The sequence below is a fragment of the Pogoniulus pusillus genome, chromosome 3 (assembly GCF_015220805.1).
Source record: "Pogoniulus pusillus isolate bPogPus1 chromosome 3, bPogPus1.pri, whole genome shotgun sequence".
NCBI classification, from domain to species: domain Eukaryota; kingdom Metazoa; phylum Chordata; class Aves; order Piciformes; family Lybiidae; genus Pogoniulus; species Pogoniulus pusillus.
The window spans coordinates 17477130-17548839 of NC_087266.1; the positions used below are offsets into that span (position 1 = coordinate 17477130).

General features: G+C 42.9%; 1 protein-coding gene across 4 annotated transcripts; it reads left to right on the forward strand.

The window, feature by feature from the left end:
* Positions 1–736: 736 nt before the first annotated feature.
* ELMOD1 (ELMO domain containing 1) lies at positions 737–55652 on the forward strand. Of its 4 annotated transcripts, none has more exons than XM_064171005.1 (12): positions 737–824; positions 19016–19106; positions 34054–34199; positions 34344–34372; positions 35572–35669; positions 41031–41160; positions 44296–44429; positions 45657–45725; positions 46006–46029; positions 47718–47768; positions 49185–49318; positions 53478–55652. In XM_064171005.1, the coding sequence occupies exons 2-12, from the start codon at positions 19090–19092 to the stop codon at positions 53648–53650; spliced, it is 1005 nt and encodes a 334-aa protein (XP_064027075.1). In that variant the 5' UTR covers positions 737–824; positions 19016–19089; the 3' UTR covers positions 53651–55652. The 4 variants fall into 4 exon arrangements, with proteins under 4 accessions (XP_064027075.1, XP_064027100.1, XP_064027082.1 ...); XM_064171012.1 differs by lacking the exon at positions 737–824 and adding an exon at positions 920–1007; XM_064171019.1 differs by lacking the exon at positions 737–824 and adding an exon at positions 27815–27950 and having other exon boundaries at positions 19018–19106.
* The last annotated feature ends 16058 nt before the right edge of the window (positions 55653–71710 follow it).

Genomic DNA, 71710 nt, shown 5'->3' on the forward strand with positions numbered 1-71710 from the left:
AAATGTCAGGCAGATGGAACCAGCTTAATCTCAGTGGTGTCCAGTGACAGGAAAAGGGGCAATGGATGCAAACTGGAACACAGGAGGTTCCGTGGAAACGAGGAAAATATTCTTCACTCGGAGGGTGGCAGAGCACTGGAACAGGCTGCCCAGAGAAGGTTGTGGAGTCTCAGTCTCTGGAATCATTAAAAATCCACCTGAGTTTGTTCCTTTGTGGTTTACTATAGGAGATCCTGCTCTAGCAGGATCTTGGAATAGATGCTCTTCAGATCATTCTGTGATGGGACAAAGGACTATTTTTCTAGTTGCACTGATGCACAAAATAAAGCTTGAAACCCTGCACCAACGCGCAAAACATGAGAGAACTAAGAGATGAGATATCAAAGCTGCAGTCCGATGCTCATTATTTGAGCACTGGACCTCGGATGCTGATGGACCGCGCAAGCCATATCAGAGGCTGCTGAAACAAAACTCTGGCAAGAAAAGGCGGCGGGGCCCTGCGGCGATGGCCACGCAGGGACCCAATGTGCCCACGGAGACGCGTTGAGTCCCTGGGTGCCCGTCGCCGCCGGTCCCCGGCCTCTTCCCCATCCTACGAGGCGGGCTCAGGCCCCGCCGCAAACCTCCCCCCGCGATCGCCGGTAGGCGGCACCGCCACCCGCCTTCCTCCTCTTCCTCCTCCTCCTCCTCCTCCTCCTCCTCCTCCTCCTCCTCCTCCTCCTCCTCACCTTCGCTCCGGGTGACCCAGATCACGGCGGCGGTGAGGAAAGGCGGCCCGGGACGGCGTCTGCGCCGCGTCAACGGGAATGTAGCGGCGCGGAGCGGTGAGTGCGCGGCGGCGGGCCCGCGGGTCGCTTAGCGACGGGAGGTGGCTCCGGGCATCTCATCGCAGCCTCTTGCGCTGCCCGCACACCCCACTGCCCCACACCCACACGCTCCCCGCAAAATCTTCGCACGGTGGTGGGAGCGAAGTTTTGCCCTTTGAATGCGGGACTCTCCCTTGCGGCGTAAGAAATTTAGGGGAAAGCTAGGGGGGAGGGTGGTGGCTTGTGCGTTTGGGGTTGGAGTTTTCTTGGTTGATCGATTTAATTTTATTCATGTGTTTTTTTTAAACGCCCCATCCTTTGTAATTGGTATACGGAGCGGCCAGGGGAGGTCGGCGCTGGGCGGCAGCCGGGGCATGGCTCTGCGGCTCCGCAGTAGGCTCTGAGCCCTGCCCCGGCAACCCAGCCTGATTTGCCCCACCGCCGTGGCTGGCAGCTGTCCAGAGGTCTGTGGATCTCAGCTACACCGACATGTGGACATGATAATGATGATTTTGGTGTATTTCTTTTTCACGGCATGCTTTGCTTCCCTGCCTTCTCCTCATCTCCCCGCATAGCCATTGTATATTGAAGTTGCACTTGCTCATAAGTTAACTCTAGGATTGATGTCTGTAGGCTTTTACATTTCTCTTTGTCCTCTTCCTTTCTGCTTTTTTTACCATTTCCATTAAAACGGCTAAAAGAGAGTAGGTAAAGCATATGGCAGAAATAGAAGGGGGAGAAAAACACCTTTGTCCCAATTCAGTCAACTCAATAGTCAGATCACAGCAAGCTGGGATTTTTTTGTGTTTGAAACAAAGGAGCCATTTTAGAAACTGAAATAAATTTATTTTGTGGCTTGCGTGCTTTAGTAAACCCAGGGTTTCATTCTTCTCTCTTCGGTTCCCCCTTCCCTGTTATCCTGATTTATCCCAAAATGAGGTACATCGGAAGAAACGACATCTCTTAAATCCTGCATCATCCCTGTGCGCTACAGCAAGCTTATTGTTGCCTTCTGTTTCACACATTTTTGTTATGCCTTTTTAAAGAACATTATTTGGTACTGGTAGATCCGTGAATTGTGGAAGCAGTTGAGCCTGCTTGTGCTGAGAACACTTTGTCTCCTTAGGCTGAGAACAGCGAAAGAGTCATTGTGCGCAGTAATTTTGTAGGTGTTGCATCTTATTTAGCACATTTAGAAAAGTGCAAGTACAGAGAAGACTTGTGACTTCTGAGGAGAGCCTGCTTCCCTACGACTTTCTTTAAATATGTGGACCAATGCATTCCCAAACCAAACAGGCCAAGTTACATCTAGAAATATCTTTTGGCTTTTCAATTCTCGTAATGTGCATATCATGTTAAGTGGTATTTCAACTAAAACTAATGCAAAACGATGTTGCTGTAGCAATTGATTTATCACCAAGCCTAACAGATGCTTGGAGATAAGAAGCCTATGATTTTCGGGAGTGAAATCATGTGACAGCATCAGATGCTGTGTGTGTCACTCTAGACAGAAAACCGGTAGAAAATACTTGCAGGAAATCACTAAGCAATGAGAAAAGCATAAGAGACAATGTGTTTGTTAATTCTCTGCTGGTTCATTGATACGCCCTAAAACATGTTCTGCTAGTGTGAAAACTTCCTAGGGATAAACATGTAACCAGTGTCTACAAATACTCTCCCTGCTCAGCTCCTGAGACGTGGCTTTATTAGCCACGGGACAGCATCACATTAGCTGCATTGAGACTTGTGAACTCTAAGATTTCCTTTGATCAAACATCTTTCTGTCACTCTTGTCGGGAAATTACAGTCCCTTGAGCTAAGCTATACTTTAGAGGGGAAACTTTATGGCTATATTGTGTTAGGTGGTTATTTTGTTATCTGTCATCTCTGCTGCAGAAACAGAGTTTTGCTGCAGCTTGCAGTGATGGAAGCAGAGAAATTGCTGGTGCACAAATGCTGGTGTGTGCAGGGCTCCAGACTGCTGCTAGTATTTAACACGTCTTTAAAGCTTTCCAAAGTGCTTGTGTTAAAGTCAAGCAATGATGAGCTGTAACAATGTTAGCAAAGATTCTGCTTAATACAAACAAGGCATGGGTACTACATCTAGCCAGGCAAGCCTCGTTTTTCCTGAAGGGTCATTTGAAGTGTTAGCAGAAAATTGCAAGACCAAGTCTGGGATGCCTGGAGATCAAATCTTGTTGGATTTGCTGCTCTCTGGCTCATGAGACTGTATTTTTTTCTGGTTTTGGTTTCATTGGGGTTTGGTTTTTTATGAACATCTGCTCAGCTTTCTTGACTGGAAAGCTTGTTTTGTATGACATTCATTTGAAATCTCTTAATTGGTGATATAGGCCAAAAGACTGCATGAAATATGTTAGCCTCCTTGAATGCAAGCTTTGAATACACCCCCCAGGGTAGGGTTTGCTGTAATACTGTGAAGGAAGCCAGATGGAAAGATTCCAATAGAGAAAGAAGGATAAAGTAAGGAAAATTAAAATGAAAAATGAAACTGAATATAAAGCAATGTTGAGAATGGTTCTAATAGAGCAGAACTAAGGGCACAGTTGGGGCTTGGCATCCTCAGCGTCCATGTAGCATGTTAACTCAAGCTCAGCCACATAACCATGCTCAAGTGCTGAGCTGTGCTGCACCGCAGGATTTGCCAAGCCTGAGCCCGATGGGGAAACACTGCTTGTTCCTGCCAGGTGGTGGAAGAAGTACTCTGACGGCAGAGGCTGTAGAAGCAGCTGCCTGAGTCACTTTCTCAGTGGTGCGAGGGACTGCAGGAACACTCCTCTTCACAGCAAAACAAACATTTTGGTGATAAACTGAACCATTTGAATTTGCCTTGAAACAAATTATTGATATGTTTACATTAGCTGTTTGGTCTGCATCCAGCTTGAGTATCTGACACTCCCTCTGGAGACCTTCTCCTGTTGCCTTGTGGTGGTTCAAGTCTCAGAACAGTCTCACTACAAGAGACCTGACCTCTCCCAGTTAAAAGAAACCAGGAGTCCTGTTCTGGGAGGACTCCCAACCAGTTACTGATTCTTGCATGAAAGGTACTGGTTTCTTAAAAGTGCTTCTCGGCTGTAATCAAGTGAGCAGTTCTCATCCAATGTAGCATAAAATGAATGAGAAGCACCACACCAAGTCTGTTAGCTTTGAACATTTCTGGCAGTTCATTCTGGAGTGCTGTGTTCCACTCCCCTGCAAAACGTAACCACAAACTTCTCGGCTTTCTGTTATGGTTGAGAGGCTGTTCAAGAAGATAATTTCCAGCAGTTTTAGTAAATATAGTATTTCAGTGGAACCAAGTGGTTGGGCTTGGTGTTTTTAATGTGTCTGCAGATCCTCAGGCCAAGTACTCCATTCTGGTTGAGCCAACTATAGTATCAAGTATACAGAGCAGCCTGGAGAATGAGGGGAAATACAGGCAATGTGAAAACTGAAACTGAGAACAATCAGCAGCCTGAGCAGGTGAAACTGCAACTTGTTAGAGCAGATTTAGGAAATGCAGGCTGCTATGGTCCTTATGTCTGTGTCTATAGGAAACTGCATGCCTGTGAGCTCTCTCAGGCCTCTCTGGTAGTATTGTGCCTGGAATTACTTCACAGGCATTTTCAGTGTTAATGTGTATGTCTATGCTATTGTTTTAGCTGAGGCAGAGTGTCTTTTTGAAGCAAATGTCCCAGTTGTTCCTGCATTTTTGTTCTTCACTTTGTGAAGTAGGTCTTGGAGCTCCTGAGGATATATAGGAGGAACTGTTTTGGGAGCATACCAGCTGCAACCTGCCATTCAGTCCCAAGCACTAGGTTGGAGCTACTCCAGCATCTATATCAGCTGTTTTGTTTAAAAACAAAAAAAAACCTTTCCCCCATCTGTATAGTTTCAGTTTCAGTGTGTGGTACTGTTTTTTTCCATGACAGAGCCACTTCTTTTGGTCTATGCTATGCTGCAGCTCTTGTTGTAGGAATGTTTTTTGCTTCTTCAGGAAAGGGTGCTCAGGTAGCAAGATTAAAAGACAGGACCAAAACCAAGATAGTTGCATGAGGTTCTGTCTCTGCAGCTGCTTGTATCATGCTGCTTATCCTCTCACAGTTATCTTCTGAAGGTGCATAAGGAAGGCTGTTCTGAGGAATGCTTATTTAGGATTGTGTAGAACTGGCTATGAATTTCACAAACATAGGGGGTTTTGGTGGTGTATTCACCGTCTGCCTGTATCTGAGTATGCCATAAGTTTCTTAAGACCCCAAAATTGTGATGCTACTGGGATGAGCATTTTGAGGAGAGACTCATGTAGTCAGTTCCAGATTGCAGCAGTAAGGAGCAGGAGTTTTGACACTGATGTGTTTTTTTTCTTTTCCTTTTAAAAAAAAAAGCCTTATTGATATATTTAAAGGGGGGAAAAATAAATCCCTACCTTTCATTATCTTCCAGGATGCTTCAGGTATTGAGACTTGTCCATGATGTAACAACAATTTGTTACTGCATTGGTAACAACTGCATGATTGGATGGAAGTGTGGGTGATAGGAATTTGCACCTTAGTACAAAAGTAGTCTTGTGGTCATGGAAACTGTAGTTCTCTTCCATAGCTTTGGTAGGCAGTTATAAGAGCAAGTCTCTTAGTTCCTCTCCCACTCTGCTTTCATAAAGCTGCACGCCTATCAACATCATCTTGGATGGATGCCATCAAACAGGTTTGTGCCTCTGAAGCACTAAGATCAATGTGAGGTTTGTTAAATTTCGGCTTGCTAGGCCTTCATGCTGTTGGTGTTAGTGCAGCTTGAGGAGAACAGATGGATTGAAGGAGGAATAGAGGAGTTCCTGCTGAACCATTTGAGAAAGGGAAAGGAGTGATGGTGCTCCCAGAGGAAGATATGGAAAACAGGACATATGCTGGGCGCAAAGGCCATACAGTCTGCCCTGACTATTTGGTGGGGGACCACGACAGTATCTCCAAGGATCTGAGATAGTCATGTTTCTTTTAACCTTGCTGGTCCTGTCCACCTACACCAAGTGTTTTGGGTCAGGGCTGGTTGGTTTTATCCGTCTTTGGAGTCTTAAGACACGTGTATGTGACCAAGATGCACTACAACTGCTTGACTGAGGCTTCTTTTGGAAGGGAAAAATGTTTTGGCATTAGAATTATCATGGAATCATAGAATCAAGCAGGTTGGAGGAGACCTCCAAGATCATCCAGTCCAACCTAGCACCCAGCCCTATCCAGTCAACTAGACCATGGCACTAAGTGCTGTCTTGTTATGCTATTGGCTGTTTCAGCCAGCATGGCTTTTCTTCCCAACCTCCCTTATTTATTACCTTAAAGCAATTATTTGAAACTCTAATTTTCTTCTAGAGGGGGAGTTAAATGTTTCAATGTGAGCAAGGGAGTGCTCATGCACATCTTGAACATCCAGTTAACATCGTGTGCAGGCCAAGCAATTTGGGATTAGACCTAAAGTATTAAAGATGAGATTGTGGTCATCGTTTAGTCCAAAAAATGATCCTGTATGATGAGATCAGTCCATTTGACTGAATTATTATGGGTGTGTCTGCTACAAGTGTTCTGGAAACTTGTTTTGTTTATTTTCTTTGGATTTTTTTTTTATAATTGCTACTTTACACTTATGAGGTAAAAGGTAGGACTATTTTAAAAACAAAACAAACAAACAAAAACCCACCCCAAAATCCCAAAACTAACAAAAAAACCCCCCACCTATGCCCCATTATGCTAAGTAGAAACATAAATTGGAGGAAGAAGTATTTCAGTGTTGCATTGTGTTAATCTTAAGTGTGTTATGGCTATGCTGTCAATCATCCTGTCCTAGTTTATAATTTTCCTGGCTCTGCTTTGTTTTCCCCCTCTCAGTAATGGTTGCAGGAACAGTTTCCAGTGGTGTTCATGTCTCTTCTTTCTATTCTCTTCCCATGTTGTCTTCTCCCATCTTTCCAATTCTCTGCTATCAGGTCTTTGTCAGCATCTTTTGCTACCTGAAATTGGGCACCTAAAAGAAAGCAAACACCCAGCAGGACTGGGCAGGAAGTGGCAAAAAGGAGAGCACCCCAGCACCTTGTGCTTCTGTTGCCACCAACTTTTTTTCCTGCTTGATTGAGAAAGGGCATCATGTGCAATTACCATGTAAGGATGCTTTCTGGGCTATGTCTGAAAGTGTGTTTCTTGTGTCTTGCTTACTAGCTGGTATAACTTTAATGACTTTCAAACCATTCTTTATATCTTTACTTTTTGGAGATGTTCGTCACCTTTTCCTTTTGCTTCATCATGTTAGAGAGGTATTTGTAACTGTACCTCTCCTTGCTATGAATGTCCCTGTCACCAAACTCCATCCTAACTTGCTTTCTCCACTACTTGTAGAAGCAGTGATCAGTTTTGGTGCTGCCTGGAGTTAGCTTGAGCTACAGAAGGATGAAGTGATTCTTAATACAGTCACTTTTGTAGCCGTTCAGAACCCTTGTTAATGGAGATTAAATTTTGTATGCTTGTGTCTCTTCCAAATTGAAGAGTCAGGTGGTAGCTGCTCCTACATAGGCCTGTCTGAGCAGCAGAGTTGGGAAGATTCATCTGAAGTGATGGTTTTAAGAAGGGCTTAAAGCTGTTTCAACCAAAGTATGGAGTTTGTAGTATTTATTGCAGAAACTTGAGAAAGCTTCCTTGGGCAAATAGATGGTTTCTCCCACTTCTCTTCACCCCAGAAATTGGTAAAACTGGAGCAATCTACCCTGCACGTGTACTTCTGGGCAGGAAAGTGCGTAACCAGAGCTTCCAGCAAGGTCATGTACTTGAAGCTGTCCTGATTTCCTGCCTCCTGGGACACAGAATGTCTCACTGAGCAGCAAACAGGAGATGAAATAGTAGGCCATGAAGTTTGCAAAAAAACCCAAAACCTGCAGTGGCATTTTAAGTCCTCTTGTCTGCAGATTAAGTATGTTGCTCATTTATTGTAGTTCCTCTGGAGATTCCGGGACCACAGGCAGCTAACAACTGGTGCATAACATTTGCTATAGGATTCTCGCAGCTTCACAAATGTCCTTCATGACATCATCTGTCTGGGTTACTGTGTGGGAGGTCATTATTCTTGAATCCTGTCTTTGGGAACAGTGTGTCTGTAAAACTACAGAAGGACATGCAGAAATTCTCATGTACCCTACTCTTGCACCAGAGTCTGCCTCAGATAACTCTGTAGAAAAGTTGTCATTTGCAGGCCAGAGTAATCCGGATGCAGTGATGGGAGCAATTTTCTGCTAGATTAGTATCACTTGTGTCTGACCTTCACCAAGTTCCTGAGTAAATAATTGCTTTATGCTCCTCTAGCCTGAAAGATTTGTCTGACCTTTGTCCTAGTATCTGTGGTGCCTGTGTCTTTGTTTGTTTGGGGGGTTGTTGTTGTTAGTTAATAATAACTATTATATATGAGTATATTATTCTATGTATTAGTATAATAATAAATAGGAAAGTCCTTAGTTGTACAGGCTGATGCTTGGTGTGAAGTCCTATTGATCTGACAGATGGATTCAACTCTCCCTGGCCTGAGCAAATACAACAGATAATGGAAAGGTAAGAAAAGGGATAGAGCAAGCATCTCTGCTGTTATTCTATTGACATTGCGGATCTGCATGTGACCCTTTCATAGGATGTTTCTTCCTCATGAGTGGCTGCATGCTAGGAATTGGTAGGACTCTAAAGTGAATCTAGACTTCAGTTAATTTTAGTGGCAAGTAAAGACTTGCTTTTTACCTTGTACCCTCCTCATCCAGGCAATGAAGTGGAAACCCAAAAGGGAAGGCAAAAGAGCATCATAGAATCATAGAATCAACCAGGTTGGAAGAGACCTCCAAGATCATCCAGTCCAACCTATCACCCAGCTCTATCCAATCAATTAGACCATGGCACTAAGTGCCTCATCCAGTCTTCTCTTGAAGACCCCCAGGGACAGTGCCTCCACCACCTCCCTGGGCAGCCCATTCCAATGGGAAATCACTCTCTCTGGGAAGAACTTCTTCCTAATATCCAGCCTATACCTACCCTGGCACAACTTGAGACCATGTCCCCTTGTTCTATTGCTGGTTCACTTTTGGAAACAGTGATTTGGGATTTTTTTTTTCATGGACCTTCTGCAATAATTAGTCTGGGACCAGGCACCTCTTTTTTGGATTTTATGCATCCAGTCTTGCAGTAATGTTGCTCCAAACTGTGATGTTTTATTTAGAACAGGCTTTCTTGAAGCGCAAGCTGTCCTATGATATGTCTGGAAACAGAGCAAGTAGGCCAGAAATTATGCATACCATGTAGGCACACAGGAGCCACTCAGATGCTGCTGCTGTTCTCCTGGGTGAACTCATCAGTGGTTGAGTGAAAGTTCATGGGCAGTGACTAAAAATGATGCCTTTTTGTAACGTATGAAAGGGGGAATGGGGGAAATTGGTGTGTACTCAAACCTGTTATCAAGCATAAGACTTCGTTTTTAGCCCATATCTCATCTACTCAGGACTCTTGAATAAAATACACTTTCCTCAATAAATAAAGTTTGTGAAGGATGGAAGCATTATAGACAGATACTTGTATGCTTTAATTCCTGTTGACATTAAGCATCTGATTACATTTCTAGAAGTTACAGTACTCCAAGCCCTGGAGAGCTTCCTCTGCTTTTTAACTTTGTATGTAGTATTAGAAATAGAATATTAGAAATAGAATATTAGACTGTAAGAATTATGCACAGTGAAGTCTTCACTGGTGAATTGAAGTGGCTTCATATGATTTTGTCCTCAACCTCTTTTGATATTGTGATAGAGCAGAGCTAATAGAAATTGGTAGAAGTAGATTACCACAGTTCTGCATGTGAAATGTCTATATGCGTGCACATTTCTTATGTTGAAGTATTGGGATTTAGTTTGCTTTAAAAAGCCAGCTAGAGAAACGTAGCCTTTTTATTTTAAAGAGCAAAGATGAAACAATTACTGTGGAGATGCTTCTACAATCATAGAATCATAGAACAGTTTGAGTTGGAAGGGACCTCCAAAGGCCATCTAGTCCAACTCCCCTGCAGTCAGCAAGGACATCCTGCACTAATTCAGTTTGCCCAGAGCCCTGATGAGCCTGACCTTGGCTATCTCCAACGATGGGGCCTCAACTATCTCCTTGGGCAACCTGTTCCAGTGCTCCACTACCTCCACGGTAAAGATCTTTCTGCTAACATCCAACCTAAATCTCTTCTCTAGTTTAAAACCACTGCCCTTCATCCTGCCACTTCAGGCCTATGTAAACAGTCCCTCTTCAGCCTTCTTGTTGGCCACCTTTAGGTACTGGAAGGTTACTGTTAGGTCTCTGTGGAGCCTTCTCTTCTCCAAGTTGAAATCAGAGCATGTTTCTGGCTTCCTGGTAGACGTCTCTGCATAACTTGCAAACTGTTGTTCATGATGAGATGTTGCAAAATCTTACTGCTGACTTCTATTCAGTAATGATTTGTATATAATTTTGTTACATACTCCAACTTGATCTCCAAAAACACCAACCAAAAATATTTATCCAGTTTGTAAAAAAAATAAGCTGAGCTGACAAATGTGAGAAAGGCAAAGAAATACAAGGAAAGCAGGACTGCCCAGACCCACAGCTCACTTGCTGTGCAATTTAACATTCAAGATGACTGCAAATAGACCATTCCATCTTCCTGTTCTCATCTCCATCCTTTTCCTCTCCATTTCCCTCCCATCTCCACCATATTCACCTCTTTCTCTCCTGCACAATGCATTTCCCCCTTTTTTTCCCCCAAACTCATAACACCTGGGTTCTGTTGGAGTCTCCTCCCACCCCAGGTGTCACCACTTTGCCCACCCTACCCACTCCCCTTTTCAATCTGGATTCTATTGCAGTCTCCTCCCACCCCAGGTGTCACCACTTAGCCCCCCACCCACCCACTCTCCTTTTCAATCTGGGTCTTGTTGGAGTCTCCTCCCACCCCAGGTGTCACCACTTAGCCCCCCACCCACCCACTCTCCTTTTCAATCTGGGTCTTGTTGGAGTCTCCTCCCACCCCAGGTGTCACCACTTAGCCTTCCCCCACCCACTCCCCTTTATAAGTGGCCCCAGGACAGGCAAGCCCTAAGCTTGCCCATTGTGGGCAGAAGGATCCTCCTCGGATCATCACCGGTGAGTGCTCTGTGGTGCATCACTGGGTGGATGGTGGAGGGGATTCAAAGGCCGGGGGGCCTGGTGGGCCCCCCGGCTCGGTAGGGCTAGGCCTCATGCTTGCTCTGACATTGCATTGCTCACGGGTGCTGGGTAAAGGGAGTGTTAGCTGCAATAAGTAATATTGTCCTAGGGTGGCAAGAAAATGTTTGCAACAACCGAGTTTCTTCAGTGCTACACAGGACTGTAATATGCTCCAGGAACCTCATTTTCTTTGGGACCTCAGTTTTGCTTGTCCTTGAGTGGGCTGATGTGTATTTTTTGCGGATTTTGTTGTGTTAAGAAAAAATTAATTTAAGGAAAATAAAAACTTAGTGAAGCTGTGGGCAAATCTTGGCACTTTACTGATCTGGAAGTGATGGAAAATAAAAGCCCAGCCTGTCCTGGGAAATGGTGCACTGATTCATCTCCACTTCCTGTAAATCCTCATCTCCTCTCCTTGGTTTGATGCCCAACTGTATCTACTGCTTCCAGGTGACCCAGTTGGGTTGGACTGATCCTTCCTACATTACTCAGTGGGCTGGAGAATTTAATTTTTCTACTAGGTTCCTAAGAGATTTAAAGCAGGGGTCCCATTGATTCAGCTCTCAACTTTGTGTCAGGCTTGAAAGTGGGGATTGATTCATTTGAGTAAAGGGCTTCTTAGCCTTTCTGAACTGGAGAACACCCTGTTCATCACCCAGGAGCAAAGAAATAACTTTCCATCTCTCTGAGCTGTGTTTTTAGCTCATCTCTATTGCATCCTTCTTTTCTGTTTCATAAACCTTGTCCTCACTCACAAACCTTTCCTCAAGACCAATGCTTCTTCTCATTTCTCATCTGGCCTGGAAAAACTCCACCATTCATCATTTTCTATCCACCATCCCCCACTCTACCATTATGTCTTCCAGCAAACCCTTTTGAATATCAGCCCACGGATGGCACTGATAAGGAGATTTCCTAAAAGCTGAAAGCATTCTCGTTTGAGGTTATTTTCATCAAGCTGTGGGTTATCACTGAGTGAAAATCTACTGAAGAATTGCAGTGTGTAGGTTGAACTGGCTGGTGTTAGAGGTAACTTACCATGTGGGAACTGGTGAGTAAGTTTTCTTTAACCCAAATGCAGTCCTCTGTGACTGCCTCTTACAGATATTGTAAGACCCTGTTGATGCTTCCTTTTCTTTTTTTATTTACTTAAGTTAGGACTACAGAATTGGAAAATTTTAAAGCATTGTTTTGTGGCTTGTAGGAAGTGGGGGTTGTGCTCTTCCACCCTCAGCTGTTATGGTTCTAAGCTTTTAGTCAGGGCTCTTTGTATTGCTGAGTTGTGTAACGTATGCTCATGCTCACAGGCTCTGTTAGGACTAAAATTCAATGCATTTTTACTTCACATTTCCCTCACCTTCCTGCTGAAATACAGAAATATAAAATGTCAACGTGTGATGAAGATTAGGAAAGGAAAAAAATCTTATTATCTGTGACAGTGTGACTGAAGTCAAGTCTTGCTTATTAGCTTCATCAATCAAGTGTGACATGTCGTTCCAAGACTTCCTTCTAAAGAAAGCTTGAAGTGCAGCCTCATCTTGGGCACACATAGATGAAAATACTTTCCTTACTGCAATGGAAAACTGAGTTCACACAAAGCAAGCATCCTCTGGTGATCTTTGAGGCATGTCCTGGCAGTGGCTGCCTCTCTTGGTGTCAGGCAAAGCCATTTCTGAGCCAGGACCAAACTCCTTTGAACAACATGGAACTGGGGTTTGAGGTGATCTGTTCCTGAGAATGTTTTTGACAGTAAACCCATCTCCCAGGATGTCTTCTGAGTTGGAGAGGTCCACACAACCTTCTTGCTATAACACCTGTGACTCATGAACAACTATGCTGTATCTGATATAGTCAAAGATGCTTTATTTTTACTGGGGTTTTGAATACATTTTAAAGATATGTTTATTCCACCTTTAGGCATGAATGCAGGTTGGAAGATGCAAGTCTGTATGTTTCTATTCCATGAGGTACCCTGCTAAATAATACCTACTGAGAATTATTAGGGCTTTACTAAACTAGGGTCCTAGAATCACTAAGGTTTCATTTGTGTTTAGGACTTTTCTCTGTTGTATCAATACTGGCTGGGCTCTTGTAGTCTTTCATTCTAGGCTTGTAGGTCCTTTAAAATTACTTGTTTCTGGTCAAATTCAGTGGTAGAAATGAGGAGAGACAAGGTAATCCTGCTCCATCCTCAAACTAGGCTTGTTTCATGGAGAACACTGCAAATTGCACAGGATTGTATTGACACGTTGGTGGCTCTTAAACTAATAAACAGCAGGGATTTGGGCACCCTGTCTGTTCTACAGAGTACTTGGGTGTAACTTAGGACATCTGAGATTTCCCCATGAAACTGACTGGGGTGGAAGCAGAGAATCAAAGGCTGGTCAAACATCCTGCTCACAGCAGGTGCAGCTTTGGGATCAAACTTCTCAAGGCTTCATTCAGTTAGGATTTGAAATCTCTAAGGATGGAGGCTGCACAGCCCCTGTGGTCTACCTGCGACACTGCCTGACTGTCCTCTTGGGGAAACAGTTTTGCTTTATATCCAGGCTGAACCTCTCCTGTTGAAGTTTATGTGTTTTTCATTCTCTTGCCCTGCCCTGCTGTGAATAGTCCATCTAGGATTTTTCAATGACTTCCCCTTAGACACTGGACATGATGTTAGGTTCCCCCAGAGGTATCTCTGCCCTGGGCTGTACAAGTCTGTCTTCCTCAACCTCCTTGTCATTGTCAGTGTCCTCTGCTAAAATGTCTCCAGTTTATTGGTATCCTCTGTTTATTGCTGGGGTCCAAAACCAGACAGTGTTGAAATGTGATCCGAAGGGTGCTGAGTACAGGAAGATAATCCCTTCTCTCAGTCTACTTGCTGGCTCTGCTTATGTTCATGCAGCCCACGGTGCTGTTGTCTGTCTTCGCATACTGCTGGCTTGTGGCCAGCTTGCTATCCACTAGGACTTAAGGGACATTTCATAATGTGTATCAGCTATTCTTTCCCTTTCTTTCCAATTCTAGTTATCACAGGATAGAGAAGCATTAATATTTCCACCAGCAAAAAAAATGTAATATACAGCAGCAAAACACTTTGGTGGTGTAAGACTCAAGACTCTTGTCATTTGCAGGTTCATACTTTGGGGGCTTCAGAGGCTTTGGAGGTGAATAAGGAGTAGGTAGCAATCCAGGATGCTACTGGAAAGAAAAGTTGCAAACCAATATCAGCATCATAATGGTAGCTGATGGCATTCAGCTCAGAAAGAACCTGCTTTGAAACTGTAACAACTAAACCTAAAAATAAATGGATTTTTTTCCTCTGCACTGAAGATGACTGCTATTACTACTTTCTATTTAAAACATGGGTTTTATTCTTTTCACTTTGTTTTTTTTTTCCTTTCTTTTTTTTATTAATCTTTTTTTTTCTTTTGTAAGGAGGAAAATTTGGATGAATTGTTATCTAATGATCCATGTCAACCACATCCTATATTCAGTCTGTTCATCTTAACAACTCTGATCTGTCTTTTCAGCACAGCTATTCACTCTTTATAATTAAAATATAAACCTTCTAAAAATGTTTGCAGTATGCCAGGCAAGTCATTAGCTTGCAAGCCAAGCATTGTGAAGAGAACTACCTTGGTTTTATATTTTACTCTGAAGGTATGATTATTTATATTAACTAACACAATTTTCCTCTCAGCTGCCTTGAAGCCACAGCTTTTCTGAAGACAAAGCAAACCTTCGCCTTCAGATAGAGAAGTGACTTTTAAGGCTTACTCTTGACTTTTGGCCTCTAGCAACTGTTAACCTTTCAGATTGATGCTTGTTTTGCTATACTACTTAGAAGATGCTAGTCATGAGTATTCAAATAGTTAATGTTTATTTAAGGAAAGCTTTGTTTATATTTTGAGACAGATCTTGCATTCATTTTGCTGTTTGATGCGATTGTAGTAGTAATACTTCTCTTCCAAGAAAAGCTGCAGCTAGGCTTAGGAGGGGAAACTCATCTATGGTTTAAAATAAACTAGGTGGAACAATTGGCAGTGAATGTACGTGTGGGTGTGTTGTTGTAAGGAAGAGGTGGTTGATTTGTGGAATTGGCATGCCATGGAATAAAGTCCCATAAGCTGAGAAAATAGCGTATCTGAGATCTAGACTGCATCTTTGCTCTATCATCTTCAATCTAGAGCCTTAGACCATGCATGAGTCTCTCCATGTCAAAGAGCAAAATGTAAGCACGGGGTCACGAGGTTTTCAGTGGTCAATCTGTATTGTTTGCTATAAGCTGCTCTTAGGGAGTTAATGAAAGATAGCAATGTCTGTGTGACTTAAAAGCAGAAAAGGCTCCAGAGCTGCCTATATAAGGAGCAGAGGGGAAGTATCTTGTCTGTTCGTCAACAAGAAAATGTGTGCAGTAGCTTAAAGCTGCAATATCTTCTTAGCCTGCAGGGAAACACAGATGTAGGTTCACAAATGAACCAGCATAGAAGTACAAACTCAAGCTCTCAGTGACAGGTGGGTGTGTGGCCAACAGGCTGCTCTGCACCTGGTGCCTGCTGGAGCTGGACATCCTTCTGTGATTGGCACTTTCTGACAAAAGTGACCTTTCAAAAGCGTGGCAAGTGGAGTCTTCAGAAACTTCTATTTCAGTCTCTCCAAATCTGTAACTACTGCCAACTTCTCAGCTCATCTTTTGAAGTCACTTCCAACCCCTAATGTTCTGTGATTCTGTGATTTTCTATCTCTGTACTTGGCAGATGCCAGTATTTACAAACTTGGTCTGCCAGACATTAAAGCAGATTTTGACCTTCTGAACCAAGACAGCAGCATAGACTCTGTATTTGTGCTGGAAGTCTTGCTTCTAGGTCTTGAAAACCCTCTTGGTAGAGTAAGGTCGAATTTGATTGCTTTGTGACTGGGTGGAGGAAACTGGCTTTTGCAGCCATAGCCTTTCTGTGGACCTGGTTTTTGGCCAGACCTGTGCTGGAGGGAATGATCTGCAGAAGCCTGCAGGCTGAACTGCTCTTCTCCAATCTAGAGGGCTTAGATGTTGAATTCTGTGGCATCAAGATTTCAGTTGGAAAGTTTCATTCTAGTGACTTCCTGACACCCTTTTAATTAAAGAGAGAGAACAAGGAGAATTACTCTCATAATTCTAGGGCAGGCTTTTAAAGATCCAGAATCGGCACTTTTAACCACTTGTCATGCCTGCTATGTCAGTTATGCTTTTTCTTTGCAACCAATGACTTTCATGTGAGTTCAGCTTTCTGAATAGATGGCAGGGGTTTGTGAACAGCAGTGCTGACTTCGTAAAATACAGGTTTAAACAGTCTAATTGTTAGTGAGTGTTTACCCAAATTTATAGTTGGCTGTGGCTGGTAATTGTTCTTGAAGGGATAGTGTCTTGAAGCTCCTAACATGCCACACTTGCATGAGCCAATTTTGGAGTTCAGATAAGTGGAACTTCCCTTCCAGTCAAAGCAGCAGCAAAGAAGCAGCATCATTTCCAAGAAGGAACTGACCTCAGAGGCTGAGGCCAACACACACTTTTAGAGGGGGTTTGATTTGACAGCTCCTGGCACTTCTGGCATGTTCCTTACACAGCTGCCCTTATGGGTCAAATACTGTGGTGAAGCTTCCTTTGTTCAAGTTGATGCTAAAAAGCTGAGACTGGGCTGTGAGAATCTTTCACAAACTGTATCTTTTAAATAGAAAATTATTTGACTGGAGAAGGGGAGCAGGTTACATCCCCTCCAGTTTTTGCCTATCTCCTGTGCTCGCTGCTGTTGAAGACCCATCAAAAGCTGTAGAAGGAAGTGTGAGGAGCCTGCCTACTGTGTTCATTAGTGAACCAGAGTCTGATGTTAGCATCTCTCTGCCCTTGCAAGCAGGTGTCACTGCAGCCAGCACCAATTACAGCTGTATTCAGGGGACAGCAACATGATTCAGCCAGTCAGAAACAATATAGATGAAGCCTTCACAGTTCAAGGATTATGTATTTTTAGCAAGCTGTATGTGATGTAATCCAACAAGATAGCTGCATTTTTCTGAACTTAAATGCTTGTTCTGTTCCTGTCAGCAGGCAACAACATAGAGTAAAACTTGCAGGTTGAAAAAAAGGGAGAGAATATGAGCACAAGGTACAGTAAGATGATTTTTATCCCATCAGTACTGATAGGTTCTGCAAAAGAAAACACATTTGAGGTTCTTTAGATTTATCACATTGTGACAAAGGGCCATTTTTTAAGAGGTTCAGGTACTTTTCAGCATTTAGTGCTAATGAGAAATGGGCTCTTAAATGATTGCTTAACAGCAGAGCTTTCATTCAGGCCTCTGCGTGTGGTTTGTGCTAGCACAGGGCTTGAAAGTGTAATCTTTCAGTCTTGGATTAAGCTGTCCCAGTAGCAGATGTGTATCAATAGCCTGTTTTCTCGCCACAAGTAAAGATGTTTTACTGCCTTTTATGGGACATGGAGTACAGTAATCTGAGAAATCTGTGTCTCTTGATCAAATACTGCTTGTGTGTGAACACTCCATTTTAGAAACCTGAAGTAAAGAGCTGATGACTGGGAAGAGTCTGCAGGACCTGGGCAGGGTTATATTTTGGTCGTTTTTCTTGAATTCTTCCTGTGAAACTAAATGGTAGTCATCATGCAAATTAACTGTAGGACATCAGATCTTAGAATGGATAGGGGATGTGGTTAACTTTATCTATCTGAAAGACCCATGTGTATCATTCAGTAAATTTGGTGTCCTGGAAGATATGTGTCCTGGCTTGCCCAGACATAATGCCGTGGTCCCCTTCTCTCTGCTGAGGTGGGGGAAACAGAGCACAGGGAGAAGACAAAAGGGTTGGAGATGCCCACTTTGAGGGTCCAAGATTTGTCCAGCCTTGTTCCTCCCAAATAAGGGAAAGCAACCTCCTGACTTCACCTAATATGGTGAGGTTTGGCAAGGTGCCATTCTGACTGGTGAGTCTCTGTGGACAAGGAGGCCACTGCATTCAGGCAAACAGTAAATAGGCTTTTGTCACATGCCAGCTTTTGCTTTTGTCTGCTCTGCCCTGCCACATTATGCTCTGCTTTGCCTCCAACAACTTTGAAAACACTGACAGAACTCTCTTCAAACGTGTGGGTAGTGTCTGATGCTGTTTTGTGAGTAAATATTCAAAGCCTCTTTGTAAGAAAATCTGTAACTAGATTCTATTGTGCCTTCTGCTTTAGTAGCAGAAAGGAGCCTCTTGGGTTTCCCTCGAGGGCAAGCAACAGATCAGCTGCAAGATTCTCTTTCCTAAAGAGTTAATGTTTGTTTTATTTGCTAGTTATTTTTGAAGTGTTCTAGGTTGCCTGTTCCCTGTGTGTATAAATATCCAAACCATGTGTTTTGAATGTTGTAAATAAGTTTTCTGGTGAGATTTAATGTTAATAAACAATTTTCATAGCTATTAACAATCTTCACCCTGGATATAAAAATTAATATTGATTATTAATTTTGCATAATTTGTACCAGTTGGTCACCAGGAAAATTGATTACTTGGTATCTGTAATGAATTAAATCAGGTCCCAGTAGTAGCTCTTCGCTTGTATGCTACCCAGGGTCTCCAAGCACTGTAGCAAATTCTGGGGAGCAAAAGGCTTTTAACAGCAGAATGAGCCAAGTGTCTCTTCAAACTGCCACCTGGAAGCTGCTATGACAATTTCAAACACTTCTCGTGTTCTTCAAACAACTCTCTTCAAGTTTTCTTACTTATTTCTGTACTCTTAGTCACATTTTTTACTTTCTGAGAAGAGACATGGGTAGTGTAGTCTAGCCAATATAAATGCCCAGGCTGAAGAGCAAACTGGTTTTTCATTGCAGCTTTATTGATGTGAGATTTCCTAACATCTTTTCTGTGTATTTCCACAAGTGTTTCTTTCAAGAACAATTCAGAAAACTGGAGTGCTACTTTTTTCCTCTTCTATTAGTAAATATATCTCAATTCTGTTTTTACAGCACTGATATTGCCTGTAGAGAAGAGGTCAAGATCAACGGATTAAGGCTCCAGCAACACAAACCAAACCACCACCATGAAACACTTCCTGAGGTAACTATTCTGTATTTTTCTTGTGGTGTAAACTAGTTTATATTGAATTGTTTTTGGTTCACCTTGATTCTGTTACTTAATTAAAGCTCTTTAATTAAAAATTTCCTTTCCAGTTCCTTCTAGAAGCGAATAATGTGGGACCTGTCTTGGAGTCTGGAGCAGTAACATATCAAATCAGTAGTGGCTGATATGTCCAGGGAAAGCAGGGGAAACAGTAACAGAACAGTGCTTGAAGAGTGTTGTGCATTTTCTTCCCCGTTGATGTCTGCTGTTTGGAATTTCTGCATATTATTTGTGAAAGCAGAGAAGGGAAGATGCTTGGGGAAGATGTGCATATGGTTTTGAAGCTGATTCTGCTTTTTGAGGAGAAATGTCTCTTACTTGTATATGACTTGGCAGTTGCTGCTCTGTAAACCAGGGATGGGACAGGGGACTTGCTGACTCCAGCTGTAGGTGCAGGAAGCTCATGTTGTCTTTGTTCCACAGTCAGTGGAAAAAGTTGAACATTCCTAGAAACAATTTACTACAGATCAAGAGCTTAATTTGTGTATGAACCAAAGAATTCATATTTTGTCTGGTTGGGAACAATCTTTTCAAGAGGGCTGAAACATATGCTTCTGTACAGAGCATCTGTCACTTTCTTTTTAGACTGTTTATAACTAAGAATCTTATACACTACAGATATCAGCATCATTACCTCTAGCATAATCACCTGTCATGATTTGGCTGCCAAGCCAGCCTTGGCATAAGCATCTCTGTGGAGTGTTTGGGTCAGTTTCCTCAGGTGTCTTGAGCCACCTGCAAAACAACTCTGTAAGTGGTACATAAACAGGTTGAAAGTATAAAGTAATTATTTACTTGCTAACACCCACAGAAGACAGCTGAGATTTAATGAGCCATTAGGCTAAGTGAGAGTGTGATCTCCACGCAGGTAGGCACCAGTGAGGAGGGAAAGGATTTCGCTCTGCAGCTCTGTGGCCCAGATCTTGGGTGGTCCTAAATCTTCCACTGATCCAGTGACCTGATGATTAGCCCTGCTAACACCCCTCTAGTGGTTTTTTCCCTTTGCAATTTTCTAACATCCCAAGTTGGAGCCTTTCTTCCTGGATCCTGACAGTGATGTCCATCTCAGTAGTCCCACCTCTTTAATTTTTCCTTTTCTTTCTCTGAACAGACTTGCTTAGCAGCCTGACCTGAGGTCACAGATTGGTACCGTATGAGATCTGGGTTGTAAGTCCTGCATACATAGGAGTCTATCATGCTGTGGGTGAGAGCTTCCATCTAAGGTCACAGAGGGTGTTACAGCTTGCCCCATAATAGCCTGGTATCTTTTGAGCTTAATGTGATTTTGCTCCCTGCTGATGGAGAAGCTGAGCCTACTGACAACTTCTAAGCTTCCAGCTCTTTTCTGAGGACAATAAATGCCTCTCTACTCCATTTAAGCTGCCTGTTCTGCCCTGCTTTGGATATTCTGACTGATTTGGTGTGTTCTCCATGATGGACAGAGTGTGCTATTTTAGACTATATGGATTCCTGATGCTATCTTGAAGAACCTACCTCCTACTTTTCAAGGGATTTTTAAAGTCAGTGAGTCCTAAAAGATTTGAGGAGTCTCGGTGGTGTTAGCTTCTCTTAAGTAGCCAAAGTAGCTCTGCTGAAAAAGAGCTGCTTATCTAAATAGAACAGTTTAGGACTTTGTTACAGGAAGGCCACTATTCTAAGTGCTGAATTGTGCTAGTTTGAAGCTAGCTAGAACGTTTTGGTGAGAAGAACTAGATTACAGGCTGTGGAAGGAAAACAATGGTGATGTCTACTTCATAGGCTTGCTGAGATGCATAGGAACAACAAATAAAAACATAAATAACCACTTCTCCCCTGTTGCTGGAGAGCTCCAAGCTGGATCTCACTCTCTACCCTCACCCTTCCATTTTCTTTTCTAATCCACTTTGCTTCCTAACCTCTTGGCTGAACCTCCGTTCTTCCTTGGGACTGGGGTACGGTTGAGAGGGGCAGGGGGAAGGTGAAGAGGCAGTTGAGAGCCCCTCCTGGGGACTCAGGTTTCTGGGAGGGGAGTTGTGTTTCTGTATTACCTTTTACCTTGTATATTTCTGTCTATAATTGTATATACTGTAAATATCTGCTTGTATATTGTGCTAGCTGTAAATATAAGCTTCATTCATATTTCCAGAGCTGGCTGAGTCTAGTCTGGGTGATTTCTAAAGTGTGGGGGGTGTGGGGAGCACCCAAACCATCACATGCATAGAAAGAGCAGAGAGTGTAGGGAATACAGAGCACCTCGAATAGGAAAGCACTGTTGGGAAAGGAAAGCTATTCTGTTTGCATACAAGCGTGTAGAAATTCTTGGTTTAATTCTTTGATCTGAACCAATATAAGCACGATGCTCATGGTCTGTACCTCTAGAAGAAATATGAGGAGATTTCTTAAATCTTAGTGGCAGGTTTGTGTGATAGGGAATAAAGCAGTGAAGTTGGGAACTGCAGGAAGATGTGCAAAACAAGGATATTAAGGGTTCTAGCTTGGAAATCAGCTGGAAAAATACATTCCCTGGTGTTGTTGATTACCAATGGCAGCAGCCACCTAGGAGCTTGCTAAATGCATCTTCAACTGCTTGTGCAGATCAAAAGCAGGGCTGAATGGCGTGTACCAATGGCAAGGGCTGCTCCATGGTGCATGATTTTCCTTGTTGTCCAATGTTAAACAGGCACTGAAGTAGCTGATGCTGATGGAATAGATTATCTCAGTGTTTAAAACCAATGAGTTTCATCAGCTTCACACAAACTGCAAGTCATCTTGTTGACTGCAACATAAAAAATGCCATGAAACAGATGGAGAGAAGATCAGGGCTTTTTTTCTGTAAAGTTAAGATAAACTCATCTGCAGTCTCTAAGTAGTAACAGAGGTTTATTTGCAGCAACTTCATGCAGCAAATATTTATCTGGAGACCCAAGGAGGACTTTCAGAAGTGGCTTTCAAATTCATCATGTTGTAAGAGATTCCTTTCACCCGTAGGCAGATTTGCCACTCAGCTCTGAGTCAGGTTTGTGTACTAGAGGCACTGCAAGTGCTGCAGTCTCTGCTGCTACTGTCAATGGGCATGCTGCACCAGGGCTCTCCACTACTATAGTTTGTCTTCTAAGCAAATCTACAGGTGTTAGTACAGATAATGAAATTAGTGTGATTTGCATGGTGCTTTTGCTCTTCCTGCTATTCATCTGTTAAGCCTCTGACATGGCTTTTTATAATCACCTTGATAGCTCCTACTCTCTTTTGACATAGCTTAAATACCAGGGAGCTGTCCTTTTTCACCTCAGACCACCTCACTTAAGAAGCTCTGTTTAGTCTTCAACCATTCTACGATTTTGTGGGTAATGAGGTGTAAAGACAGCTCTGGAAATTGTGAAGTCCAGTCCTCTTGCTCAGAGCAGGGTCAGCTACAGCAGGTTACTCAAGGCTACATCCAGTCATATTTTGAGCATCTCCAAGGACAGAAACTCTGCAGCCTCTCTGCACCACATGTCCTGATTGCTTGGTGACCCTTACAATTTAAAAACAGTAACAACATTGTAAGAGACACCTTTATGTTTAAATCTAATTCTGGCATTTCTGTCTTTGTCAATTTCCTCTTGTCCTCTCAGTGGGCACCACTGAGAAGAGTCTGGCTCTGTCGTCTTTACTACTCCAAGTAGGTATTTACACACATAGATAAGATCTCCCTGAGCCACTGTGTCCTTCTATGACAAGTTCTTCCAGTCCTTCATGGCCCTTTGTTGGACTCTCTCATATATCTCTATAGTGCTGGGTAGCCCACCCTGAACACAGCACTCAGTATGTGTCTTACTGGGCTGAGTACAGAGTATGATGAGTGTGGTCCACAAGTACATGGAGCTCTAAGGTCTTCACATGAAAGGCAATGAAAGAGGTAAAACTTTGAACATTGGCTGCTCTTCCACAATTAAAGCAATTGCTCAGGTTTATACAAGTAATACTTTAGTACATCCTCCTGTTTAAAACAAGTAAAAAGAAGTTTATTTCATGTCATTCACAGCAGTAGCTAAACTACATTTCATGTGAAGGTGATGAATTATTTCCTACTGATGATTTAAAAAAATAGGTAAGTATGGAATATACCTTAAAAATACATGGTATGATGATTTACTGCTGTTGACATGTGTTTATTTGAGGCATAGGGTGGATGTTTTTATTTTGGGTGGTTTTTTTGTATGTAGTTTTTCTTTTTATGACATACACTTAGAGGTAGTCTTTACCTGTTGCAAAATGCTTCTGAAGTTACCTGTCTTTGCTGACAATCACCATCTGTACTTCAGCAGGATCCTGAAATTGTTGTTGTAAAAGTATCTTTTAAAAAAAAAGTGTTACATAGTATATTTCTAATATAAAGTTCAGCCACTGAGTGGGACAAAAAGATTCAAAAACATACTTGTTTTGGTGCCATGTAGTAAGTGCTTTTAATAAACTAAAGTCCCACAAATGCCAAACTTCAAAATTGGTTGCTTGTGCAGTCCCATTTCTCAATCTGAATCACTTCCTCTATTCCTGCCTTTCCAAGGACTGTACTCTACATCTGAGTGGCAAAAAAAGGGTCTGTGCTTGCAGAAATGGCAACTACCATTGGAATGGGCTGCCCAGGGAGGTGGTGGAGTCACCATCCCTGGAGGTGTTCAAGAGAAAACTGCATGAGGCACTTAGTGCCATGGTCCAGTTGACTGGATAGGGCTGGGTGCTAGGTTGGACTGGATGATCTTGGAGGTCTCTTCCAACCTGGTTGATTCTATGATTCTACTCTGACATCTAGGTCTTTTATATAAAAGGGGATAATTTTCAGACTGGAAGATCCTTACTTAACAGAAGTTAATTTGTGGCTTTTCATCTACCTGCTTTCAACAGATGCTGTGTTCCAGTGGAAAAAGAATTTTATTTTGTTGCATTTTGTTTTTTTTAACAGTCTAGTACTTGGAATAACTCTAAATCCCTAAATGTATTGAGTGCTGTTGGGCAATAGACAACAAGATTCTTATGCTCACATCTCTCATCCAAGGCAGCGTCTAAATGAAAATAAGTTTCTTTTCTTTCTCAGCTTATTCTGATATGAATTATTTTTGAAGCCTGAAATATCACTTATGAAATAATAAAACTGCTTCCCAGTGAAGTATTTAATCTTTCAGTGCTTTCTCTTTGTAAAGAGATTTTGAGGAGTTTGTCAGTGACACCTCCACTTTGGCTGTAACTTATCTTAAACATCTGAAATAGCAACTTGGATAACCAACTCGTTTCTCTTTTGTTCAGTAAATCCTAGAAACTTGACACTTTCTCTTGATCTACTGCAAAACAGTCTGTCTGTAAGCTCTAGAAGATTTTAAGCATAAGATCTGTCTTGCTGGAGTCACATCAGATAAAATGAGAATAAAACCAGCAAAAAGCAAGAGAGGGAAATTGTGGGAAGCTGCTGTTAAAAACTACTCTTATGTCTTCCCTAGTTGCCACGGTGACTTGCTTTCATGCCTGAATGAAAGATAAGAGAGATAAGGTGGATTTCAGTTGTCAAGTCTGCAGAAGTACAGAATGAAAGAAATGTGTTTTAAAGTAGCTAATTGCAGGTTTGCCTGCGGCAGAAATGGTGATTGTTGCGTTATTTCTTGGCTGACCTTGCATACACACTGTAAGTTATACAAATAAACCAAAGACAGTTAAGTCAGTTAGCTCCTAAAAGGGTAGTAGCACTTGCTTACTCACCTATTTGGACAGCTTCTCATCCATAACTATTGTGTCCTTGACTTCTCAAGCCATAATCAGAATTCTCAGGAAGAAAATATCGATGTGTAATACTTTCTTCTCTGAGCTGAGTGTGTCCTTGGGGAAAATCAGTTGTGTAAGAATCTTTCTTATCTGTAGGACTTAAAACAGGACACACAGGAAAGAAAATAATGTGTTGATAGATTCGGTGGCTTGCATTTTATTCTTTGAAACTAGTCAGATTGTGCTTTTTTTTTCAGTTGGGGTTTGTGTCTTGTTTGCGTCTCCTCCAAGTTTTAAGTCCATTTGGTATCTAGCTGAAGTTTTCGTTTTACCCAAAGCATTTTTTCTGTTTCTAGCTAGCTCTGTAAATAGTAAGGTTCTGAAATTATCAGGGAAAGGGAATAAGCCCCTTCTATTTTATTAATTTAAAATAGCATTGCACAATAATTAATCTCTGCTTTCCTTCATGTCAGCAAAATACTGTGAGCTGCATTATACACACTTCTGTACGTTCACACAAACATACTTCACACAGAAAAGAGCTTCACCAAAGTATTAGACGACTTTGGAAGCCTTTCAGTTTTGCTTCCTCCTGTTTGCTGTGGGTGAGATTGCCTAGAGGAGCCTGCCACCTTTAAACAAAAAGCTAGATGTTATAAAAGTGTGATGCCATGCTGTCATTGGAGAAAGCTGCAAATTCTAATAATCACACAGTATCACAGTATCATCGGGGTTGGAAGAGACCTCACAGATCATCAAGTCCATGCACCATTCTCATCACACTGACCCACGGTCAGTTGGGCTAGTTGAGGACAAACAGTGACACTCCATGCTGACAACTACTTCTGATACTCCCTTTGCAATGTCAGAGTGTGAAACAACACTCTTGCTGCTCTCTGCTTCTTGGCCACTATGAACTTTTTTACCCCAGGCGGAGCAGGTTATGCTGTGGAGAGCAGAAGTGCTGTGACTGCAGCAGTAGTGCTCTTACTTAGTGTGGGTTTTGGCTCTGAATTTCTCTTGTTTTGCAAGGATTCTAGCAATTGTAGAAACCCCATTCTTCATTCTCTCCTTTGTGGAAGAGAATCACAGAATGTCAGGGGCTAGAAGGGATCAAAAGATCATCTAGTCCACCCTCCCTGCCAGAGCAGGATCTCCTATACCACATCAGGCATCTAGGTGGGTTTTGAATATCTCTAGAGAGGGAGACTCCATAACCTGCCCTTGGCAGCCTGTTCCAAGGTTCTGTCACCCTCACAAGGAAAAAAGTGCTCCTCATGTTTACATGAAACTTCCTAAGGCTCAGCTTCTACACATTGCCCCTTGTCCTGTCATTGGGCATCACTAAGAAGAGCCTGGCTCCATCCTCCAAACACTCACCCTTTACATATTTATAAACATTAATGAGGTCACCTCTCAGTCTTCACTGCTCCAACCTAAAGAGCCCCAGCTCCCTCAGTCTCTCCTCGTAAGAGAGATGTTCCATTCACTTAATCATCTTTGTGGCTCCATGCTATGTCCTTCTTGAACTAGGGGGCCCAGAACTGGACACAGTACTCCAGATGTGGTCTCCATCAGGGCAGAGTAGAGACCTACTAACTACAGCCCTTCTAATACACCGCAGAGAGACCTCTGCAGAATCTCTGCTGAGCCCCACTATTGCTGGTAGAGATGGGGTGTTTGCTTGGTTTCGCAGCATTCCTAATAGAGCTTGTAAGGTACCGACTGCCTAACTCCTTTTCTTGGTTAAAGCTGCACTTAGCAGAATATTAGAGCTCAGAAGGAGAGTGACATACATCTGGGAAGATATCAAAAGACTTAAAATTAGAGGAGCAGGGAAGGAGAGATTAAATAGGTGCATATACCAGCTAATTATGTGAAGAAGAAAACTTTACATTTCTGTGGCTGTTATGGTGGTAGTATTCCATAAATCTCTTCCAGGCATGAAAGGGAATACTTGCTCATGTCAGAATATTCCTGGGAAGTGTTTGGAGTTTTTTTGTTGTTGTTGTTTTGGGGTTTTTTGTGTGTGTGTGGATTTGCTGGGGGTGGGAGGAGCATTGAGGTTTTGTTTGTTTGTTTCTTGGAAGCCAAGTAACAGGTAGATTTGTTTCTGTAGTACTAATCTCAGAGTTCAGTGACCCTAGTTGAAAGAGCTGTGCTAGGTTGTGTTGGTATTACTCAGGAGCTAACAGGTAGCTTCTGATGTCCAAGTGACTGGCATCAAACACTTGGAATGTGTAACCCTAAGTCATACTGAGAAGACAGCTCTGTGTTTCCACTCGTACTGCATCCTCAGCAAGGACCTGCCGCTCGATTGAGCTTGTGTGCATCAACATCTTATTATTATGACATTTTTCCTCTTTTTTTAGCAGAATAAATGTTCATTTGGACGTTTATTGCATGCGTTATACATATATAAGCATAAATCTGTAGATCTGTACAGCTGCATGCAGGAAGAGCTTGGGATGGAGCAGAGTAAGAGTGCAAGTCTCTGAGGAACACCTTCACTTCTGTAATACTTACATTCTTAAACCTCACCTCAGGATCTGAAGTGTTGCTGTACATGACTACACAAACTGCTGGTGAAACGCACTGCTTTCTGTGCTGAGAAACTGCAAAGGCAAGAAAGAAAACCAACGGCAGAGACAAACACACACATGACAAAAAGTAGAAAAAAAAATCCACAGACCACAAAAGAGACTTGAAGGAAGAGGAGGTTTGGAATTGGACTCTAAACCTGATCAAAAATTCATGCCGCAGTGCTGTAATGAGATGTGGCTCATGCCACTCTTCCATGTTGCTTCTTGTTCATGATACACTGTGTTTTGTTTTATAGCTGCCAGTGTCTCTGTTGTGCTTATGTGAACTGAAGTGTGTAGTGGCTAACACAAAACTTGCCTTATTTAATCATTAGTGTGCTTTTATTACAGGATGTCTACAAGCAAGAATTCCCTCTTTTAAAGGCTTTTGAAAGCAAACTTGGGGTGCTTTTTATGCTGTTCATGTTACAAATGGAAGATTTCAACTGTTGTAAGCTTGAGATGGATGAGTAGTAGAAAACTGAAGGTATCCATGAAGGTTAACTTTATTCTATAAGCTACCTAGTCAAAACTAGTTTCTTAGCTTTCTTAGTAATAGCTGCTAAATATATTTTAGTGAATCACAGGTGTGGTGTTTGTGTGCTGTAGTGACATGTTTTTAGTAGATCTATTTTTAGTAGTCTTTTTTGGCGCAAACTGTAACCAAAACAAAGTTTTAGTCGGGGAGGTTGGTTTGTAGATCTCTCATTGAGCCTAAAGACAGCAAAATATGATTCAAATGCACCTAATAACCCTCCTACCAGCTCTCCCAGTCTTATCCACAAAGCTTTGAGTAATTAACTGGGTTGTGATGTTTCAGCTCTGGAGGCAATTAAATGTAGTCATGAACTTTTTTAAAGGAAGTGTATGGTTTTTATGGGAGCTATCTTGTTCATTGGAAGGAAATGGGTTTGCATTGGCTGTTAACATGAACTTAAGTGAGTCTTCCCTTGTTTCATATAAATGAGCTCTGTGGGTAGTCAGTTGGTCTAATACAGGCTTAACCCTTGGAAACAAATCAGGCCAAAATAAATTCTTATTTCTCTACATTTTCTACATTCTCTACAATTTCTCTAATTTCACAGTATCACAGTATCACCAAGGTTGGAAGAGACCTCACAGATCATCAAGTCCAACCCTTTACCACAGTGCCCAAGGCTAGACCATGGCACCAAGTGCCACATCCAACCGTGCCTTGAACTGCCCCAGGGACGACGACTCCACCACCTCCCCAGGCAGCCCATTCCAGTGCCCAATGACTCTTTCAGTGAAGAACTTTCTCCTCACCTCGAGCCGAAATTTCCCCTGGCGCAGCCTGAGGCTGTGTCCTCTTGTTCTGGAGCTGGCCACCTGAGAGAAGAGAGCAACCTCCTCCTGGCCACAACCACCCTTCAGGTGGTTGTAGACAGCAATAAGGTCACCCCTGAGCCTCCTCTTCTCCAGGCTAAACAACCCCAGCTCCCTCAGCCTCTCCTCGTAGGGCTTGTGCTCGAGGCCTCTCACCAGCCTCGTCGCCCTTCTCTGGACACGCTCAAGCATCTCAGTGTCCTTCCTAAACTGGGGGGCCCAGAACTGAACGCAGTACTCGAGGTGTGGTCTGACCAGTGCAGAGTACAGGGGCAGAATGACCTCCCTGCTCCTGCTGACCACACCACTCCTGATGCAGGCCAGGATGCCACTGGCTCTCTTGGCCACCTGGGCACACTGCTGGCTCATGTTCAGGCGGGTATCAATCAGTACCCCCAGATCCCTCTCTGTCTGGCTGCTCTCCAGCCACTCCGACCCCAGCCTGTATCTCTGCATGGGGTTGTTGTGGCCAAAGTGCAGCACCCTGCACTTTGAGCTATTGAACCCCATCCCATTGGCCTCTGCCCATCTGTCCAGGCGGTCAAGGTCCCGCTGCAGAGCCCTTCTGCCCTCCAGCTCAGTCACATCTTAAACCAGGGACGGCGACTGCACCACCTCCCCGGGCAGCCCATTCCACTACAAATGTTTTGTGCAAACTCCAAATCCACCTTCCAGCTTGACGTTCATCTCTTGTATTCGTTTCTCTGGACCTTTAGTCTGCCTGTAGAGCTGAGATGTACTGAGGAAGCTGAGGGATGGCTGTAGGCTGTGTCTGGATTCATCAGGGATGGTGGACTACCTAAATCTCTGAAAGCTGATGTCAAATGTCTACTGGAAAACCAGAATATCCAATGGTTTGTTTTTTTTCCACATCACTACCACAGGTGGCAGTTAAAAGTATAAGCTGACTGTTTATGAAATTGACTCTTAACTGTCTTATATTTCTTCTGGCTGTTGGAATCTGAAAGATTGCTTGGCTGATAATGGACGTCCTTTCTAGTAACTACTCTTGTTCTTAGTACTGGAGGTCATAAGCTGCTGTGAAGCACATATGAACACAGTACTGTGCTCTGGCATACCTTTGGGGGTGGTAGAGGGAAAATTACACGACATCTCTAATATTTCAGTGCTGGCAATTGAAACTTTCTTGTGTATCTTAAACTTGATTCTAACGTGGGAGTAATTCCTCTTTAGGTTTCACTTTTGTTGGGGGGTTTGAATCTGGGTTAGAAGTGAACTGTAATGATGCAGCTATAAAAAATATTAAATAGTTTATTAAATATAGGTAAGAAAATCTCCCCAAACTTATTTACAATTCACACGCACACATAAATTACACAAATACTTTTAATCAGTTGGTAAAACTATGTTTGCAAAATGTATAGATACAATCAGATGGATTTACATCAGATGGAATGGGCTGCCCAGGGAGGTGGTGGAGTCGCCATCCCTAGAGGTGTTCAAGAAAAGCCTGGCTGAGGCACTTAGTGCCATGGTCTAGTTGACTGGCTAGGGCTGGGTGCTAGGTTGGACTGGATGATCTTGGAAGTCTCTTCCAACCTGGTTGATTCTATGATTGAAGGTACTTTAGCAAAGGTTTTAGAAGTTTGAAGTGATGAAGAGTCCTGCAGCACAAATGGCCGCTTCAAGGTTAAAGACAAACATAAATTTTCGCAAACTGTGGAAAAGAGAGTTGGTTTGCTTACTGTCTAGAGCCTCAATATTGTAATCCAAATGTGTGTGCAGAAGCACAGATGAGGAAAAACATAGTCCCAGCCATGTGGTGTCCTACCACGTGGGGATGGTGCAGAGCAGGGGCCGGAGGGAGCGGCTTGCTGCTGCCTAGTGCCAATTGAGCACGTTGTCTGAGAAGACCCAGGGACGCGAAGCAGAACGTTCCTCTGTGATTCTCAGGAAGCTATGGGAGTGGTCAGCCACCTGGGCTAAGCAGGATCCAGGTTTGCAGGCTGGAGCAGTCCGATTGGGTGCTGTGTATAGCAAAGGAGTCGGCCCTCGGGCTGGAGCGGTGCACCGGCATGTCCCAGTGTCGCAACTCATTGCTAGGCCATTGCTAGGTCGCTACCTAGACTTGGCTAGAGTCAAACCGAGCCAGGCTCGGCTGAGCTCAGGTGCGCAGCTGTTTCCCGGTGCGGGGCAAGCCGCCTTAGACCCCTGGCTCAGTTCAGAAGATGGGCAGAGTCAACGTCTTCCGTCCGTGGGGGGAAGGCAAGTTCCCAACTACCCACAAAGCAAACAGCAAGCAAAACAAAAGCAGCAGCAGCAAACATGTTGCCTTAGTTTTTAAGCATTGTGGTGAATGACCAACAACAACTGACAAAAAACACCCCTAGAACCAATCTAGGTTATTTCAGCAGAAAAGCCTAGCACCAGCAACCTGTGTTTACCAAAACCAAAGCAGGGTGCAAAACAAGTCCAATATGATGTCTCTGTGGCCAACGAAGAGGCACCAAGGCTTTTGTCTGCTCTTCCACCTGGGAAGAAGGGCAGGGGGCAAGGTGGGTATGTAGGTAGGTGTTTAGGACATGCACAGACGTATCTTGGATATTTTAGGTATAATTTGGACCTTCCACCACAACTTTGTATCTAAAATAGAGACTTCCTATTGCATGAAGACAAGGGGGTTGCCTGCATGCAGACGTTTGGGAGTGTTAAATGAATTAACTGTAAGTGTGAAGATGAAGTGGATGCTTTTAAAGCTTAATCTTCCTTCCAAGGAGATTAAATTGAAGTGAATGTAAAGCAGATTGAAGTCCTGTGTGGACCTTGCTGTGAGTTAACTTCTCTTCCCTGAATGTCCTACTACACCATGCCCCTCGGAACGTTTGTAGGAAATGATGGAGCAATTCAAGCTCTCCATTGCAAAGGGTAATACAGTCTCCTAACAAATAACTGTCCTTTGACAGCAGAAACACTATGTGGAGGAAATAATGGGCTAATGATGGCTCCACACAGCCTTGGAAAATAATAGACTGAATACTTTTGACCATTTAATAGCAATCTGGCGTATCAAAGCTGTATTGATGTTTTCCCATAATAACAGTCATCAAATATAATGACAGAGAGGTTGAGGTCAGAAAGGACATCTGGAGGTCATCTAGTCCACCTGACTGCTCTAGCTGGGCCACCTAGAGCCCGTTGCCCATGTCATAAATAACAGGCACAAACTGGCGTTCATGCAAGTTAAGGCTTTAATATAGAGTTGCAGGAATCAAGCAATGTACAGGCCTGAGTGCGTGGGGAGGATCTGCTCTACCCTAATGCACACCCTTTGCCTTCAGTTGTCTCTTTCTATACCTTATTTTATAACATATTCATTACTAAGTTCTAAGAAAAGGTTGGGTTTTCTTTATCAGTTCTTAGGAATGTGAGATGTCTCTTCCACACAGGTCTCCTTTTATCCGGTGGTCCCTCTGGTAATCTTTGAAGTAAAGGGTCTTAAGTGTCTTCCTCATGAACTTCTAAGTCCTTGTTCTTCTGTTTGCTCATGTAGAAAGGTGGCACCAGGAGGAATGCATTTCCATTCAAATATGCAAAAGACTATCTCTTCCACATGCCTCCCTCCTTGCCAATCTAATTACTCTTATCTTAAGCCTATTGCATACCTTTGCGATGGTGGTGCAAGCAGGAATACAGTTTTATTCAACCCCCCCTTCCTCCTTGTCTGTGACCTCTTGCCTCGAATTGATCAGATCAAACATATATTTCTCACACCCAGAACCATGTCTTTGCCTTTTCTGAGCTGTGCTTCCAAACCTAAGGACCCTGGGTGGATTCTCTCCCCTCAGCCTCAAGTGCTAGTGCACCCTATAGGGGTTGACAGTTGTGTAACATGGTAGAATCTGTGCCTTCATAGCTATTGGACAGCTTTTAACTTTCTTCTCTCTAGTAAGTTATGCCCATGAAATCTGCTTTCTGGGTGTGTTAATTGTCGTAGCTTTATGTGGGCTTTGGTAGCAGCTGAAATGCTAACAAACTTTAAAATTGGCTGCATACATGAGAAGCACCCTTCTCTTTTTTCTTCTCTTTTCTCTTTTTGTCTTTTCCCTTTCCCTTTTTCCTCTTTCATAGGATATAATTCAGGCTGGGAAGGACTCCAGCAGGTCTGTGGTTCACCCCCCTGCTCACAGCAGTTCACCTCTGAGGTCAGACTGGGCTCCTCAGGGCTTCTTGCAGTCAGGGTGAAAAAAAATCTGAGGAAAAGGAGACTGCACAGCCACACTGCGTTCATCAGGGAAAGATTCTCCTTATATCTAGTCTGATCCTACTATGTTTCAGGCTATGACTGTTGTTCCTTGTCTTCCTGCATTGCATCACTGTGAAGAGCCTGGGTCTTCCTTCTTCTTGATCTTCCCACAGGCACTGGGGGCTGCTCTTAGGTAGCTTTGAAGATGTTTCTGCTCCAGAATGAGTAAGCCCAGCCCTCCCAGCCTCTCCTTGCAGGGTCTGTGCTCAGTCGTATCATCTCAAGGCCTTCCACTGAAATCCATGCAGTTTGCCAAAGTCTCTTTTGCATTGCTGGCACTGACAACTGGACACAGTACCTAAACAACAGCTTTCTTGGGTTACTGTTAATTCTGTACTTAATGCTGTGTAACAGCTGATCTGGGGAAGAACTGGCAGCACTCGGGACAGGGGAAGCTTTGATTTCTTTGATCATCACTCTTCACCCTTTGGGACCTGTTAATTCATATTTGTCTGGCTAAGCAGCTGCTTTGCTTGGAGTAGGTGGATGCAGAGGCAAAGTAGTGGTTTTGTGGATCCACAGCAGCCATGATAACAGAGTGAGCTGTGCACCCTTCTCATGCAGCCTTGTTTCACCAAAGCATTGGCAGCCTCTTATTTTCAAGAGGACAAATAATTTTTTATAGAAATACTCTTTTGAGAACTCTGGAGTTGACTTACTCTGTGCTCCCAGTTCTAGTGCCTTGTGTGTGATGTTGGTGGTGTGAGGGATTTCTGTTTGGTTTGGTTTCTTGGATTTTTTTATGGGCTTGTTTGGTTGTTTAGTTGGGGGGTGGCCTGTTGTTTGGTGGTGGTGGTGAAGGCTAAAAAGCCTGATTTAACGTTTAGCAGGACAAATACTTACAGTGAATGCTGCATTTGCCTTAAAGGTGTCCTTAGGCAATGGGAATTGGAGGTGAGAAAGTACCTTCTGCTGGGATGGTGGTCTTGTTGAAACAAACTCTGCTCAAGACTCATGTTCATGCTTCTTCTTTTGCCAGGATGTTTGTCCAGGTATGCCTGTACTTCTACTGCAAATGCTTGTGGCGCTGCCTAAAATTTGTGGTCAGGAAACTAACAGGTCAATGTGAATTGCAAAGGATCTGTTACAATACCAAACCTGGAGCTGCCAGAACTATGAAAATAGGTAACTGCAAAATCCTTACTTCTGCATGCTTTTGTTCCTCTCTGCATGTTCAGAAAGTCACACAAGAGTGTGACTTCATCCTTTCGTGTAAATAAATTGTTCAGTGGCTTGTCTGACACGCTTTCAAATACTGTTCTCTTACAGAGGCATCACTGAAAGGTTCAAAAAGTAAGGTGAGTGAAAGGATATCATCATTCTTCTTTTTTTGTGGTATCCTGTGCAGTTGGCTTGTTTAGTCTGGTGTTTGCTGACACCAAATCACATTAAGGTTTAATACCATTTTATATCAAAGCCGCTTTCTATGGAAGAGGATCTTGGTTCTGCAATAGTGAGGTGGCTTGCAAAAGTCAGGGAGAGCATCCCACACCCCAGGGACAGGTATGCTGTGGCACTGATGGAATTATGTATTGTAGTATATGTTGTATATAGCTTAATTCCTTACCTGTAATCAACAGTCAGTCGCTTACGCACTTTGCACCTTGGGGTTTTCGTCTGAAAAGCAAGGACAAAAGAGGCTGAGGGCAGCAGTATATAGATAGCCAAGAGAGTTTTGTTCTCTGCTTTCTTTACAAATACCTTAATGGAGAAGAGCCTCTGACATCCTTTCACTGTAGCACTGGTTGTGCTATTAATTCTTCTTACAAAGCATTTGTGTATATGTTAAATAGCTGTTCATTTCTTTTTGGCATGAGAATTGGTGATGTTGAAAAGCTTACATCAGCGTTAGCATAACTGATGTCACATAAGGTCCTTGCTCAGCATAATGCTTCCAAATGTTCTTCTGGCACAAACAAAAGGGCAGAATCTTACTTAAAAGCTTGCATGTAAAGCACTTGCATGGTTTTGAGGCAAAGCACCAGAAAGTTCCACTTCTTGGTTTTGTTTTGGTTTTTTGGAGGTCCTGTTGATTTTTAAGTACTGAACTTTGAGGAGCATTCCTACAGTGCAATGACATGCAAGGGAAAAGCAAAACTGTTCTTCTGTGTTCCTGCAACATGTTGAGGGAAGGGATGTCAAATGAAGAGATGCCAAATGAAGGCTAGCAACTCCAGTGTTGTTCGGTAGACAGTATAGAACTGCCTTTTAATCAAGGGCCCAGTGCAGAGCATCTTCACTAGGACCCACCACAGCAATGCTACAGACTGGATATAATAGCTTGACAAAGTGTCTCGAGTTCCCACAGGGCCAGTGCTCTGAAACTAATCAGTGGGGTTGAAAAGACTGGAAAGGTGCGTTTGTGTGTGTATATCTATCCAGGTGGGATTTCTGGGCTCTTAACTTAGGAGGTTTGGGGCATCAAATTCACCATTGCTAACTTCAATTGAGTAGTAGCTTCCACAAGAATTGATGTGTGTTTTAAATCTCTCTGTAGCGGCTGCAAACTTCAGTAAGTGTTCATCCTGATGCCATTGAAAAAACTATAGAGGACATCATGGAGCTGAAAAGGATTAATCCAGATATAAATCCACAGTAAGTTCTCAGTTTCCTTACAAAACAAATGGGAATTGATTTCTTCGGTGCTTAGCTCCATGGAGAGCTGGTTCTCCATAGCTACTGTGACACACAATTTGAAGATGAATTCTGTCTCTCAGACAGCTTTGCTGTCAAAAATATGATGGGAAAATGAATGATCTTTTGCCGTGACTGTAATAGGCAAGTCATGAATCACACTGCCTTAGTATATTGTTGATGCATTGATTTGTGGGGGCCACTTCCCCAGGAATAAAATGCCACCAAAGCAGGTGGTCCTGGCAGTGACAGTGATGGCTTCTTAGCGAGGCTGTATGTGACCTTTTTGAGTATGGAAGACATCATCTCATTCCAACTGATATAAACAGTATACTGGGTTACATTTTAAACCTGCCTTTAATTACCCAAACACAAATTTTAACAATACAGATTAGATTATATTCTTTGGATGCTACAGGGTGTTAGTGACAAGAATAAATTGATAACAAACCATTACATTGACAAGCATGTATTTTAAGAGTAAATGATAACACTTTTCTGATTGCCTAACCTTTCAGACCCTAGCTTAAGTTACAAGATGGCCTAGGTCAGGCATCAGTGAGAGGAATGGTGAGGATTGTATTATCCAGGTGATTGGTGAGAGACTCATTGTTCCCAAACTTGAAAAAACAGTGACAGAATGAGAGCACACAGCCCTAAGTTGTGCCAGGGCAGGTTTAGGCTGGAAGTTAGGAGGAAGTTCTTCACAGAAAGAGTAATTAGCCATTGGAATGGGCTGCCCAGGGAGGTGTTGGAATCACCATCCCTGGAGGTGGTTAGAAGGAGACTGGATGAGGCCTTAAACCATGGCACTAGTTAATTAGAAGGTGTTGGTTGATAGGTTGGGCTCAATCTCAAAGATCTTTTCCAATCTGGTTAATTCTGTGATTCTGCAATCCAGAATAGACATCCACGAGTTGATATCTGCTCTTCTTTCAAGTGATCAGCAGCATCAACAGGAAAGGTGGTCCCAAAGTGTTGCTGGAATAACGAAATTCAAAAGCTCAGTTGAAAAAACATAGATTTTCTTTTTTTTTTGTCTCATTATAGGGATGACCTCCCAGTCCTGCTCTCTCAGTGGAAAGGACTGTAACTGAGTAGCTGTGAAATGAGGCTTCACTGATCAGAAGGGAATTGATCACTGTTTGTCTCTCTAACTTGAGAGGTGACTGTTGTGGACTTGACTATTGTCCATCTGGATTGAAAAACTAGCAACCCATGCCTTAGAGAAGAAAAGGAAATAAGAGGAACAAAACAAAGAGAATGTATGGTTCTTATAGATGAGAAGCCCTGTGAAGTTCTTCTGTGAGTGTGCACAGAACTTTTCCAGGGATGTGTCTTTATAAGACCTTGCCCACATAACCCTCAAAGGGCAGGTGGTGAAGGAGTAGGTGCTTCAAGCTTCAGCTACTGAGAGGCTGCCCATCTGGCAAGAACTCCACAGCTCTGGTGCTTTCATATTGCACAGGATGTTGGTCGCTGAAAGTCAGAAACAAACCAGTGATGACATAATTAGTGAAGGTGACATGAACTAAAACTGCAGAATGTGAATGTCCACAGCTGAAAGTCTGGCCTGTGGACATCAGAAAGTGCAGCATTAGCAGTCAGGCTGAGTCAAGTACTCACTTCTCAGTGTTGAGTAACTGGGTGGAATAATTAAGAAAAACAAAGAATTCGTTTAAATAATATTTTATATTACACTGGAGATCACCACCTCATTCTTCTCATGGCATTGCCTCTTGCCTATGAAAAAATGCTGTCTTTCAGAAGACAGAGTAAGCAGTATTTTTGCTTGTTTGAATCAGGCACCCAAACATTAAGTTACATTTTGAGTGATCCTAATACTAAAAAACCAAACAAACGAAAACCCTAGGGGGGAAAAAAAAACCCACAACAAAATAAACCAAAAAAGCCCTCTTTTTTTGTTTGTTTAATACAGGTTGTGCTCATATGCTCAGCAGAGAACAAAAGCTTCATTGTTATTGGGCTAGAACCCTTTCACTCAACATTTTCCAGGACTTAGTCTCTCATTTTCATCCTCACTCAGAGAATCATAGAATGGTTTGGGTTGGAAAGGACCTCCAAAGGTCATCTAGTTCATCCCCCCTGATGTAAGGAGGAGGATATGTAAGCAGGGACATCTTCCAATAGATCAGGTTGTCCAGAGCACTGTCAAGCCTGACCTTGAGTATCTCCAAGAACGGGGCCTCAACTACCTCCCGAGCTACCTGTTCCAGTGTTCCACCACCCTCGTGGTAAAGAACTTCCTTCTAATGTCCAACCTAAATCTACTCTAATTTCACACCATTGTCCCTCATCCTATCACTACAGGCCTTTTCCCAGACTTCTTATAGACCCCCTTCAGGTACTGGAAGGTCACTATTAGGTCCCTCTGGAGTCTTCTCCAGGCTGAACAACTCCAGCTTGCTCAGCCTGTAATCATAGAATCATAGAATCACCAGGTTGGAAGAGACCTCCAAGATCATCCAGTCCAACCTATCACCCAGCCCTAACCAATCAACTAGACCATGGCACAAGTGCCTCATCCAGGCTTTTCTTGAAGACCCCCAGGGACGGTGCCTCCACCACCTCCCTGGGCAGCCCATTCCAATGGGAAATCACTCTGGGAGAACTTCTTCCTAATATCCAGCCTATACCTACCCTGGCACAACTTGAGACTGTGTCCCCTTGTTCTATTGCTGGTTGCCTGGGAGAAGAGGCCATCCCCCACCTGGCTACAATGCCCCTTCAGGTAGTTGTAGACAGTAATAAGATCACCCCTGAGCCTCCTCTTCTCCAGGCTATATATAAGACGTGTTCCAGCCTCCTGATCATTTTCATGGCCCTCCTCTGGACCCATTCCATGTCCTTCTTGTGTTGAGGACGCCAGAGCTGGGTGCAGTGTTGGTAAAGTACCATTTCAAATCGCTGAGGAATGGGAGCCTGGGATGTGCAAGATGGTGCCACATACATAGAAACACATTCTGCCACTGAATGGCTCCTTATATTAAATGAATCATTGCTTTGCTAAACATTTCAGTGCAGATGCTTCATTTTACATGAGCCAATTTCTGCAGAAATTTCATCAAAAGCTGGCCAGTTATTTCTGTAGAGAGGACTGAGGAAAAACACTGGTTTGCCTACTCCTCAATGTAAAAAATCCTGCACCCAGGTGGTCTCTTTTTCAGAAGCTCTAGATATCCCTTGCATAGTAGAGGCTTGAAATCTCCTGGGGTAAGGACAATGGGACATGTGCCATAGTAGATGTGTTTCTGCAAATCCTTATGCAGTCATTTTTGTTAATGTAGCAGCTTTGCAAACCGGAGCTAGCATCCCAGGGCTGTTTGCGCTCAGCTGTTCTTCAAGGCTGTGGCTTGCTGTGACCTGAAGAGGAAGAAGCAGCCACAGTGATTTCCCTTTGTCAATACCGCTGAGATAAGCCTGTGTTTAGTGGTGGGAGCAAGTAGGTTGAATAACCAGGTGGTGACATGTGCAGTCTACATTAACTGAGGAAGGAATCCATGATATACCTCCACCTTTGGAGCACCTGGAGCTGAGTGCAGTGGGAGTGCAAGCCTGGGCAGATTGTGCTTCTGCTCTGAGAACAGCCCCTGCCAGCACAGGAACAGCAGGAAGGAGATGGAGGGCATCAGCAGCTCACCCATGTGCCCTGCTTGGCGAGGGGAAGAGCAAAAGCATAATGAAAAGGCGAATGGAGGAAATAATTGCACACCTCCCACTCTCCCCTGCTAGATACACCTCCCTGAAATAACATTGCATGAAACATTGAAGTGGCTTTAGACGAAGTGCAAATGTGACTTGTTTTGTGTATGGTTTTTTTTGCAACTTGGGACTTAGACATATTTCGTTTGGGTTTTTTAATGTAAAATTACTGTGCTTCCCCACTGCCTGTAGTGTTCTGCTCTAAACTGTTCTGAGGAGTAGTTAAAAACATTATGGCTGTGGTTTAGTGATGCATTACAGCAATTCACGTGCAGTCTTGTGAGGCTTTTCAGCTTGCTTTGAAGTGCAGCCTTTGTGTGAAACTGCAGGGTAGAGCAGGTGAAGCATGTAAAAAAAAAAAAAACAACGTTAAAAAAGTAAAAATCCCCAAAACAACAACAAACCCCAATCAAACAAAAAAAAAAACCAGCAAAAAAGCAGCACACTGCATGGGTTATTCTGAAGAGGTTGTAGCCATAAAAAGTGCGAAATTGCAGCAAGAGGAATGGCCTGATGGTGACATCTCTGATTCTGTAGACTAATCTCAAAAGATAAGCAGTGCAAATCCTTCTGCTCAGACAATGTAACAGTATTATGGAATGAACAAAATGTTTCAGTATAGCAGATAAGGCAGATGAGGAACCTGTGCAGCTTAATATCAGTGCAGCTTGTGTTCTGCAGAGGAGTGAGGATATAGACTTAGCTGTGCCCTCCCAATTCGTGCTAGGCACTCAGATAATTTCAGGCATTATTAAAAATGTAGGAATTTATTCCCATATATCATTAAATATTCTTATGAGCATGGCAGCACTGCATAATTTGTATTTAATTAAAATCTTAACCTAAAACTCAATAAGTTGTTGATACTTAAAGCCTTGAAAGCCACATTTGTTTTGGTGAGGGATTAGGGGTGTTTTGTCTTATTTTGGGTTGGGGTTTTTGGTTATTTGTTGTTTGGGTTGTTTTTTTTTTCAGTGCTGCATCAGGAAATGTAAAAAGGAAATGTAAAGTGTTCATTACAATAAAAAGAGAGTCATTATGATGATTCTTAGCATGAGAAAGAAAAAGCTGCCTAAAGGCAGACCTTTGAACTGTGTTACTGTTGGGGTTTTGTCCTTTCTATGCTGCTTTTTGTGGTCTGGAAGCAAAATTAATATTTTCAGCTTTTTGCTGGATTTCCCCTCACCCATTTTTGATATTCACCTTTGTGGTCTGGGGGCATTGTTTGAACAGCTGCCATTTGGATGAGGGGAAAGATTCAGTGATGTGCCTGCCGCAGGCATGCAGTGCGTTCATCGCTGCTGTATATAGTTAGAATGAGATTGGAATGTGAACATTTACTGTTCAAAAGTCTTCCAGAATCCCCAATTTTGCCATCTAAGGAGGGAACTAAATAAGACCATGCATTTCACAAGGCCTTGCTTGATGTAGTATTGATCTCTTGGAAATTCTCCCATTGTAATTAGAATGCCAGGCTGTCAATTCCAATTCATTGATGTAACATTACTCAGGTGAATTAACTGGGTATGTGCTCAGTGGTGCTGTGTCGTGGGTGCATATGATTGAGTTGGATTATGTCCTCCTTTCCTGCCCCCTCAGGTTGGGAGTATCTCTTCAGGCATGCCTGCTCCAGATTGTGGGGTACAGAAATCTGATTGCAGAGGTTGAAAAGCTGCGCAGAGAGCCCTATGATTCAGAGAATCCGCAACATGAGGAAATGCTTCTGAAGGTAGGTGCTTAAGAGGTACTCAGAGGGACATCTTTGATCCATGTCAGCTCCAAGCAGCCTGCTTTATAGACTTCTTTAAAACATTAAGAGGTATCGTTGCCTTCCCCCATGGTGTACCAGTTTTTAAGATAAGACTACTCAGCATATTAATCTGGTCTGGGTGTAACACCTACCAAGCAAGCAGCTGGCTCCCTGTTTGATGAATGCCTCTCCTTTGGCTGGACTATATCTAAGCACTGTATACCCAGCTAGTACTGCAGATAACAGCTCTGGAAGACAGCCCTGTGTCTTACTTCAGTACACCTTTCTTCAGCATGAGAAGGATACTTTTCTCTTTTAACCAGAATAAAAGGGTTGGTTTTTTACTTTCTGTTTCCTGTGTTTTTGAAGACATTGTCTGCGTATCCCAGTGGCAAACTTCCAGATTTCATTGTGTGGGATGGAAGGCTGGAGATGATGGCTTACATATTATATTCAGCAAATGCATTTTCAGATTAAAACAAGATGAAAACACTGTTTAGATAATGCATACAGAGTGAAGAAAACCATACCAACTGGGTTTTACTTCATGCTTTCAGGGAAGCCTTGCACTGGAGCACAGTTAAAAAGAAAAGAAGTATTTTTTCAGGAAGATGATTTTGCAGCCATAAGCAGAGGGAGTGCTAGACAGCTCTTATGTTAGAAAAGAATTTTGGAGATAATAAAGAGAGTGCAAAATAGTGTAGTAGCAAGTCCCCAATATTTCTTACGATCGTGTTTCTGACCATAACTGATGCGAGGTGCTTCAGAGAAATGGCAAGAGACATGGAATACCAATAATTAGCTTATCTATAAGCAAAATACCTTCTTACTGAATCCACTTGTTTGGATATTTAAAAAATTGTATTTATATATAGAGAGAGGGAGAGAAAGAGAGGGAGAGAGAACTTCAGCACTACCTGAGCTTCTGCCCCCATCCAGGGGCTTTTACAGCACATGATGGTGAAGCTGTCTCCCACATTGTAGCTTGAAGTGCAGTGCTTTACACAAGTTACTGTGAGAGCTTCTGGAAATTCTGCCTTAGAAACCTGGGCTTCCAGGCACTTCCAAAAATCCTAGTAGCATCTTATATAAACACTTTTGGGTGCAAATAACTATTTGTGAAGAATGCCTCAAATGGTCCAAGAATTCCTGTAAGTGTCTAGAACCCTGTCTTTAAGGTGGCTTTCTTGCTGTGAGGTGGGAATTTCATGCAGGAGCTGCCCAAATCCAGAGCTGCCCCTTGAAGGAGTGCTCTAGCCACCTTCACCTGTGCAACCAAATAGGCTTATATGCATAAATATGCTCAATGTGCTTATTTGTGTGGGTGGAGTAGACTTTGTCTAAAAGGACACACAGATTTACCCACTGAGGATGCTTATGTCTTGGAGGTGGGAGATTCAGGTGCTAAACTACAGTACTGGTTCCTGAAAATACCAGGTACCTAGTGGAAGGTTTGATGAGAGCCTTTGGCTCCAGAAAAGCATTCCTAAATAAGTTGGGTGTCTACACTGCCCAGAGAGCAAGGAATTGGATGTGAGAATTGAATCACAAGTGAGAAGCACAGGGGGGCTGTCTGTGGTCTCCTTCCCTGTATATGATGACAAAATTCTGTCTCCTGCGTGCTCCTGAGAATCACATCAGCAATGATGTCACATAAGTGCTTTAAAACATAACTGCATGAGAATAAAGGCAGATTTGAAACTGCTTGTCTGAGGGGAGATTAAACAGCGCAGCTTATGCTGTAAATCCCTAATGCTGAAGAAAGTATCAGTTTCACCATCTGTGCCCGGTGTAACCTGTGTATTAGCACTCGTTTACAGCAGGTGGTTTGCTTTTTGTGACTTCTCATGTCAAATGCAAACACATCCAAGGGTTACATTCCGTTTCCAACCCAAGCTGGGGAAGAATGGGCCAGTTGGTGTTCATTTCTTCTAGGTATTCTGCTATGCGATCTCTGCAATGGGTAATTTGAGTTCCTAGTGTCTATCATTTATTCATGTGCAACAGCAAAGCACTTTATGAATGAAAGATTAACTCAGTATGATTGAACTAATTAATAATACTGTATTTACTGCTGATGGATGAACAGCAAAGGTAGCAAATAGGATTTAAACAACGATGCTTCATGTAGTCATTATGAAGTGAAATTATTAAAGTTTTAAGCTTCCTAAGGCACTTAATTATAATGCAGTTAAAATTGCTGAAATTAAAAATACATGTTGGGAAATGTGCCTACAGCTCCTTCCCATGGTTAGGCTTTGTCTAAATTTCTTGAGGCCTTACTCACCAACTTGCAGCCTACGGAGAACACCCAAGGCATATGAAGAAATCAGAAGGGGTGAGTTTGTGATGTGCCACAAGGTGTGCACAGAAGTATCTGTTTGTCAGGCATGTCGATGTAGGCTGCTTTTAGGTACCTAGCAACGTGACATTTTGGTGCTAAAGTCAATGGGCCAGTACAGCTAAGTGGATTTATTCCAGCTGAGGGTCTGGCTTGTCTTTTTTTCATTTTGTTCTTTTTTTTTAATCTCAGATCAATGAATGATTCAGCCCTTAGCCCTTAGTTGAATATGAAGATGACAACTGCTGTGCCTGTATGGATTTTTTTTTTTTTATGTTCTCTGATTTGCTTTTCAGCTCTGTGGTAGCCAAGTCAGCACCCTTGATTTATAACCCTTCCAGAGACTTGCTAAAGATGCTGGAGAAAAGATTGCTGCAGAGCCTTAGGGACCTGAGGGCAGATTGCCTGACACCCTGTCAGTGATTTTCAAACAAATTCCAGGCCATTCCTGTCTCTGTGCATATGGGAAGCAGAAGCTAGTTTGATGTACAAATCATGGACAAAAGAAGTCTTTTTTGTGAGACATTACATCAACTGCTAATAAGGTCAAAAGGGCCTTCTAGGGCTGAAATATCTACAATGCTGAAGAAAGGTTTGGGATTTACCTGCCACCCTCTTCACCCCCAGGAATATAATTTGGTTTTATATTTGGGTTGCTAGGATAGCAATGCTTTTGATGTTACATCAGAACTTAGCTTGGTTTGAGTTTAGGGGGAAAAAAAGCCATACCAATGTGTGGAAGTTTAATTATCTTTTACCTGTAATCCTCCTAGTTGTGGAAATGCTTGAAGCCCAATTCACCACTGAAAGCTCGGATCTCAAAGCAGTGGTGTGAAATTGGTTTCCAAGGTGACGATCCTAAAACAGACTTTAGAGGGATGGGTCTTCTGGGCTTATATAACTTGGTGTAAGTATATTCCTCTGTAGATGGGTTTATGTGTGTCTGAAGTAATTAAGAAACTTATTACTTGTAGATTTTTAGCACGTGGGAATAACTTATGAAAGTGTTAAGCACTTCATGTAAAAAAGTGAAAGAATTTATTTGCTGGCCCAGTTTTCTGGGGGATGTCTCTTTCCAGAAGCATCTCCTTGCTTTCAGTATTCCTGATTTAACTCAGTAATACCACTTGCTAAGCTGATAAGCATATTTTTCTTCTCCTTTTTTTCCTCTTCACTTAAGTTTCTCTGACACAGTAAGTTAGCAGTCTCTTCCTACAAGAAAGAAACTGTGAAGCATATTTTCACCTCTATCTAGCTCTACTTGTACAAAAAGCCCTGGAAGTGTGTAGGTGGGAAGTTTATGTTACTGCTCAGCTTTCTTGCTTGGGAATTTCATGCTGAATTCTTAGGCAACACATTTGAAATGCAGCCACTGATGGCAGTTGAATGACTACTTGTTTCTGTTGATATTCAAAATTAAGCAGTGATTTTACATCACTGTTCCTTTCTGTATCACACACTAGGTGTTGGTACCACATCTGTTACTGTTAATTTGGGAGTCAATGAATGCCTGCTATTTCCTCCAGCCCATGTATCTACTGCAGGTAAAGAGATGTAGCTTGGAAACACTGGAGACATTTCATAAAAGAACCCTCTGCCTATGAGGGAAAAAAGTAGTCTTTTCTGCTTTTACAAGTAGGAGGACATAAATCATCTACTGTCTGTATGTCATTCTCTAGCAAAGTTCAGGTGATGATCTGGACTCTTTGACACCTGCTTCAAGCTTCCACTGGAGATGAATCCCTGCTATGTATTTCACTTAGTTTCCAGTGATGACTCTTATCTTGCTTTAATGAGTATCCCAGATCAAGAAGCCTGGACTGCTTTCTCTTGAGCTCAACAGCCAGCATGCTCTAGTAATAAGCAACAATTTTCTGTAGGATGGGTAGAAAGGGGACTGTGGTAATGCACATTCAATAAGCACTTAGAGGATTGCATTTGAAATTTGAAGCTGCTTTCATCTTTCATTTTGGGTGCCTGTGTGCTAGATTAATGAATTTACCATGTTAAGTGCTACTCATATTGTGTAACACGTGTAGTGACCTTTAAAATGGTGTGTGTGGACAGCTTAGTGTGAGTTAAGATGCTTTTTGTGTTGTGTTTCTGTAACAACCCTAAATATATATATCTGCAGGTATTTTGCTGAATGGGACACTGAGATAGCTCTTCAAGTTCTCTCTGATTCACTTCATCCTAAATACAGGTAATGCTTGAGACCAGGAAAAAAATAAGAGAGTGCTGGCTGGTGGCTAGAGGAGGGGGCTGAGCTTTTGGGTTGGTTTATTCTTTTTAGTTTGTTTGGGCATGTGCTTGGGTATTGCCACTGATCCTGAAAAGAGATCGAGACCAGGAGGCAAACTTACTGAATCTTGCAAATAGTTACACTTAGCGTTAGATGTTTTCACTTCTACTTCTAATTTCAAGTGATTTTGTATTTTTATTTGCCTTTATTTTAATTCTTTTTTTTTCTTTTCATAATGAAGGGAAGTCACTAAGAAGGATCTAAGGTATTTTTTTTTTTCTTTTCTCTTGGTTTTATGAGACCTGACATGTAAATAAAGATCAACCCATACTGCACATTAGCATCTTATAAAGTGAAAGTCTTTGTTGCAACACCAAGATTCCCATGTTCCATTCTATGAAGTTAACTCAGGTATAGCCAGTGGTGCAACACTGGGTATATCTGAACATACTTATGTATAAAGGATGAATTCAGCCTTGTCTGATTGCAGCTAAAGCACCGTATTTTAGATCTATTTAGTATCAGGCTTAAGGAACTTGAGTGACGTCTACCTATAGGGAAAAAGTCTTGAGCAGTGCCACAACAGCTGTGACTGACTTGATAATCAAATGTTGTCTAGGCCAAGGACTTGTTAGCAGAGCTGGAGAGTCTTGCAGTGCTGTGTGAGCACATGGAATGTCAATCCCTTGAAAGGACATTCAGTAAAAGACCGATACTGCTGGCTGGTGCCCACGATGTTCTTCCTGCTGTGGTTGCTTAGAAGCCATGCTGGATTGTGATGTGATCATGATCAATGTAGCTTCTGTTTCTGTTGAACTGTATTAGCTTGCCCACGTCCTACATGTGCCAACTTTATTTTTCAATGTTTGCTTGGGTTGTTTTTTAATGATGTTATGCCACAGCTTCCAAAGATGGTTAAGATTTTAGCAAACAGGTGAAGACTGATAGAATCCTGTACAGTAAGCCATTTAGGAGATGAAGTTTGTCCTCATGCATGCCACCTCTTAACACTCAGGTCAGGATAGGTATGAGCCTCTTAGCATCTAAAATACTTACTTTTTAAATACTGTACTTACAACAATTTCACAAATGGATGCCTATAATTTGGGATCTAAAGCTTGCAAATTTCTGTCTGCCTTGCTAGGGCAAAACTTCCACAAGTGTGTATAGGTGTAAAGTGCTGGTTAGGGTTGGTTCTGTGCCTGCTTTTAGCCAGTGATAAATGCAGGCCATGCTTTCTGCTAAGCTTTCTTCATGTGAGTAGACTAAAACCTGGTTGGTGGAGTATCAGCTGACTGGTTTTATCACGGAGCTGTTGTAAATGAAAAGGTTGTTGAACAGCAGAAGTGTAGCCTGAAATCACTCTGTTCCCTAAATAATTTTGCTTTAAGGAGGAAAGCTTCTGTGTTCTTGAAAAGCTCTACGTTGTGCTGAATAATGGGACATAATATTCCTTCATTTTGGCTGTTGAGTGGTTTCTAATTTGGCTGGACATTAAATCTTTTCTAGTAGAGCAGTATTTCCCATGTTTGCTACCTCAAGTAAATCAAGTATTTAGTGATGAGTGTCAGATGTATCTTTGGAAACACAAAAAGCTAAACTCATCTTTGATTAGTTAAAAGGAATGTAATACTTTCAACTTTTTATGTAGCTTAAGACTTGAGTCTAGTGGATCTTCTTTACAGTCAGTGTAGATAATAACTGGCTTTTACTGAGAGCACTTACGTGGGTGCATACTTCATAACGATGAGACAAGTTTGTTAACAATTCTATAAAGCATTGCCAGTCCTTTTGTATCTGGTTATTAAATAGAGTTAAATGCAATTAGCCTTATCAATAGAGTTAAAATACTGTGTTCAGTCAACATTATAACCTCAAAGCAAGTGAAAGAAAATACTTGTCAGATAGCAATATATGACAGTATCTGGACTTTAATTTTTTTCTTTCCCTCAGCCAACTCAGCAAAGCTGAATGGGAGAAGAAAAAGTTTGATAAGGCCATCGGGTAAGTTTAAAAATCTTTTCAGAGTTGCCACAAGCCCAACAGTTAACAATGATGCTGATTTGAGGGGAAAAAGGTGTTTCCTGGTTGCTTTTAAAAGGAAATTTCAGTGTTAATATCTCTTGCCTTAACCACACATTGGTTTTGATCAAAGATTACAGAAAAAAACAGTTCTGATGTAAGAATTAAGAAAAATAACCCAAAAGCACTCTAGCAAAGAGAACCTTTCTCTGTGTACTGTGAATAGTGCAGTGATGAATATCTGTTTAATTCTTCTTAACACATAATGTGATCAATTTGCAGTTCTTACTGTCACAGACAGCTTCTGATCTGCTTTCAGAAAAGTATAATAGGGGAACAATAATGGCGAGGTTGCCTTTTTTTTTCTTAAGCAGAGACTTTGCATTATTCATGAGCACGGAGCTGCATGTTCCTTCCAAGTGCATTTGAGAATCTGTAATATGCTTTAATGCCCATGTTGGTTTTTTTTTCCTATGAAACTTACCATTAACTTCTAGACTTTTTTTCCCCACAAACACAAAATACATGAAAGGTTAAAGAAAATGAAAGTGTTTTGGTTTACTTGATAGAGATAATTAAAAAATGCCCATGACAGTCTGCAGAAGACAGTTATGACTAGAGGAGGGAAAAACAACAATTGCTGAATAACTAAACAAGTTTGCTTTCGTCACTAAATATCAGTGTGGGACATGATGTGTTTTCTTGGGGAATGGCCACTACCAGAAATGTCAAGTTCTTGATGCAGTGGGCTCACAAATTAAGAAATAACTTTCAATTTCTGAGTTCTGCTCTTGCTTGTTGATAGCTCTTAGCAGGGCAAGAGTTTACTTCATTCGTCTAATTTCCTTATTTCTGTTTCCAGCATGCTCTGATTTAGGATTTGGTTTGTTCTTTGGCCTGTATATCTAGTTAGAAAGAGACTGCTGATGACTCAGCGGGATCATTTTCCCAGGCTTTTTAAACATGTGAACATCTTCCTAGAAGTCATTGTTGAAACCTCATGTTTCCAACTGTGGGTAACGAACTCCAGTGGGGCAAAGGATGGGTCACCTTGCAAACACAGCCACCGTGTGGAGCGCTCGCCCTGTGTCAGAGGCATGCCTGGGCTTGTTCTTATTCTGGAGGAGCAAATCTATGGTGCTGCAGTGAAAATGCTGGCACAGTGGTGAAACTCCTGTTTCCTCTGTGACTGTATGTTTCACGAAGGAAACACTGCTACTAGAGTGTACAGAACAGGCAGGATCAATGTTTCTCTTGTTTACCCACCCCTCTCTCACCCAAAGAAGGGAATTAATGCACCTCAGTAGCACACAAAATCTGCAGTGTCATCTTTGTTTCTTACAGTACACTGAAAGAAGACAAACTCTCCACAAATGTCGCTGCTTCTTTTTCTTACAGCTATTCTTTTGCAATCGTGGGCATTAACATAACAGATCTCGCATACAACCTGCTTGTCAGTGGAGCTCTGAAGACCCATTTCTACAATGTTGCTCCAGAAGCACCAACACTAACTCACTTTCAGCAGACGTTCTGTAAGTGGCAAGGGTTGGGAAACACACCATTTGTACTCCTGCTCACGCTTTGTACTGCTCATACTTGAAAAAAAAATGGGGGGAAAATAATTCTCTGCTGTCTTGCACTTGGGAAAGAGCAGCCCCAGGTATCAGTTTAGGTTGGGGACTGACCTGCTAGAGAGCAACGAAGGGGAGAGGGACCTGGGTGTCCTGGTTAGGTAGAAGGTTGACCATGAGCCAGCAATGTTCCATGTAAACATGAGAGAGATGTTTTTCCCTGTGAGGATGATGGAACTGGAACAGGCTGCCCAGGGAGGTTGTGGAGTCTCCCTCTCTGCAGATATTCAAGACCTGCCTGGCTGTGTTCCTGTGTGATCTGGTATAGGTGATCCTGCTCTGGCAAGGGGTGCTGGACTAGATGGTCTTTCAAGGTTCCTTCCAACCCCTGACTTTATGTGATTCTGTGAGTCTGCACAGGGGCTATGCTATTCTTGCTCTCCTGCTTTTAGGGAGTTTGTATTCAGTTCTTGTTTGTGCCGGATGCCCTACCAAACCAAGGGGTAAACAAGACAAAACAAAACTCCTAAACCCCCAATCCAATTTAGAAAAAAAAAAAAAAACCAAACTACCAAGTGCCTGAATAAATCCCACTGGCTTAACATTTGTATCTACCTGTAAGTATTATTCTCCACCTTTTAACTTTTCAAGAGAATTGTCCCCCCTCAAAATAATGCTTTCCCAGTTCTTTCCCCTGTATTTGAGCATCTCCTCTATAGCACAATATGCTGTCCATCCTTGCACCAAAGGAGCAAAACTTCTCATATTTCTTCTACTACAGGCAAGAAACTAATAACAAGAAGTGAAAATGCAGTGGTCTGCACATTTATAACAACTGGAAATGGTTTTGGTGTCTCTGGTTTTTTAGGCTTTGTCTGCATGGTTTGTTTTGGTGCTGGTTGGAGGTTTGTTTTTTTATGTTTGACTATTTCAGTAACATTATTTTGTTCTGCATCTAATATTTTCTTATTGTTTAACTGACAGTTGCTAGTGTCCTATGCTTCTCTTTCATGAAGGAGTCTAGTCTTTTCAGAACAAGATTTGTTCACCCTTAGTCTTATGTGGGCAGATATCATACTGTATTGGAGCTCTCCCTTTTGTGATGGTTTCAGAGTTTCTGCTCTGGATAGACTGACTGGTAGAAACTCCGGACAGTTTAGATGCTAAGCTTTTGTCCTTAGAGGTCGATGGCTGATGAATAAAGACAGGCAGCTAAGTATCTACCTAAATACCACTCAGAATCACAGATTCACACAGTATCACAGAAATGCTGAGGTTGGAAAAGACCTTTGGGATCACCAACTCCAACCAATAACCCTGTTCTACAAGGTTCACCCATAAATGTTCACTCATGCATCTTCACATAATCTGCCCATTGGAAGGGTTACTCTGCCTGTTTGCCACATTCCCAATGTGTGTGGCCTAGCAAATGGATGTGTCTAATACAATTGGTGTGTCTGCTTCTCAGCATGGCCAGTCCATCACAACAACAATGAAAGGAGAACTGATCTTGATAGCTCTTGTCTCTGTAGCCCATACATGTATGAGTTATGAAGTGGGATAAAACTTGCACAGGTCTCTAGTGTAGTAATGGGCCAGTAGAAGTTGTCAGTGTTCCTACATATTCTGCTTGCCATTCTAGGAAAAAACTTGGGGTTATCAGATAGACTTTACTGTAGAGGAAGCATCAACAGACAAATTTTCCTGGAGCAAGGATGATTCATCCAGAGATTATCTGTTTGAGTCTGACAAATCCCTGCACTTATGCTTTTGCAGTTTCTCTCCTCTCTCTGCCCCAGTCATTCTATGTTTCCTTCAAATTTCCTTCAAACTCAGATCCTATTAGGCTACACTAAATGCCTGCAGGCTGCCTGACTGAACCAGAAAGTCAAAGTTACATTGCCCAACCATCGGCCCTGCTGGTAGAGGAACACCTTCTAAATGCTGATTCATTACATCACCTCATCCGCACCCTTCTGCTCCTTCAGGCTATGGGGATGCATAAGAAGTTAAGAGTTCTGTTTGGTCTGCTGCTTTTGGACTCTGTTGCCTTCTCTGACTGCACAAGCAATGCATGAAACTGTGTTGCTTAATAGCATGCTGAACAGTCACTGCTGAAGTACAGAAGGTACCTCATGGAAATCTCCTAGATTTGAGGTGTGGGGGTAAAGATCTAACAATGTTTTATGCTTTATATAGCAAGTTTTTACCACGTGTGTTACTGAGCATTTCTTTGGAAGTAACATCTCTTTGGAATGAAACTGCCAGTGACTGTTGAAATATATGGAAAAGATCTGGAGATGTACCTAAATTATTTTTACAATGAATTTTCTCAAAGTGATGGTGGGGAAAAATATCACTACACAGGTATACCTTGAAATTTAAGTTAGAAGCTTGTGTGTTGTAATAGTCTTACAACAGAGATAAATGCATAGAAGCAATGAAGCCTTTTGTACAAAGAATGCCTTCACTTTCTGGAATACAAAAGATTTAGTTGTACATTTTGCTGTGTTGAAATGAAGGATTATACATCTTCAATGGTTCATCTGCTCTGGAATTTGGGATCAATAGACTGGGTCCAGTTCATTCAAGTCCTAGTGCTGGATGTAATGTTTTTCCTGTCAGCGAAATTCTTTTGAGTCTGAGGACAGCACAGAACTGAGAGGGTAAAGGGCTTGTTCTGAGAAGTGTTAAACCCACTTTGGAATCAAGTTTCTCCCTGTAATGGGGTTTTCTTACAAAAGTTAATGTTTCTGTATATCACCTTATTTCTCTTTTAATGATCATAGACATAAGTGTTGAACATGTTACAGGATCGCAGGATATTAGGGGTTGGAAGGGACCCAAGGAGATCATCGAGTCCAACCCCCCTGCCAGAGCAGGACAATACTATCTAACACAGGTCACAGAGGAACACATCCAGAGAGGCCTTGAAAGTCTCCAGAGAAGGAGACACCACCACCTCTCTGGGAAGCCTATTCCAGTGCTCTGTGACCCTTACAGAAAAAAGTTGCCCCTTGTGTTGAGGTGGAACCTCCTGTGCTGCAACTTACACCCATTGCTCCTTGTCCTATCACAGGAGCAAGTGAGCAGAGCCTGTCCTCCTGCTTCTGGCCAGCCTTCAGATACTTATAAACATTTGTCAAATCCCCTCTAAGTCTTCTTTTCTCCAGACTAAAAGGCCCCAGGTCCCTCAGCCTCTCCTCTCCTCATTTCCAGCAAGGTCATACACAGACAAGATAAAACTGTTCATGTTAATGCAGGAAATGTGATGGTGAGTGTTACTATGTAACAGTGAGGTCTCCTTTAGTGGAGAGTAAGAAATGCTCTCATGAGGAAATATCTGTGAGGTAGAACTTCAATATAAACAAAAGAGGAGGAGACTGAGGGAACTGGGTCTCTAGTTTGGAAAGGAGAAGACTGAGGGGCAGCCTCTTCATAAATATATAAAGGGTGAGTGCCAGGAAGATGGAACCATGCTCTGCTCAGTGATGCCCAATGACAGGACAAGGGGCAATGGGTGGAAGTTAAGGCATAGGAAGTTTCATGTAAATATGAGGAGGAATTTTTTTCCTGTAGGGGTGACAGAACACTGGAACAGACTGCCCAGGGATGTTGTGGAGTCTCCCTTTCTGGAGATGATTCAAGACTTGCCTGGATGCATTCCTGTGTGATCTGATATAGGTGATCCTGCTTTGGCAGGGGTGGTTGGGCTAGATGATCTTTTGAGGTCCCTCCCAGCCCCTAGCATTCTGTGATTCTGTGATGTTTTGAGGTCCTTTCCAGCCCCTAACCTTCTGTAATTCTGTGAAAAGGCTGGTAAGGCAGCATCAGCAGCATCTTCTGCTTTTATACTCATCAAGTTTCATGTTTAAGTTCATGTATCCGTATGTCAACACAAGTAACTTCTTGTATACCTCATGCTAAGTTCTGCCAGTCTATAATATGTTGTTTGTCCAAAATAGGTTGTCTTGTGTCTGCATAGTGTTAGCAGGTATCAAACCTCATCGATCAGGATTCTCTGTGTACATCGTATTTGTTAATTGCAGGTTTCTTCCTAATTTTGTATGTGATCTTTACCCACTGTATTTATTTCATCTACTCATTTTTTATGATGCAGGCTACCTAATGCATGAATTCCACAAGTTCTGGATTGAAGAAGATCCTCTGGACATCATGGAGTTCAACCGCATCAGAGAGAAATTCCATAAGCGAATCTTGAAACAGCTCCAGAACCCGGAGATGGCTTTGTGCCCTCATTTTGCTGCGTCAGAAAGCTTAATCAATATGTAGTTTCTCATTCAATTTGATTTGGAAACACTGTCTCACTCTTGTGTTAGCTCACTGTTTAGACCATCACTAGCATACTGAATGACCATGGCGATTGTATGCATGTTTTTGGTGCAGTACCCATCTATTTTGTCACAAGTACTGGATTCCCCTTCTGCTTCTCTCGGTGGGGATTTCTCATTTTGAGTGGGTGCTCATGTTGCCCCATTATGCAGTGTGACATTCTCAATTGATGTCCAAGTATCAGAGTTTTTCTATTTTTTTAGACTTTCCTCATAATTTGGCATTGACAATTGAATCGTATTTCTCTAGCCGTGTTTTTGTATATGTGGAATAAGTAGCTGGATCTCGTATTGTGACAGCTTTTTAACTTCTTGGTATGTTTTAAGATAACTACTGGCATTTCAAGCAAATTATGTGTTTGGACCTCATCTAGAAGATAATGTGTATAATTTAATCCGATGCAGGCAAACACATTAAAGTCCGATTTTCTCCATGCAGACATTATAAGCTCAATGCAGAATTAATGAGGCTTATGAGATACAAGTTTCAGTGAGAGGAGTTTAAGCAGAATTGCTATTGGACACAGCTGCATGAATACCAAGTGGTCTGGTGATGCTAACACATTCACAGTAAACTGCAAACACACTCACAGCTACTACCAGATACTGACAGGGGCCAAAAATTGCCATGAGGCTGTTGTGACCATCACCACCATGCTGAAGCATGGTCTAAATTCCTGTACATTCCTTTGAATATATAGGGGTTAATATTTGGTGTCACATGTTGAAAGGCAATATGGTTTGGTTACGTTGCACTTGGTGAATTCAGAGGAACGAAAATCTTTTTTTTTCTTTGTTTTCTTTTTTTCTTTTTTTAACTACTAAAACCATTGTTTTGGTTCTCAGTTCAGTTCCCAGACACCTGGGACAAATAATTGATGAGAAAGTTTAGAGCAAACCCACTTGAGTTTCCCAGACTACTTATTTAAAAAAGATAAAATGGCAAATTGCCTTTTTTTTCTAAAAGCATAAACGAGTAAAAGTGTCTGACACTAAGATTGTGTAGTATATTGAACAGCATCTACCATGGCATTTCATACCCATGGTATTTTTTACCTTCTAAGCAATCAATTTTAGTATTATATGTTTGTGTAAATCACTTGCATATGGAGACTAAACTGAGTAGTGTCCAACTACTTGTGAATTATATGAATAAATTATATGTCATCCTCAACTGAAGCACTGTGTGTTTTGTTTTTGAGGTATGCAGTAGCACAGATGAAAACTGTTTTACTTTAATGGATCAGATCAAAGGGATCCAACAGCTTTGCATAATCTCTGTAGTCTGAAGAGTGATCTGAGCTTCCTCAAATCAGCTTTTTAATACCATTTATGGTTACAGCTTGGGCTGTTATTTTGTAAGTGGAAAAAAAAAAAAAAAAGCAATGAAAGTTCTTGGGAAACTCCTTGGATTTAAGCCCTCTCATTTCTTTCCTGTAATGTAAATTGGGGATCAGGACTTCTCTACAGGGCTGGAAACTTGCACTCATTGCAGAGTTTATCAGCAAAGTTGTGTGGGTGTTGCAATAATTTGCCTTCTCCAATGAATTTGGAAATATGGAATTGGGATTATTAACCATTGCATATTTTGCATGAAAATACAAGGAATTAAATTTTTGCATGGTGAAGTTGCTACTGTTCATTTTGGAAAGTGGTTATTTGCAGTTACTCGATATGGAACACTTCTTTGCATCACTCTTGAAGCTTCTAAAATAAGTTTATAATAACCGTTTTCATCGTTGCAAATCTCTTGCCTTTCTTCACTGCCTCACTCTGCAGTTTGTTAGGCTACAGTGGTTTATTTTTAATACTCTGCACTGGAAATCATGGAGTTGAGTGGGAGGGAGGCACAAAGGTCCCTGCTACCTTCTTACTGGTGTGATCCTCTCAGTTGTTATGCCTTGTCTCAAGGTATCAACTTCAAATAAAATCAGAAAATGTCATCTGGCTCCGTGTCAGATTGTGTCATTATAATCTAGCTGCTTTGGGTGATTGTTTTTCCTGTCTTGCAAAGAGATGGATTTAATGAAGCTAAGTGTGAAATTCCTTCCCCTGTGGAGCCCCTGTTTGCTGGTGCCTACAAATCTTATTGCCCTGCTTTAGCTTGTGACATCCTTGCTCTCAAAATCCTTGCCAAACCTGGGGCAGAGAATGTCCCTGGTGACTGACTGCCAGACTGGATGTGCACTGCTGAGGGAGGATGTCTGTCGCTGCCTTACCTCCTCCCAAGGAATGGCTTCTTAATGCAAATCTCAAATTTCTTTTAGAAATTGGAATTTGCACCGTCAGTGATGCATCTCCAAACTGGCCTGTGAGGAACCAATTTCTCTGGAGATGATAAAAGAAACGTTTAAACAAAAACAACAGCAACAAAAAAGTTGTTTCAAGAAAGTAGAATCAGTGTTTGTGCTTACTGCAGAGTGGAGATTTGGGGTTAACTACGAATAGAGAAGATTTAGGTTAGATCTCTTGAAAAACTTCCCATGGCCTCACAGTTGCTGTACTTTGTCTGTCTCTCTCAGAGGCTCCCGTGACACTGGCTGGACATCTACTGCTGGGAAAGCGTCACCCCTTGCCCTGTGTGGCTCAGACAGCAAGTGCTGCCTGCCCAGCCTGTAAAGCTGCTCTTCACTTTTTGGGTTTTTTAAACGGATATTTTTCTCAGACAAATAATGTATGTTGGCAGCCCCATGAAGCTGGGGGTTGCGAAAAGGCATGGCTGTGCTGGAAGACAAAGCAGATTCCCACAGCATAGCACTTCCTTACCACAGCTAACACCAATGTAAGTTGTTACCATGGCTCCTCAACAGCGTGGGTGGGCACCGATTTGTCTTCAGTAACCTCAGTGCTCCACCCGCATCTGTGGAGCTGGGGCTGTGAACACCAGCAGGACTTCTGCCTGGGGCTGTGTTTAGAGCTGGGAAGAGAGCAAATGCTGCTTCGTATCCTGTCACTTTTTGGCTTGCAGGTTTGGTTTTTTTTCTTCCTTTGGGGAAGGGAGAATCATTTTTGATGAAGTTCTTACTGGCTCTTTTGGGAGGTACTTTATCAAATGCTTGTGCTGGTAGCTATTTCTATCTACTACCATTAGAAGCAAAAGAACTCCATCTTATCTATGCAGTTTGTCTTGGAGAATTGTATCTGCTGGTTGTTTTCTGGAGCAGTGCTGAAGCTGGACTGGAAGGACTCCTGTCACGTAGAGGCTAAGGAGGATAGATCCATTGGTGCTTGTTAATGGAAGTGCAATCATTAAAAGCACCTGTACCTGCTCTGTGGTCTGTGCTGGATGCCTTGTAGAGCACAGCTGGGTGAGAATGGCTTAGTGGTGCTGGCTGAAGCACTTTGCTGTAAATGGAGAATTGTCAACATGTCCCCGGTTGAAGTAAATGCTGTGAGGTGGAGCAAGTTGTATGTGAGCAGAGTGCTGATGTTCAGCTTGACGAACTAAGACCTGCCACTATTGGCTCAATCACTGGTAGCATCATACACAGTTTTTTTTTCTTTTATGGAGTTGGTATTATAATTTCCTTCTTAATCCTGCCCTTCATGGGCTGTAGTTAGCGTTTAACGTTTCATTTGCTGATCCATCTGTTTCTATCTTGGTGTGATCTGAGGTTTTTTTACCCTTTCACATAGGCAACCTGATTGCAGGGCTGCTCACTGGTGGGGTTTTGCAGATTGAAGTCATTCCTAAATGAGCTTTAGAGGAAATCTCAATTCACAGTTCTGCCACTTGGATGGATATGACTGAGGTAGGAATCATTTACAGCCTGGGATGCTAACTGTGCAGTTCTGTATGTGCTAGATTTTTGTGTTTGGCAAATACTGCTGGGAGATAGGGGAACTCTGTATATACTTCCCTCTGTCCCTGGTCTGCCTCTTGGCAAGCTCGACACCATCAGTGTATGACAATTTTAGCATCACAGGAAGACTCCTCTGTGAACGATTTTCATAATCTCCAGTTTTCAGAGAACTGTTCTACTTTTGAATTTGCTAACCACTCAGATTTTTACCTCTCACTCATCCCTTGGAATGCAAGCTAGAATTTTGCACTAGTGGATGCTCCAGGCTATACTGAGAAAAACACTATGGCTTTCTTCTGAATGCTTGCATCTGCACCATGGAGCAGCTAAAAATTACATGAATCATAAAAATAAATGTTTTGTAGAAAACAATCCCCCAAAAAAGACAAGAAGATGAATTATTCATTGTTTTTCTTAGTTTGTAGCAGTGCAGTTTTTCTGTAAGGCTTGCCAGACATTAGACAGGAGTCTTTCTACATGATCATGTAGGAATATAGCAGGACTGGCTTTGTGCTTTCCCCTGTGTGTAGCACACATAGAAATCAGGTCATTAGTTATTTTAGCAAAGGAATTTGTTATTCTCTATATAGAACTTTAATTAGACAAAGGGATTTAATTCTAAAACCTCCAAGCAAGAACTAGATACAGCAGTATAGATCAAAATTAACTTAGGGAAGGGCAAAGAGTTTGTTACTTGAGTTGCTGGACTCCACTGCACTAGAGGTGCACAAAAACATCACAGTATCATCAGGGTTGGAAGAGACCTCACAGATCATCAAGTCCAACCCTTTACCACAGAGCTCAAGGCTAGACCATGGCACCAAGTTCCACGTCCAACCTTGCCTTGAACAGCTCCAGGGACGACAACTCCACCACCTCCCCGGGCAGCCCATTCCAGTGTCCAATGACTCTCTCAGTGACGAACTTTCTCCTCACCTCCAGCCTAAATCTCCCCTGGCGCAGCCTGAGGCTGTGTCCTCTTGCTCTGGCGCTGGCCACCTGAGAGAAGAGAGCAACCTCCTCCTGGCCACAACCACCCTTCAGGCAGCATTTCACCAAAGAGCTTGTGGCCTGGAGCAAGGGAGGTGAGCAAGACAGCATGGTGCCAATACATATTGGCACAGCTGGCAGTACAGCAAAACTGAGCAGCACAGGAGGAGCCAGAGAAAGGGATGCAAGTAAGCTTCTTGTATGGTTATGGACAGATTTTTTTCCAACTTCAACAGCAACCAAAGAAGGCACAAGGAGGCGACTGAAAAACCTAACCCTTGGATAACAGTGTTACGGTCTGACATACTGGAAATGAGAACAAACATATCTCTGGTGCATGCAACATGTCTGAGAAGGTCCTTGAAAGAAAAGTTGGAGCTGTCTGAACTGCAATGCATAGAGAAATATGCTGATATTTCAGTCTTTTATTCTTAGAATCTTAAGTTGCACTGATAATTGCAAACTAAAAAAAATGCTGTCTAGCAACAGTATCTTTTGTGATCCTCTCAAATTTAGTATAATGATTGCCTGGGGATCTTATGCATAGTGGTAATTAACTTCACCACGGTTCTATTCCATTATTTTTCAAGCACAACAATAACAGCTCCTAGACATTTGAATGATGAGAGTCAAAGACTGTCATTCATGAAGAGAGAAAATTGTCTTTGTGGTAAAGCACTGAAGGTAACAGTGCAGCCTATGCCATTTCAGTTGGGTCATCCATCATGATAGTGAAAAATTAATCAATAATACAGCTCTAATATCAATTTTTTACACTAAAGAGAAAGAGAGAGGGAGAAAGGCACAAGAAAAATGTTTCTAAGACCATATACCTATCTAAAAAACAAGCAAACAACACAACCAAAACCAACAAACCAAGGAGTCTGAAACACCCGCAGGCAGTTGGGAACTGCAGTGTGATGCATCACCAGCATACATGTGTGAGCAGTGCGACTTCTGCATCTGTTTCCTATTCTGCCAGGAGTTAATTCCAGGATACCTCATACACAGTTTTCTTCATATGATATTACGAGTCACAAAACTGCACTGGGGAAGGCCCCCACAACCTAGTGTTCGCCATTTATATGGGACTACACAATGAACCTGAAGCGAGAAGAGGGGGGAAAAAAAACAACCCCAAAACCACCATAAAAGACAACTTCAAAGTCATAAATGGCAGCCTTCTTAAGAACAGCATCACACTAATTGCCTTTCCGGTCACCCCCGAGTATAACCACAGAGCGTTCTAGGGTAAAATTCTTCTGATCTTGTGCAAAACTCCCTCAGAGGTTTTGGGTGACCCAGTTCCGTCTGCCTGCTGCCTCCCGCTCTCTGCTCGGCAGCAGCCGCAGCTGCCTCCCGCTCTCTGCTCGGCAGCAGCCGCAGCTGCAGCGGCGCCGCCTCAGCACGCTGGACAGCGCCGGGCAGAGCGGGAGCCAGCGGGGCTAGCGCGGCCCCCACTGCTGCGATGCTGTGAGACCAAGCGTAAAACTCGCTGCTAGCTCCTCGTTCTTCTTGCATCTACCCTCCGTGGTTCAGCGCTTTACTGCTTGTTGACTGCTAGAAAGTAGCACTCGGGATGGTTCTTAGCGATCTTCAGCAAAATTGTTATTTGGATTAGGTTAATTATCCGTAAGCTTGTAGTGGGAATCAGAGATTGGCAGCCGTGTTGAGCCCATGTCCTTTTGTGGTTTGGAACTGTATTAGCAGATTTTCACTCAGTTTGCCTGTGAAAGTTCAACAAGTGTCCAGGCTACACTCTTAGTAACATGTTTTATTTATAGCTAATCCTGCAAGCAGCAGGGACTTGGACTCAGTGATCCTTATGGGGCCCTTCCAAATTGAGATATCACAGAATCACAGAACACCAGAGGTTGGAAGGGATCTCCAGAGATCATCAAGTCCAACTGCCCTGTCAAAGCAAGATCACCTGGAATAGTGTAGGAATGCCTTCACCCTGGGAGACAATCAGTAGGGACACTGTGATAATGCAGATATCAGAAAGACAAAGAAGATGATGTAAATAAGGAAGGTCCAACATGCATTAAAGAAAACTTGAGGAAAATAAACTTGGTATTAGGAAAAAAAAAAAAGTAATTCTCTAGTTTGACACATCAAAACCAGGCAGAAGCATGAGATCAAGGCTGTAAGACAGAAAGCACAGTGGTCATGGAAAATTCAGTTAACACCTTCCAAAGTGGGGAAATGTCAGACTAGACTCTAGTTTGTGTTATGTCTTTTAACAAGATAAATTATGTTTCCTGGTCAGTCAGATGTCACAGAAGGAGAAGCTGCATAGCTACTAACAGCATACAGGACACACAGGGTCAGGATCAAATGTTGCTTTTGAAATATAATGGTGTGATAGTGAGCAAACTCTGCATGAGTGAAGCATCCTTATGGGAATGGGATGGTCAGAAGAGAAGAACCAGAAAATATAGGAATTGGTTAATAAAAAATACTACTATTTGAAACACAGACAGTGCACCAAAACTGGAAAAGTTGAATAGAACTCAGAAAAGTTAACTACAAAATTCTAAGGAGGGCAAGAAAAAATACTGAGTAAAACCAGGGCAGATGCATCAAAATCTAATAATAAACTACATCAGAAACAGGAAAGCTGCCACAGCTAGAGATGATGGATGCAGAAGAGGAGCACTCAGGGAATCTAAGTTTGGTACAAGAAAGGTATATTAATTACCTCTGGCAGCACTCACTGTTGAACAGCATAGGAGGATTTCTACACCAGAACTTTTATCTGCAAGTGAGGAGCTGGAAAAATGGCCTCAACTGAAGAGCCAGAAGCAGTGTAATCAACAGTGATGTATTAACAGGATCAGATGACATTCAGTTGGTAATTTTAAAGACCATCAGATATGAAATTGCACCCCTAGTTACTGTGGAGTGTAACTTATTGCTCATGTCAAGCTGGTACCAAAGAAACAGAAAGTGGTAGATGCAGCATCAGTTTTTAATAGGGCTGCAGAGGAGAGCTGGGCAGTTATAGACAGGAAATTCCATTTTCATATTGGAAAAAATCCCAAACCACAAAAATCCAATTATAGAATTCAAAGGTATATTGGGAGGGGGGGGGGGGGGGGGGGGGAGGAGAGGGGCTGGAAGACTGCAAAGGGAAATCTTGCTCTTGGTATCGGTTACAACGCTGACAGAGTCAGTGAGCATGTCAGTAAAAGTGAGTTGATTGATATATTAAAAAAAAACTTGAACTGTCATGGGATAGAAAGGGAAGATCTCACTTTAAATGCTTGACAGTCCAAAAGGTGGCTGTGAACAATAAAATTGCATAATAAAAGGAGATCTGTAAAAGACTGCATTGTTTAACATACTTACAGGAAAAGCAGGAGGATTGCAACATTTTCTGGTGATACAAATGTCATAGATGAAGAATTGTAGAATATTATGTCAATACCAAATGATAAGTAATAAAATGATAGATAACAGTAAAGGTTGGCAAATGCAAAGTAGGACAGGTAGGGAGAAAAATTGCTCTTAACACACAAAGCAACTGAGCACTGCAGTCACTGGCACACAGTCTAGATCTAGAAATCACTGCAGATAGTTCCCTGAACACATCAGCTCCATAGTCAGTGTTGGAAGAATTGCAGAGAGGAGTAATGATTAAAAAAATGGTGACAACTTCATCTTGAGACAAAATTAATAAGATTAAATCTATTTAACTTGAAAAAAATAAGATGATGGAAGAAAGGATTTGAGTAGTAACAAATAAGGGCACTTGGACTGGCTAGTTGCACTTTCTTGGTCCACCAAATAAATACCAAACATAATAGGGACATATAAAATGAAGAAAGGTATTTCACAGAGCAGAACTGAGCAGTGAAACTCACAAGTACAAGATGTTCTGAAGGAAAACAGGACAGCCATGCTTGAAAACGTTTAGACAAATCTGTAGAAGGGAAAAAAGCCAACACGTCAAGATGGTAAATTTGTTAAATAAATGAATAAATGCATTTTTAAGTTTATTAACAATTACTGGGTGGTTGGTGAGAGCCCTGAATATCAAAACTAACAAACAATATTCGTTTTGAAAAAATACCATCTTGCATTCATTAATTAATACCCTCTGTTACAAGTACCCAGAGCTAAAATAAGGAAGCAAACTAGGCTGAAAAAGACCAGCTAAGGTTTAGTGCTTTTGATGCTTATTACTTCTGAGTTCACTTAGTTTTAAACCACTAAAAAAAAAGAAAAGAAAAAAAAAAAACTGATCAAACTGGACTATATCTAAAGTTCTACTGAGGCTGTAAAAACAAATGTATTCAAAAAATACTGAACTCAATTGTTGTTACATATTTTGTTCATAGCCCACTAAGTTTTCAAACCTAGCAATTCAAAGTTATGCTTTAAAACACAGCTATGGATTCAAGGCATGAAGGTTCATGTTTCCAAATCATATGCTAATTTGTTAGTTAATATAGTTTAATATATAAAAGATGCAAGATTTATAGTGAAAACTATTCAAAACCATGTTAAACTATTTCAAAACTATGTTAAAGAGAAAGATCTAAAGCTACTTCTGGTGCATCTCTTCCAGGTGATGCTGAAATAGACTTTTATAGAGGGTAGTTATGACCCAGGAAAACAAGAAGAGGCCAATCATTGTCTGATGTAACCAAGCCCAGCTCCACTGAGGTCCACTGTGGTCCCCTGCAGTGTGCAGAAACAGATCTTTCCTAACCTAGTTAAGGTTAGTTAATCCTTCTATAGTCAGCAGTGAAACTGCACTGCAGGTATTAAAAAGATTATGTCCCTGCTTTCAGATATGCCAACAGATATCTGTGGACAAGAGGCTGAACTGTAAAATGGTTGACTACAACAGGGAAAAAAGGTACATGCAAAATCTATTGTAGATTATTTGTTGTTGGAGTGTTTCATAGTTTTGATTAAGAAATTTGGGTCACTCCTGCTAGATGTTTTGGAGAATTCATCTAGAGTAGGATGCCACAGTAATGTGCAAGACCAATGCTAAGCCAAGTGCATGTAGAAATAGGCAGGCTCCAATGAGTGCAAGTGTCCTTCTGGGCACTTGCAGCCCAGAAGGACAACCATCTCCTGTGCTGCAGCTAAAGAGGCATGGCCCACAGGTCAAGGGAGGTGATTCTACTGCTCTCCTCTGCTCTGGTGAGAACACACCTGGAGTACTGTGACCACCTGTGGAACCCTCAGTACAAGGACATGAACCAGTTGGAGCAAGTCCAGATGAGGACCACAAAAGTGATCCTCTCCTGTGCAGAAAGGCTGAGAATGTTGGGGTTGTTCAGCCTGGAGAAGAGCTCTGGGGAGTCCTTATTGTGGCCTTTCAGTACTTAAAGGGCGACTACAGCAAAGATGGGGACAGTCTTTTTATCAGGCCTGTTGCAGAAGGAAAAGAGGTTGATGGTTTTAAAATAAAAATGGGTAGATTTAGAGTAGACATAAGGAAGAAATGTTTTACAGTGAGAGTGGTGAGACTGGAACACAATGACCAGAAAACTGATTGACAACCCACGCATGGAAACCTTCAGAGTTAGGTTGGATGAGGTTCTGAGCAACCTGATCTAGCTAAAGCAGTCTCTGCTCGCTGCAGGGTAGTTGGACTAGATTACCTTCAAAGGCTTCTTCCAAACCAAAGCATTCTATGACTCTGTCCCACACGGCATCCTGGTCACCAAGCTGGTAAAACGTGGACTTGATGGGTGCAGCACAGCCGCATAAGGAACTGGCTGGATGGTCGCATGCAGAGAGTGGTGACCAACAGCACAATGTCCACCCGGAGACCAGTGACAAGAGGTGTCCCTCAGGGGTCAGTGCTGGCACCAGTGCTGTTTAACATCTTTGTCAGTGATGTGGACAGAGGAATTGAGTGCACCCTCAGCAAGTTTGCAGATGACACCAAGCTGTGTGGCACAGTCCACTTGCTAGGGGGACCCGGACAGGCTGCAGGGGTGGGCCCAGGCCGGCCTCATGACATTCAACAAGGCCAAGTGTAAGGCCCTGCACCTGGGTCAGCACAAGCCCAAGCACAGATACAGGCTGGGTGGCAAATGGCTGAGAGCAGCCCTGGGGAGAAGGACCTGGGGGTCTGGATTGATGAAAAGCTCAACATGAACCAGCAGCTCATGTTGCACATGCAGCCCATACAGCAACCATGTCCTGAGCTGCATCAAGAGCAGCGTGGCCAGCAGGGCAAGGCAGGGCACTCTCCTCCTTTACTCTGCTCTCATCAGACCCCACCTGGAGTACTGTGTGCAGTTCTGGAGCCCCCAACACAAGGAGGACAATGAACTGTTAGAGTCCAGAGGAGGGCCACGAAGATGATCAGAGGGCTGGAGCACCTCTGCCATGAGGACAGAGTATGAGAGTCAGAGCTATTCAGCTTGGAGAAGAGAAGGCTTTGAGGAGACCTTGTAGCGGCCTTCCAGTATCTGAAGGGGGCCTACAGGAAGGCAGTTACAAGGTCTTGTAATGACAGGACAAGGAATAATGGGCTTAAACTGGAAGAGGGGAGATTTAAAATAGATGTTAGAAGAAGTTCTTTACAGTGAGGGTGGTGAGACACTGGAACAGGTTGCCCAGGGAGGCTGTGGCTCCTTCCTCCCTGGAGGTGCTCAAGGCCAGGTCAGATGAGGCCTTGAGTGACCTGTTCTAGTGGGAGGTGTCCCTGCCTATGGCAGGGGTTTGAAACTAGATGATCTTTGAGGTCCCTTCCAACCTAAACCATTCTATGACTATCCTCTCCAAAAGCCCTTTTCCCAGGACATATCTCTACAAGGGACCAAGTCCCTTCTGGTTTGGTCTTCAGTTCCCCTGAGCCAGTTCATTCCTTCAGAGCCTTCTTTGCATCAGCCTTTACACCTAAGGCTGAACTCCCCTATGGACTCCAGACCCTGGATGAAGGAAAGGAAGCCTGGAGGAGGGAACGCTCCCCACTGGTCAGTGCAGACTGGGTTAGGGATCAGTTATACAAATTAAACACTAACAAGTCCATGGACCCTGTTGAGATGCACCCAAGGGTGCTGAGAGAACTGGCTGATATTATCACTCTACCACTCTCCATCATCTTTGCCAAATCATGGCAGACAGGAGAGGTGAGGACTGTAGGAGAGCAAATGTCACTCCAGTCTTCAAAAAGAAAGAGGTTCCAGGAAGCTACAGACCAGTCAGCCACACCTCCATCCCTGGAAAAATGGTGGAGCAGCTCCTGTTGGAGTGCAGCTCAAGGCACTTGGAAGAGAAGAAGCTTATCAGGAGTAGTCAGCATGGATTTACCTAGGGGAAGCCATGCTTAACTAACCTGATAGCATTCTGTGATGCCATCACTGAATGGGTAGATTCAAGGAAACCAGTGGATGTAGTCTACCTTGGCCTTAGCAAGGCCTTTGGCACCGTCTCCCATGACATTTTAGTGTGCAAGCTGAGGAAGTGTGGGATGAAAGTGCAGACAGTGAGGTGGTTAGGAACTGGTTGCAAGACAGAGTTCAGAGGGTGGTGATCAATGGTGCCAGGTCCAGCTGGAGAGCTGTGACTAGTGGTGTCCAACAGGGATCAGTGCTGGGGCCAGTCCTGTTCAACATCTTCATCAATGACATTGATGAGGGCACAGAGTGTCTGCTCAGCAAGTTTGCTGATGACACCAAGCTGGGTGGCTTGGCTGATACAGCTGAAGGCTGTGCAGCCATCCAGAGAGACCTGGGCAGACAGGAGAGCTGGGCACAGAGCAACCAGATGAAGTTCAACAAGGACAAGTGTAGAGTCCTGCATCTGGGGAGGAATAATAAACTGCACCAGTACAGGCTGGGAGGTGATCTGCTGGAAATCAGTCTTGTGGAGAGGGACCTGAGGGTCCTGGTGGATAACAAGTTATCCATGGCACAGCAATGTGCCCTGCTGGTCAAGAAGGCCAATGGCATCCTGGGGTGCATTAGGAGTGTGTCCAGCAGATCAAGGGAGGTTCTCCTTCCCCTCTACTCTGCCTTGGTGAGACCTCATCTTGAATACTGTGTTCAGTTTTGGGCTCCTCAGTTTAAGAGAGACAGGGATCTGCTGGAGAGGGTCCAGCAGAGGGCTACGAGGATGATTAGGGGACAGGAGGGCCTGACTTATGAGGAGAGGCTGAGGGACCTGGGGCTTTTTAGTCTGGACAAAAGAAGACTTAGAGAGAGCAGTGGGTGTAAGTTGCAGCACGAGAGGTTCCACCTCAACACAAGGGGGAACTTCTTTTCTGTAAGGGTCACAGAGCACTGGCAAAGGCTCCCCAGAGAGGTCATGGAGTCTCCTTCTCTGGAGACTTTCAAGGCCTCTCTGGATGTGTTCCTCTGTGATCTGTGTTAGATAGTATTGTCCTGCTCTGGCAGCAGGGATTGGACATGATGATCTCCTTGGGTCCCTTCCAGCCCCTAATATCCTGCGATCCTGTGATTCCAGGCCTTCATACACATATGCAGGGACAGCAACACAGAGCAAACATAATCAGGACATGACATTGCTATGGTGGACCATCTGCCACTGTGCCCATGAGATAAAAGTTACAGCCCACCTCCTGGGAGAGGAGAAGTGGAACACGAGGAAAACAGTGATTTAGCAGAGAGACACAGATCTGGCTGCTCTTTTGGATAGACAAAGAGGCATATATGCAAAGCCAATAGATCAAGATACATCTGTGTACCATATAGATGTCTTTCTGCACCCTACTCTACTAGCTGTAGTACAAGGAAGCATAGGTCTACATTTAGCTAACAACTGCTGCCAAAACTAAACTATTCCTCATCTCCTTCATCCACCCACTAGATCAAAGAAGTGGTGAGTACAAGTGCAATACAGCAGACACCCACACCGACTGACCATCTCCATTCATTTGGCAGGAATTTGTGTATCTCTACAGCACCTCACAGATCAGCCCAGTTGGAGTAGACATCAGCATTAGCTGATAAGCATAATGGACCCTGTTTGAATATGCTGACATCTCTCTTTAGAAGCTGACTGCTGAACTGTTAAGCTAAGAGGTCAGAGTTGACTGGCTCAAGCACCAGTTATGTGCAGCCCTGGGAAACATGCCAAAGGCTTTTCCAGCTCTGACCTGTGAGACACTAATCTGCTGATAAACTCTATGCACAAGGGGCAAACCAGCTCAGCTGTGTACGTGGAGAATGATTTAAGAGCCCCACAATAGCATCTCAAGATGTCAGCAGCTGTCAGTCTTCTTGATCCTTTGTACCTAACTGCACCACCAAAATATAGATAATTATTGTGCAAAATTCTTCATGAATTGCAAGAGCATCTATTGCCTTTGGGATGCTTGCAAATGCAGTTGTATAAATAGACCTTGTTACATAGTGAAAAAGCTATTTCTGCTTCACATTTCCTTGCTTTGGTCCAGAAAAAATGTGTATGCGTGCACAGGAATGCTGTGTTGATAAGGCTAGGGACTTCAAGTTCAGAATAATAGAATCATAGAATGGTTTAGGTTGGACCTGTACCAATCCCTCACCATAGGCAGGGACATCTCCCACTAGAACAGGTCACTCAAGGCCTCATCCAACCTGGCCTTGAACACCTCCAGGGAGGGAGTATCCACAACCTCCCTGGGCAGCCTGTTCCAGTGCCTCACCACCCTCACTGTAAAGAACTTCCTAACATCTGTGTAATCTGCTGACCACACACACCACAAGCACACACAGAGAGCTTGCACAGTATACTGTTTTTTTGCCAGAGAAAACTGAATTTGGGGTGAATTTCTGCAAACTAAAAATTGCCAGCAAGGAACACTTTGTTTGGAAACACAGCACATGTGCTTCCTCCATGTCAATCACTCCTTTGTTGTTGGGGTTTTTTTTTTCATTCTTATGTCTCTTTCATTGGTGTCTCTTTTATTGCATGGCAGTTTCTGACCCTATGACTTGGAGGTGGCACATCATGACTCATGAGAGTGGTTGCCACACAGGATAAAGAACTGCCCACACATACACACACACACTTTGGAAATCACCCAGACTAGACTCAGCCAGCTCTGGAAATTGAATGAAGCTTACATTTACAGCTTAGCAGAATATACAAGCAGATATTTACAGTATATACAGTTATATACAGAAATATACAAGGTAAAAGTAATACAGAAACACAACTCCCCTCCCAGAAACCTGAGTCCCCAGGAGGGGCTCTCAACTGCCCTTGTGCCTTCTCCCACCCCTCTACCTTACCCCAGACATTGCCTTGTGCCCCAAGGAAGAATGGAGGTTGGCCAGAGGGGTTAGGAAGCAAATGGATTAATCAGAGAGACAGAGGGTGAGGTTAGAGACAAATGCAGCCCAGAGCCCAGGCAGTGCCCGAATGCCCTGTCTGTGCTTTTGTTCTTGTTCTTATACCTCTCAGCAAGCCTATGAGTGGAGTAGACATCATCACTGTTTCCCTTTCACAGCCTGTAATCTAGTTCTTCTCACCTAAACATTCTAGCTAGCTGTCGAGGCTGGAAGAGGCCTTTGAGAACACCAAGTCCAACTGCTTGCTTTGAGCTCAAAATCTCACCAGTACTACTAAGCCATTGTCACTAAACCACATCCCACCCATCCTTTAAATGCTTCCAAGGCTGGTGACCACCACTTCCCTGGGCAGCCTGTTCCAACTCTTGATAGCCTTTTTCTGTGATTTTTTTTTTCCTAATATGCAACCTGAACCTCTCCTGACACAACTTGTGCTCATTTCCTCTTGTACTGTCGCTCGCTGCTTATCACGGTATCACAGTATCATCAGGGTTGGAAGAGACCTCACAGATCATCAAGTCCAACACTTTACCACAGAGCTCAAGGCTAGACCATGGCACCAAGTGCCACGTCCAATCCTGCCTTCAACAGCCCCAGGGACGGCGACTCCACCACCTCCCCGGGCAGCCCATTCCAGTGTCCAATGACTCTCTCAGTGAAGAACTTTCTCCTCACCTCAAGCCTAAATTTCCCCTGGCGCAGCCTGAGGCTGTGTCCTCTCGTTCTGGTGCTGGCCACCTGAGAGAAGAGAGCAACCTCCTCCTGGCCACAGCCACCCCTCAGGTAGTTGTAGACAGCAATAAGGTCACCCCTGAGCCTCCTCTTCTCCAGGCTAAACAATCCCAGCTCCCTCAGCCTCTCCTCAGCAAAGACCCACCCCCACCTCACTCTAACCTCCTTTGAAGCAGTTAAAGAGGGTAATGCTGTCTCTCCTCAGCTTCCTGGCAGAAGCTTGCAGATATAAAAGAGAGCTTGGATAATAAATATTTTTATGGTATATCTTTCATAATGTATATCATCCATAATGTGTTAGGTGACAAAAAGAATGAATGGATAGACATCTGCAGGTTGAACAAGCAAGGATTCAATAAAGCCATATAAAGTATGTAGATGTGTATAGGGAAAGATTCAAAGATACAGAACTGAAAGGGGCTTGGGATGGTGGGTGAGAACCTCAGCATGAGGCAGCAGTGTGCACTTGCAGCCCAGAAAGCAAACCGCATCCTGGGCTACATGAAAGGAAGTGTGGCCAGCAGCGTGAGGGAGGTGATTCTCCTCCTCTGCTCCACTCTGGTAAGACCCCACCTGGAGTACTGCATCCACTTCCAGAACTCCTATTACAAGAAAGATCTGGACATGCTGCAGCATGTCTAAAGAAGGGCCACGAGGACGATCAGAGAGCTGGAGCACTTCTGCTATGGGGACAGGCTGAGAGAGCTGGGTTTGTCCAGTTTGGAGAGGGGAAGGCCCTGAGCAGACCTTATTGTGGCCTTCCAGTATCTGAAGGGGGCCTACAAGAGACTGGTGAGGGACTTTTTAGGATGTCAGGTAGTGATAGGATTGGGGGGGGGAATGGAGCAAAACCCTAAGTGGGAAGATTCAGATTGGATGTCAGGAATAAGTTCTTCACCATGAGGGTGGTGAGACATTGGAACAGGTTGCCCAGGGTGGAAGCCACATCCCTGAAAGTTTTTAAGGCCAGGCTGGATGTGGTTCTGAGCAACCTGATCTAGTGTGAGGTGTCCCTGCCCATGGCAGAGGGGTTGGAACTGGATAATCTTCCAACCCTGGAAATTCTATGATTCTGGTTTTGGAAATTGACTTAGGAAAATATCTCATTCAAAATCTGTTTTGAAAACCTTGAAAAGAGAACTGCTTAGACTTGGATTCTCACTTCTAGCAACTTGCCTGGGGTGCTTTACCTTTATCATATTGTCAAAGTTAGATGCAAATCTGTTCTCAAAACCACCAGTGGCTAAAAGTTGTGGATGTTTGAAACTCTCCAGAACATTCTCTTCCTATATGAAAATTGCTAGGATCACCTTGAGCTGCTGCTGAATCAGTTCTGGCACAGAGAGCAAAGCTCGACCATTATTTTTTTCCCCACTGCTCAAACACATCCATTTCCTCAGGACATTGCTCTCCCTGAGCAGTGTTCACATGCTCTGGGACTGGCAGAAAAGCCTCAGCTTTGCCAGGTGGGACTCGCACGCAGCCATGAGGTCCCCTCTGAGAGTTTTGAAGCATGCAAGACTCTGGAAATGTCACAGCAAAGGTCTGACAATGCTGAACAAAGACATCGTGTTCAGCTAGGGTAGGGAGTCACAGCCAGTGAAAGATGAGAATCTTGCAGGTTGAATTATCAGGTATTCACTCTACTTAAAATAGATTTTTCCATGTCCTTCTCCAGCCACTGCTGCCTGTCTCTGCCAAGCTTATGAATAAAAATCAATCATGTAAATTAGTGAAAATACAGCAGCAGCTGGTGCAAGGTGGGCTGCAGAGAAAAGGTTGCAGCCACTGCTGGGTAAAGTTAATTTCGGTGCCTTGGTTTCCTCACAAAATATTTGCCATCCCTGGGAATGATGGAAGGCAGTTTGCTAAGTCACAGCCAAGAGCAAGCAAGAGCTAAGTTTTGTCATTTTACCCGAGTAGAAATTTCCTAAGTGGAAGGATGAATGGCCCCAGCTGCAGCGAAGGTGGCAGCAACCTGGGCAGATGGCACAACTGACACAGGACAGTGAGTCATTTCCCAGCAATCTTTCAGCAGTACAGACACTTAACAAGTGCTGCTACCACGACATTTGCTGTCTGTCCTTAAAGCCCGGGCCCGAGCCTCAGCTGTCGCAGCCAGCACCAGTAGGTCTGAGCGTAGCGGAGCCCTGCCTTGGCTAACTCACAGCACAGGCTCGTCCGTGCGTGTTGCTCACCCCT

What these genes read in the sequence shown, in the direction of transcription:
- ELMOD1 (XM_064171005.1), top strand. An exon ending in AATCCAGATATAAATCCACA is followed by an intron (nt 35,670 to 41,030) that starts GTAAGTTCTCAG and finishes CTGCCCCCTCAG; the next exon opens with GTTGGGAGTATCTCTTCAGG. An exon ending in ATGAGGAAATGCTTCTGAAG is followed by an intron (nt 41,161 to 44,295) that starts GTAGGTGCTTAA and finishes TAATCCTCCTAG; the next exon opens with TTGTGGAAATGCTTGAAGCC.